General features: G+C 37.3%; 1 long non-coding RNA gene across 1 annotated transcript; it reads left to right on the top strand.

Annotated features, from left to right (window-relative positions):
* Nucleotides 1–23302: 23302 nt before the first annotated feature.
* On the top strand, nt 23303–56455 carry LOC118354445 (uncharacterized). Its single transcript, XR_007410088.1, has 3 exons — nt 23303–23438; nt 35305–35401; nt 54608–56455. It is a non-coding gene; the product is annotated as an uncharacterized LOC118354445 (long non-coding RNA).
* The last annotated feature ends 15634 nt before the right edge of the window (nt 56456–72089 follow it).

Raw genomic sequence — 72089 nt, 5'->3', positions numbered from 1 at the left:
GATAGTGGTGAGGATGTCCTCCACATATGCCTATGTCTGAACTCATCAAATGGTGTACCTTAAATATGTTTTTTTAAAAGATTTTATTTATTTATTCATGAGAGAGACACAGAGACAGAGAGAGGCAGAGACACAGGGAGAGGGAGAAGCAGGCTCCACGCAGAGAGCCTGATGTGGGACTCGATCCAGGGTCTCCAGGATCATGCCCTGGGCTGCAGGCGGCGCTAAACCGCTGCGCCACCAGGGCTGCCCTAAATATGGTTTTTATATATCAATTATACCTAGCAAAGCTGTAAAGTCTTATTTATTCTCATCTGCTCCCTTGTGCTGTATCCGTACTGCTTTGGCTTTCTGACTGTAGCTAGGTTGTGACAGTGTTGGAGGCCAGAGCTCTCTCATCATATAAATGCATGTCATACCCGTAATCATATCCCAGAATGGAAAACTCATGCATCCACAGCTTTTCTGCTTTAGGTATAGTTTACAGCCTCCACCATATGGTCGATCTGTTAGCAGTAGAACCAAGCCAGTGACAACGTTTGCCAGTGTGGTAGATTGTGTGGGAGTGTGTGCACTTGTGAGTGTGCAGGTTCCTGTGTGCCCAGCCCAAGGCAACCTTCTCATTACAGTTCAGGGCCATGGAGAAAAGTTTTAAGATTTTCTGTTGTTTATGTTGTTCCTTCCACAAGTGTAGAAAGTGGAGGACGCATGGTTAAGGGCTGATTCAATTGTGTGTGTGTGTGTGTGTGTGTGTGTGTGTGTGTGTGTTGTAGATACAGTCAAGCAGAGATTACGGCACATTCTATCAACTGAGTGGTTGAACCCATCCATGTGTGATAGGAAAATCGTCTCCAGCTGACCCAGCCTTGGAATGACATAATTTGGATGTTAGCATACTAAGATTCCGATGGGCAGGGAGTGGCAGGGTGGCAGGCTTATTACTCTATGTGGTCAGCCTCCATGTCTTTTCCCTATACCCTGGTCATGCTCAGGTGACAATCTGTGGAAATGCATCCAATCATCCAATTCAGTTTGCTTTTCCTGTTGGGGTTTCTGGATCTTGTTCTCTAAATTGAATTTCAAGATATGCTGGTGCCTTGCTTTCTAACACCAAGATTTAGAAACCTTGTAACTATAGAAGCAGATCCCACAATGGTGACTATTTGATACTTTTTATTGGTTCAAGTAATTTGTTAAAACTGGAATTTCAGAGATTATCAACTGTGGTGAAGTGGAGAAAGTGTAGGAGGTGGACCTGGCCATGCCGAGGGACCCTGTTCATTGTGTAAGCTTTGGTACAGAGCTTCAGTCTTGAACCCCTGCATTGAATGTCTGAGGCTACAAGAAGTGGCCAAATGAGTAAGAGTCTCCAGCTTCAGATTTATAGTAAGGTCTATAGCAAGGGAGTCCCTCTTCTTAACAAGTGGCTCATAGGACCTGTGAGGTTTTTTTTTTTTTTTTTTTTTTTTTTTTTTTTTTTTAACCAAACTCCGACTATAGGAACCTGGACAGCCTCTTGAGTACCCAGTCACTGAACCCCTATGAGAATCCATTTTCCCTTAAGTAATTTAATTCTTTTGGAGATGAAATTGTTGAATGAAGCCCATTTGCCTCTCCTCAGATTCAACAGTTTATATCTCTCCTAAAGGCCTTCCCCTTCAAAAGGAATTCCAGGATTTGAAGGGCGCACTCACGAGCTGCAGGGGAGCCAAAAGGTACGTCTTCTCTTTTCATTGCCGTGTTGCTGAATTTAATCCATGAAATTTAACTGTTGTTTCTGTTTCATTCGCTATGCTCCCAAATGTGCCAAAGGGTCAACCTCAGTCCTGAGACAACCAGAGATTAAATACAACTCTGTGAATCGTCGAAGCGGTTTAATTTTGAAGGAGACCCTAACTGCGTTTGAAGCTCAGCGTAGAATTTCCATCTCTGCAGACTGATGGCCAGTCAGCAGAGCAAACCCTGAGGGGACGCTGATGTTTCGTGTAATTCCTCTGGTCTTGAAATGTCTAAGCATTTTGCAAATAAGCAATGTGATGCTAGGCTTAAGATTTCTGTCTCCGAGTGAAGGGGACTGGGATTGGCCCTCAGCAAAACCACTGGGCAGAAAATGGTATCTTGAACTCTCTTTCCCCTTACTTTAAGCACTGAATTTTCATTGCTACCTTCCCTCCTCTCAAGGCTCTGGTCCTTTGCCCACTGGGAGGGAAGAGATCTGACACACATTTGACAGCACTGTATTTTTCCTGTGAAAGCAATAAAAATGTCTTCTAGAGTATAGCATTTTATAGAAGCAGAAAGCTTTCACTTGTGCTGTCTCATTTGTTTCTCTCAACAATCCCCTGGGCATACGTTGGGTGTTTCAAGTAACACATGCGTGTGAAACAGCAGAAGCTGCTCTGGCATAGGACTCCCAACCTAGGGGCATTTTCTTTCTCTTCTGTCACTTCTCAGCTTTTGGCTTGGGACAATCCAGTGGTCCTCTTTGGTCCTCAATTTTCAGGTTTGACCTGGGATGTCTGGCAGCAGAGTGGGTGTGGTGATGTATCAGATCATCTGTGAGTCCCAGCCTAGCTATCATGTCTGATTATAAATGGGCAAAGGGGGACCAGAATCCAGCTCTTCAGATTCCACTACGTGTGGCAGGCTGAATAATGGCCTCTCACAGATATCCACATCCCAATCCCCAGAACCTAGATTTGTCACGTACAAAGTAACACGTGCCTATAAAGGGGTTTTGCAGATGTGGTTAAATGATGGATCTTGAGAAGACGAGATTACCCTGGAATATAACCATTAGGATCCTTATAAGGGAGAGACAGGAGGGCAGAATCAGAGGGAGAAGATATAGGTATGGAAACAGGGATTAGAAATAAGAGAAAATGCTGGTGTTCAAGGTGGAGTGAGAGGCCACAGACTGGGAATGCTGGTGTCCTCTGGAAGCTAGAAACTACAATGAGACAGATGCTCCCCTAAAGCCTCCCTCAGGAACACAGCCTAGCAAAACCTTGATTGTAACTGAGTAAAATTGATTTTGGATTTCTGACTTTCATGAATGTGAATGAATAGATCTGTGTTGTTTTAAGCCACCAAATTCGTTCCAATTTGTTAGAGAAGCAATAGGAATCTGATACACTACCCCAGCCTTCAAAGCAACTCAGATGTTTCGGGATAGTGCCATTACTTACATTGCTTCATGCTTTTATATATCTGCACCTCTCTATGCTCTATATTAGCTGCCACAAGAATTAACATCTTTAAATAGCTTCGTTTATTCATTTTCTACTTTCCCTTCAGCGATTCCATGAGGAGGCTAAGAAGGACCCTAGTGGTCTGTTAATGAGACTTACTTAATTCATTCAATTCATAAAACACAGAGGATATAGATGGATAAAGATAATCATATGTGGAAGACAGAACAGGAAAGACCATACTGAAACTTTGGCTCTTTCAAGGCAGCACATCTGCCAAGAGATAACATCAGAACCAGGGGAAACTAATTGGACAGTGGGATTGTTTTTCCTTGTGAATCGTCTACACAGGTGGCAATTCAGGTCATACTGCCAAGTTTCACTTTGGTGAACTTTGCTCACCCCAGATTATTGAAATTGTCACATTACTGAAAGATGTTTAACAGAAGACATACAGTTGATCTCGTGGCACCTTTATTCTATGGTTAATTCCCAAGAAACAAAATCATTCTGGAGCAAATCATGTTACATTAAAATTGACATAACAGAGTTAATTGCTCCAAAGCAGTGAGAGGGTGACAGAATAAAGAGACTGATGTGTGTTTTGACTAAAAAGTAAGCCCACGTAGATTAAATATACTTCTTTATTTTAAAAAAGGAACTTTATAAGCAGTTTCTCTCCTTGAAATTTTAGAGGAACTTGCTAGGAGAATGAGATGGGAAGATAAGAATGGTATCAGCATTTTTTGTGTGTGTACTTTCTGGTGATTTTTTTCAAAGTTAAAGTTTCGTTTATTTTGTGGAAATGCCAGTAGAAGCACAATTTCTCCTGTATGCTCCCGCTTCCCACTTCCCCCAATCCCTTCTCTGTCCTCAGAGGAGTGGCGTGATGCAGAAATCAGTGCTGTGTGTTTTACCTAGACGCCCTCAGCAGAGAGGGAGTGGGTATTAGAGCTTTCAGAGACCCATGGTTCTTGAGTCACGTGTGTCGGGTTGAATCTTACACCCCAAACAACTTTCTACTAGTTCAGCTTTGGGCAAGTCCCTTCACCTTTTCTACTATTTGAAAGAGGACATTAAAATCAATGTCGTCTTCACAGGTTTATAATGAGTACTGCATTGATGATACAGGTAACTTGCTTAGGGCAACTGATGGGCACATGGTCAGCATCCAATAAGCTGGTGGTGTTATTCCCCAGGAAAGTTTCCATCAGGAAAGGGCTTTTGAGTACTTCTTCATAATAGAATTGCAAGTGCTGTGGAACTCAAAGAAGGTTCCTACATTGTTCCTGTCAACCAACTAGCTTGTTGGTCTATTAGGTTATCTTGGGAAACTAGATATATGGCAAGTTCAATAGCAATAAAGAACAGAGTGATACTGGGATGCTCAAAATGGGGAACAGACAAAATGCCTAGTTTCTTTTTTTTATTTTTAATTTTTTTATTCATAAGAGACACAGAGAGAGAGATGCAGAGATATAAGCAGAGGGAGAAGCAGGCTCCCCGCAGGGAGCCCAATGTGGAACTTGATCCCAGGACCCTGGGATCACGACCTGAGTCAAGGGCAGACGCTCAACCACTGAGCCACCCAGGTGCCCCAGGATGCCTAATTTCAAGAGAAAAAGTCTTCAATAGACATTTCAAACTTGCAGTGATATTTCCTCTCCTTTTGATGCCCTTGTAGCCACATAGTGTTATTTATAGTGACAAAGGCCACGGTCCCATGCTGCACCTTTTCTTGATCTGTTGTTTTGTCCACCTGACAGTATTGGCTTTAATCTTAAAATATTTTATAATATTCTTTTTTCATTGGTGTAATTAGGTGAAGCCTGGATTATTTACCTTAATTCTAAGAGAACTTGAGGTTATTTGTTCATTTGTTTTAGATGTTTCACAAATTAGGATGTCTCACATGCAACACTAGACAGTTTAAATTTGTGAACCCTAATCTCAAATAGGATTTTGCCATTACTCAGTGGATCTACTAAACTCCTCCAGCATGTTCACCTTCTCATTCACCAAAATGACAAATTTATGCTTGCTCTCCTCCTCAAACAGTACCAACTTCCCGCCTTTCCCTCCTTTGATTAACTCGCTTCATTTTTCAATGATGCAAATTTAGAAGCTATCCCTATCTGCCCTTTATGAAACCTGCCGATCCCTATGTGTCCCGAGACACACTCTCTGTCTTTCATCCTTCAAATATTTACTAAAGGAGGTTGAGATCTATATGAAAGAGCTTCAGCATCTTACTTACATCACATAAAATCCAGTCCAGTGGAGCTCTTGTGTGGCTTTCTGGGCAGCTTTCCTTCAAGCAATGCTTTAGAGATTCAGATCGCTTTTCTGTTGTGAGGTCAACTTCAACATACATCCTCTGTGGTCATCACAGAGAAAAAGAGTGATGGTAGACAAAGCTTAATGGTTCTAGCTCAGAAGTAACACTTCATTTATTTCTGTGTTCCTTTTGTTGCAACCAATCACATGGCCCTCTCTAGTTGCGAGACACACGAAAAGTATAATTGTGTGATCAGAAAGAGGAAACAGTTTAGTGCATGGTTGGCTATACTGCAGATGAAGTAGTCTCATTCTTATAAAATACAAATCCTTTCACTTGCGCTCTATGTCATATTCTTGCTCAACTTACCAGAAGCTTTACTTCTGAAACTATTACTTTTCCCTCCTGAGCAATTTGTCTTTTTCCATTAGTTCATTGCCATTAGAATATAAATATGCTCTAATATCTCCTATAATAAAAACCAAAAACATCAACATAGTACAATCCCTTGGTTCTTCCTTCCTCTCCAACTACCACCCAAGTTTCTAATAGCATGCAGATTTCTCCAAAGAGAATCCATCCAGTGTGCCTTCTGTTTCCACAGGATGCTAACATATGGAGCCCCTGATAGGACTTCTATGGAAAGGAGAACTTGGATGTGGAAGCTCACATTGGAAATGAAGGTCTTCTATTCATACTTGTCACAATGGTGATAGAGAATGAAAACAGTTGGAAAAATTTCAGAAATACAAATTCTGAAACCAGAAATTCAATATAGTTATGTTAGCTTGTGACAAAGAATAACTATTTCATGCTGTGCAAAGCCAAACCCAGGGTTCTCACCTCTTCTCTTACATCAGCAAGTTGTAGCTGCTCTACTGGATTATTACCATCAATGCTCTTTATCTTCAAAACAAAACAAAACAAAACAAAACAAAACAAAACACCAAAAGTAATGACACAGAACTTTTCCTTGACCATGCATTTCTATTTAACTACCATTCCATTCTTGAATGCCGATTAAAACTTGTTGAAGGAAGGAGTTTTTATGCTCTTTGCTTCCTCATTGCTACTTTCCCTTTTCTGTCCTATTCACCACAACTTCCATCCCTAATCCTCCACAGACATTGCCAAAGATCTTAAATGTCAAAAAATTCATTGATGACTTCTCTTTTATTTTATAAGCAATTATTCCCAAACTCCTGGCGTACCTGAGAGCTTTGTCATGATTGGGGCTTCCCTTCCTGGAGGGTCTTCTCCAAATACAAGGCTTTAAGTGCTTTTTATATACAGATATCTCCTCAACCTGTAGCTCCAGCCAAGACCACTTCTTAGAACTCAAACTCACATATCAATTGCTAATACTTGATGTATTTACTTACTATCTAATACACATCTCTAACTTACCATGGCCAAAGAAGAATTCTTGATGTATCCACTTCCTTGAGGGGTCTTCTTCATGCCAATAATTAGTACAACTGCCCACTAAAATGGCCAATCAAGATGAATTGACCTCAATTGACCTCATTTCCTAACACCTACATTCAATCTATCAGCAAGTCATACTAAATTCTGTTGCATGTAGCTTAAAAACATATTCTAAATCCACTGCTTCACTCTATATCCATGACTATCATCCAGAGAAGAGCAAGGTAGTTGATATGCTAGGTTATCACACAAGTACCCTAACTGGTCTTCCTCCTTCCACTTTTGCAGCAGTGGTCATTAATCAGTTATCATGTATAAATACAAGTCAGACCATATTACTCCCCAGTTTCTCTTATCATATATAGAATGGTACTTGATTTCCTTAATCTGCTAAGAGATGCCCACATGTGATGGAGCCTTTTTTTCTCTCTAGTCTCAATTCTGCCTCCTTTGTCTGACACCCACCACACTCCAGAAACATTGGCTTCATTTTTGTTCCTTACATATGACAACCTTGTTCCATCTGCATGCCCTTAGCAATAGCCACTCCCTCTACTGAGTTTTAAAAATATTTTATTTATTTATTCATGAGAGACACAGAGAGAAGGCTGAGGCATAGGCAGAGGGAGAACCAGACTCCTCGCAGGAAGCCTGATGTGGGACCTGATCCTGGAACTCCGGGATCACACCCTGGGCCAAAGGCAGATGCTCAACCGCTGAACCACCCACATGTCCCGATTTTTTTCTTAACCTGACTGGATCCCTTTTGTTATTTAGAGTCCAGGCCATATGTCAGCTAGGCAAAGAGTAATTCAGCAATTATTAATTACTGACTAATATTAATTACCAATATTAATTAATTTCTAATAATGATACTAATGGCACTACTTAGCAATAACTAATTACTAAATTTTAATGCAGTGTAACCACCCAACCGTTCACTAACATAGCATCTTAATTTGAGGCAAGCCCTTATTACAATTAGCTTACTTGCTTATTATATATTTCCACCCACTAAAAAGCAAGTTGTCTGTTAGTAAATGTCTGTTTTGTTATCTACTGATTTCTCCAAAGCTTAGGACACTTCCTGGAATGTTGCAGGTATTCAGTAGATTTTTGTTGAAAGACTAAAATGAAATTGTATTAAATACAGTATTGATATTTTATCCTCCAAGAAGTCATTACGTTGGAGGTGTTTTGGTGGAGTTTTGGGAAACAGTGTGATATAGATTGGCTGTTTTAGAAAGTAGTTGGCATTAGTAATTAATATTAGTATTGTATTGTGGGTTGAATTGTGCCCTATGCCCAAATTCATTTATTGAAGTCCTACCTAGTACTTCTGAATGTGACCTTATTTGGAAATAGGGACATCACAGCTATAGTTAGTTAAGATGAGGTCAAATGGATAGGGTGGATCCCTGACTCAATACAACTGGTGTCTTTATAAAGAGAAATTTAGATAACAGACATCACATACCAAGAAAGGCATGTGCAGATGAAGGAGAGGTCAGTTGATGCAGCCAAAACCAAAGAACACTGAAGATTGCCAGCAAACCAGCCAAAGAAGCACAGAACAGATTCTTCCCTAGAAAATTCAGAAACAAATATTCCAGCCAACACCTTGATCTCAGGCCTGTGAGACAATACATTTCTGTTGTTATGTCACCCATTGTGTGGTATTTTTTTAGGGCAGCCCTAACAAACTAATATAGATGGTCACTTAGGGTTGTTTCAACTGAGGCAACAAGGTCAGGAACTTATACCCCACATTGACCATCGGATCAATGACTATTGGATGCAGTTTTTCAGTTGAAAGGGGTAATAAAACCTTGAGTCAGGCACTTTTCTGTGGCAGAGGGTAAGTGGTAGAGAGATTGTGAGTACCTGGCAAGCAGTACTCCCAGCAGCTGAGAAAATACACCTCTCAGTCCTGATAGGGATTCTGGCTCACACACACAGATCTGCATGGTGCTGGGCCACGTGAATCTATTTGCTCTATATAATAAGTTGGTAGGTCTTGCAGATGGCTGGCTGGTTTCTTTGGGGGGAACTTACCAAAGGGAAAAATAGGCTGTAGCCTTCATGACTACAGCTGCTCTTGAGAACACTGCTCTTCACCTTCTACTACCCACTTGAGATTCTCCTGCCTGTCAACACTGCTGGCCCAGGGCCTATGGAGAAAGTTCCCAGGGCATCCCTCAGGTACCATACTAACTCTTTTCCATTCCTACAGCAGCCCTATCCCTGTCTCCTTCTGCTGTTCAGTGTCAGTACTCAGCCAGTTGGGTTCCACCTTCCATTGCCTGAGGAACCTGAAGTGATCACAGAAAAGCCACACCATAAAGTCCAATGGGATTCTTACTGTATTCCCTGGTAAAATCATTCCTTCTGTAGGAACCACTGGAACTTGGGTGATCATGGAAATGTGCTTTAAGTCTACACTGTCCATATGTTACCAAGCACTTAAATGTGGCTAGGGTACCCAAACAACTGAACTTTTAATTGATTTTATTTTAATCATTTACATAGATGGGTAGTGTGCTGTTCTGGCCATGCAATGGCCTGTCACTGTTCTCACTGTGTCCAGGGCTTGATCAGCTTTTCCTGCTCTCCAGCTACAGGAGATGAGATTCTCTACATATGGTGCCAAAAAGGTTTGCAGGTCTCACTTCACCACGTTTTGCAGATCAATTACCCTCAGGCTTTCATGGTCTTTTCCCAACAACTTGACCTTCAGTAGCGCTGATCTGGTTCTCCTGTCCTCACAATGACTTTCAAATGTCCGAGATAAGGTATCTGCTGATGTTGCCCCCTCCACCGGTCTTCCACCTCAGTTCCTACTGTGAGAGTGGCAACCCCGCACAGCTACAGCATGCACAGAGCTTCCGTGCCTCTGCTCATTGCAGACCTCAGGGCCAGCAGGCTTGCGGGAGGTGCTCAGCCAACCTGCCTTGGAACTGGGCTCCTGGGACCGCTTTTGCACTGACTTTCTGTTAGGTTGATTTCTCTAGAAAACAGATCCCAAAGGAAGTTTTGCATGCTGAAGGCTCACTGGGGAGCATTATCAGGAACAACACCTGTAAGGAAATGAGGCAAAAGGAGCCAGTGAACTGTGATCTAGCTCTATGTAAGGCCTCAGGGGATCCCATGGAGGTAGGATGACCATTCAGAGTTGTAAACTGAGGTACTGGAGTCCTTGGAGCCCCATATTGACCACATTAAATGAAAGACAGCTCCTTTTGTCTGAGCACACTTCTGAGACAGCCATTAGCTGTCTGTCTGCAGTCCATACTGCCAGCTGGGGAATCCTGACTCATCCTGGAAAGAATGATTTGGATGGCTCATCTCAATGCACCCTACATGTTTATTATAACCAAGCTACTTTAAAATGGAGGAGATATGGTATATAAAGAAAGATTCTGGAACTGTAGCAATCTACCCCAGCCCATGATGCCAGTGTTCATGAAGAGCTGATGGGGCCTCTCAGTTGTGAACTGTGTCACCTGTATCAGGAAGTAATGGTTCAGAAGACCCCCTCCAGACCAGCCTTCCTGCATTCGCATCTGGGTTTGGCACCTTGCATAGAGGTGACCTGGTGCAAGTTGTGCCTCTTAATAATTCTTGGGGTTGTTGTGGGCATTAAACAAGTTAATATGCAAAAAGGGCTGAAGAAAGTGCCCTTTGTATAGTCAATACAAATTAGTGTATAAACTAGTGCTTTCACTATTGATATTTTCCTCAATAGACTGATTTTTTTTTAGTCCCATGAATTCTGTGTAGGTTTGCGGTTGTTGTTGTTTTAGTTTTCTCACATATCCAGTGTAAGAAATAGCACACTATTTGCTTTATTTTTATTTAAATTCATTTATTGTACCGTGAAATATTGTAAACCTACAGACCTATCTAACTATCAGGTCATGTTTTTTTTCTTATCTTTGCTTTTAGAAGAAAATACCACAAACTCAAATGAGACCTTTGGGATACTCTTCTCTGTTTCCATTTCACTTCCCCTTCTCATGTCCAGAGAAAACTAATTTCACGAAATCAATGTCACTATTTCCTTGTAGAATATATACCATATTTAACAATTTATATAAAGGGTATCAAATGCTATGCACTCATTTGTGATTTACTTTTGGAAATTCAGCATTATGTTTTGAGATAGTTGTTTGAATAATGTAATATTTCAATGCATTTCTCTGTTCCATATTTGATGAACAATTTAGTTATTTACAATATTTCAATGAACAGTCTTATCAATATCTCCTTGACTATATACACACCTATATATTGAATATATAGATTCCTCTAGTCTAGAGTATGAGATGAGAAATGGAATCACTTCTTCAATGCAAGATAAGCTTACAAGATTTGGCAGATTTATTGAACCTGATGGGCAGGCTCACAATCAAGTCAGCAGGGTGAGAAATAATGTTTCCAATCTTTATCTACAATTAATATTATCAGACTTCAATATTTTTTCTATTCCAACAGGTTAAATGCATCAATTATTTTGATTTATTCTTCTCTGATTTTTAGTGATGTTGAATGCTTTCCATTTGAATATTAGGCACATGTTAAATTGCCTATTCATATGCTTTGTGCATTTCCCCATTTTTGTCTTTATTAATTTAAGCAGTTATTTTTTATGTATGGAATACCAAACTTCTGTCATTTACATGGATAGCGAATATATTTTCCTATTCTGCAGTTGTTTATTCACTTTACTAATTGTGCCCTTTTTTACACCATTGTAAAATAGTCACATTTATCACTGTATTATTATTATTATTATTATTATTATTATTATTATTATTATCATGGGGTTTGTACTTTTGGTGTCCTGCTGAACAAATTATTTCTTTCTTCAGAGTCATAAAAATACCCACATATCATCTCTCTTGAGCATTTAAAGTGAAGGTTGTAAATTTTGTTAGTTCGTGGCTTAATTGCTTCATTTACTTTTATGTACACTTAAATAAAAAGGATTAGATCTATAACCTACCTGAAATTGTTTTTGTTGTCTAGAGAATGTAGTAGGGCTCAGATTTCCCTGTGGATAGTTATCCAAACATCATCTATTTCATTGCTTTCTTTTTCCACACAACTGCAATCCTCTCCCTACCATAGATTTCATTTCTATGGAAGCATGGATCTGGACTCTGTGCTATTCCAATATGTATTTTTTTCTAAACTTGTAGCAAAATCACATATCAAGTACTGTAGTTTTCAGATGTCTTGAATTCTTAATAGGCATGTCCCACAACCTCATTGTCTCTTTCATGAAAATTATATTTACTTTTCTTGGGCATTTAGTTGGAGGGGGTATGGAGCAGAAAGGTTCTTCTCATTTCTTTAAACTAGGAAACATCAGGATGCACTCATATGTTGTCAATTTCATGTATAACTAGGGAACCCTGGGTGGCGCAGTGGTTTAGTGCCTGCCTTTGGCCCAGGGCGTGATCCTGGAGACCCAGGATCGAATCCCATGTCGGGCTCCCAGGGAATGGAGCCTGCGTCTCCCTCTGCCTATGTCTCTGCCTCTCTCTCTCTCTGTGTGACTATCATAAATAAAAAAAAAAAAAAAAAAAAAAAAAAAAAAAATTAAAAAAAAAAAAAAAAATTTCATGTATAACTATTAAACCTTCCATTTAGGGTACATGTTGTGGTGCAAAAATTTGACTAGAAATAGAATGTTTGCAGAGAGCATAACAGCCTCTGAAGATTTCTCCTGCACTTACCCACTGATTTACCACATTTCCCTCTTTAAAACGATCTTCTCTTATCCCATTGCCCCTCAAATACAGTGCATTTATAAAAGATTTCAAGAGAGTGGATGATTTTCTTTTAGTGCAGCATAGGATAGGAAGAAATCTTATTTGTATAGAAATGGAATTTTTAAATATTATGTCTAAATTAATCAAGAATATGTAAATAATAATGAAAATCTATAATACAGACATCTATGAAAACTAAATATGTGTTTATCAAATAAATTCATATAATATAATAAATAGCCTGACATTAATACAGTCTTCAAATCTTGCTTAAAAAAAGTTTTATTTGTTTTTTAAAGTATAGTTGACATACAATGTTAATGTTAGTTTCAGGTGTGCAACAGAGTGATTCATAATCTCTACATATCTGTCATAATACACTATTACAGCACCATCAGCTGTATTCCCTATGTTGTGTTTTTTTATTCCTGTGACTTATTCATTCCATAATTGGAAGACTGTATCTCCCAGTACGCTTCACCCATTTTGCCCATTCCCCTTACCTGCTTCTCTCTAGCAATCGTCAGTTTTTTCTCTGTATTTGTAGGTCTGATTCTGCTTTTTGTTTGCTTACTCATCTGTTTTGTTTTTTGGATTACATATAAGTTAAATCACATCTGTCTTTCTCTATCTGACTTATTTCACTTAGCATAACATTCTCTAGATCCAACTGTGTCGTTAACAAATGGCAAGATCGCATTCTTCTTTATGGCTGCATATACATACCACATTTTCTTTATCCGTTCATCCATCGATGAACACTTGGGTTGCTTTCGTATTGGCTATTGTAATATGCTGCAACAACCACTGGAATTAGTGTTTTCATATTCTTTGGGTAAATACCCAGTAGTGGAATTGCTGGATCTTATGGGAGTTCTATTTCTTAAAAAGTTTTTGAGAAACCTCCATACTGTTTTCCACAGTGTCTATACCAATTACATTCCCATGCACAGTACATGAGGATTCCTTTTTCTCGACTCCTTGCCAGCACTTGTTGTTTCTTTGTCTTTTTTATTATGGCTGTTCTGAACAGGTGTGCGATGGTATCTCATTGTGGTTTTGACTTGCATTTTCCTGATAATTAGTGATGTTGAGCAACTTTTCATGTGTTTATTGGCCATGTGTATGTCTTTGGAAAAATGTCTATTCAGGTCCTCTACCCACTTTAATCGGATTATTTGGGGTTTTTTTGGTGCTGAGTTGTTGAAGTTATTTATATATTTTGGATATTAATACTTTATAGATACATCACTTAAAAATATCTTCTTCATTTAGTAAATTGCTTTTTTATTATACTGATTAAAATGTACCTTATGAGTAATCAAACAAAGTAGGGTAATTGATGGATGCAGTATAGTTCACTTAAAGTTCAACTATATTAAGGATTCAAAGCACTGTTAATTATTGGTTGTTTTATAAAAAGGTGACATAGCATCAGGAAAAACCAGTGTCTGTCTCAGTCCAAAATGTCACTTCAGCATATCTAAATAAGTTTTCAAAATCATTCACATTTATTATTTTTATTTAATAGGCTCCCAACTATGTGATTTTAGGAAAAGATCCTAATATTATTTCCTATTTTACAAATGGAAAAATGGAGATGCCAAAATACTTATGATTTGGAAAAGACTACAAAGGTATGGCTTAGTAGAAGTCAGTATTTAATTTTTTCCTTTTTCTCTTTCTTCTTTTAGAACTTATGTTTTTGTCATTTTGCCTCTGGTATTAATCATATTTTCCTTACATATAAAAAAATGAATGAATATCTACTGCTTGACTGAACAATAAAATTATACCTTTTAATAGCTAAGAAAATAAGGTACTTTCACAGTAATTCTTCAATATTTCTACCAGAATAAATGTTCCATTTATCCATTTTCATTTAAAAAATCAAATAAACTAAAACAAATAAATGGCTAATTTCTCTCGAACTGACTTTGATGTGTTCATATACCCCTGAACTTTTTGCTTATTTCTTCTATTTCTCCATTTGGTCAACATGTTGCCCTTTTGCACTTATAATAAGTGAGGAAGGAAATGTAGTAACTATTTGATTCTTGTTGCCAAGGCTAATAAAAGTCACTCTAGTAGAATGTTGATGCATTTATCTAAAATGGGCTTTTTTTTTTTTGGATTATCAGTGAGTTTCATTTATCATAGTATCTCTATCCTCCATTACCACAAATAACAGAGTTGACATTCATTTAATTATCTCTTTCAAATATGCAGGTCATTCCAGAGCTAAACTCCTGTAAGAGAAATGGATATTGCTATTCAATTAATAGCTAAATTGGCAGAGAGCATAGTATACAAGATAAACTAGGAAGCAATTGACAGTAAGTACTATTTTTTTTTCCCTGACACCAGAAACACAGCATGAAGAAAGCCAATTAAGTCGAACATCTCATCAACCTATTAACAAGTATACAATTACACTTCAGGGTTTATTTCCAACAGCTGATTTAAAGCACAGTGTTAGGGAAGTGATATATATATCCATATTTTGACTTGATGCTGGTATCTAAGTAGCCTGTTACTACTTAGCCTGGGGATTTAAAACAAATTAAGTCAGTCTATAAAAATATATCTGATACATTAGGTAAGACGTACACCTACGGCCCTTTAGATATAACATGGTCTTCAGATCATTCCAGAGTTAAAACCAATTTGGAGGGGCACCTGAGTAGCTCTGTTAGTTAGGCCACTGAATCTTGATTTCCACTCAGGTCATGATTTCAGGGTTCTGGGATCAAGCCCTGCATTGGGTTCTGTGCTCAGCGAGGAGTCTGCTTAAGATTCTCTCTCTCTCTCTCTCTCTCTCTCTCTCTCTCTCTCTAATAAATAAATAAAATATTAAAGAAAAAATACTTTGGAATCAATGATTTTATGCTTGGATATGTGCTTTATGGAACTCCACAGCCCTAACTCTTCCATGGTGTGTTATACTCACACACTTCATTTATTGGCCTTCCTGTTCTGACTCTTGAAGTCCTAAGTATATTATTGCCTGTTCTAGGTAATTCAGATCTTCATTAAACACTTTAAAGCCCCAACTGCTATTTCTTTGGGGTCAGTTGCTGCAATCATAGCTCATCACAGGATCTACCTCAGGTGTCATTTTCGTAACCAGAAGACCAGAGCAAAGAATTATATATTAGAATGTGCCTTAAATATATAAAAGATCTGAGGAAGAGGGAAAAGTAAAAATAGAGAAAGTTGCTTTTCTCTCTTTCAATTCTTCCAAACTAGACAAAACAAATCTACCTTTTCCACTGAAGAAAAAATAAATAGTAAAATTAAACACTTATCCATCCCCCCTAAAAAGTCTGAGAGATGTTTCCTATTGCTTTAGCCATGTCTCAGTTGTAGGTATCACCCTTAACCCTGAGGCTATGAGACAAGCAAGACACTCATTCAGTCAGTCATTATTCCATCGTGCAACACATTCTATTTGACATGAATAGGTTTGTGGGTATTCCATCATGAGTAAAACCTGAAGGGACCCTGCCTTCATGAAATGTACAGTCTATTTAGAAGACCATATATAAGTGAAATAATAACACACATACATACACACACAATGACAGTTGTGCCAAATGCTCAAGAAGTGCATGGCAGTTCTGACGGCCTAGAGTAGGGATATTTGACTCAGTGAAGTTGGCAAAAAACTTCCTTAGAAGGTAGTACTTGAGCTGAGATGTTAAGGATGAATAGATATTAAGTAGCTAAAGTTAGATGTTTAGATGAATAGGCATTGCTGGGCTAAGCTAAGAATTTGGATCTTTATCTTAAAGTAATAGGGAATAATGATGGGATTTTAACAGGGGAACAGTAGAGTTTATAATTTTATTTTCCAAAAGAACACTATGACCAAAAGATAGAGAATAAGCTAGAATATCTGTAACTTGGCTAACTAGGATGCTATCGCTTTAGTTCAGGTCAGAGAGGGCTGCTGCATGGATGCTGGTGAATAAGATAGGAGTGAGGATTTAGAGGATACAATTTACAAGATTTTGTGCTGGGGTGAAAAATGAAAGGAAGGGTGATAGGAAAGAGTCAAGAGTGATATCTGGTCTCTGACTTTTTCAACTGAAGCTTTTGCTTTCATTCTTTGAGATGGAGAGTGCTGGAATAGGACCAGGGTTTTCCTGGAGGGAGGTTGAGCTCATAAATACATTCTCTGGAACATGTTTCAACATATTCTGAAAGATCTCAGTCTGATGAGAAACACAAATATACGTTTACAATAATGACATAGATGCTACAATGGATGTGTGCCACTGTTGTGGATAACAGATCAAGGATGACAATTTTATCCTTAAGGCTTGGAGATGTCCTCATAGTGAAGGTAACACCTGACCCAGAATTTGAAGGGTAAGTTGCAGTTTGCTGAATGGTTAAATAAAAAGGCAGTTAAGTGTGGGAAAGAAGTATTGGGACACTAGAAACAATGGAATAGAGTCATGGAAGTATCTAGTGTGTGGAGAAATTACTAAGTATTCCATGTGTCTGAAGGGCTTTTGAAGGAATAGCAGAATAAGAGGCTGTAAAGGTAGGTTGGGTAAAGTGTCAAAATCTTTAAATATGTGGAGACCTTGTGTTTTATTTTCTAAACTGCATACTTTTCTGAGCAAGGGGGAAACTATCAGTAATTATGACATGTCGGTATAAATGGGACTGGGGCTATAAATCGCTCTGTACTCTCTCAGGAAGCTAACTCATATACCACAGGCAGTTGTCAGAGGTCTTTTAAAGGGAGCAGGGAAACAAAGATGAAGATTTCTGGAAATGTTGGTATGGCATCTCTGTGGAGGTGGATTTAGAATCTGCCCAGCCTTTTTGAGATCTATAGTATTATTTTGTATATAAATCTTATTTATCATTTGGCTATTAAATGGTTTTCTAGGTTCCATTTATTTTAAACAAAATTTATTTTCATTTAAAGTGGCAGGATTATTTATTAAAGTTTTAACTATATAAGAAAATATGTGCATGGAAATTTGCATGAATCTTCAGATATCTGGAGAAGACATTATTTTAAACCTGCTTTGAGTTTTTATATTCTTTTTTATTAAGACTTGTTGATTTATTGTAGAGAGAAAAAGAGAGGGAGGGAGAGTCTGTGACTGGGGTGGGAGGCTAGAGGCAGAGGGAAAGAATCTCAAGAAGATTCCCCACTGACCTTGGAACCCAACTCAGGGCTCAATCCCATGACCCTGAGATCATGACCTGAGCCGAAATCAAGAGTTGGAACCTTAACCAGCTGAGCCACCCAAGTTCCCCAAGGTTTCTATATTCTTTTACTGTTCCCCATGTAGGTCTACACTAATCTATTTCTTCTCCTCCTCCTCCTCCTCCTCCTCCTTCTCCTCCTCCTCCTCCTCCTCCTCCTCCTCCTCCTCCTCCTCCTCCTCCTCCTCCTTCTTCTTCTTCTTCTTCTTCTTCTTCTTCTTCTTCTTCTTCTTCCTCTTTTTTAAATTAAGTAGGTTCCACACCCAATAAGGAGCTTGAACTCATGCCCTGAGATCAAGAGTTGCATGGTCTACTTACAGAGCCCAGCGTGCTGCATCTCCACTCACTCTTTATAACCACTATTTTGGCCATTTTAGACCAAGGCTCCATATATCCTTGAATATCCATGTTCTGTGTGCACTGTTTGCCTCTATAATCTATCCTCTGTCCTCACTCCAGGATATTGTAGTATCACACAGATGCTCTTTTGCTCTATGTGTGTCAGGCAGAGGCTGGAAGGGATAGAGAGCACCACTGAGCAGAGGGAGAAACCAGAATCAGGACCAGATAATCCAGGGTGAGTGAGTACATGCATTGCATTTTGAACATACAGAAGTGTGGATAAACAGCAAATGAAGTTAAGATGTATTAATGAATAAATTTTTGAAGAAAGTATATACCTTGAGTCCACAGAAGGAGCTGAGATCAGAAGCTGGGGACCTCATGTGGTTTTGAAGGCACATGAGTTGTATTGGCATGTGCACTTTAGCTAGAATATTTGTGGAAAATTGATAGTTCCTCAAATTCTTCAATTTCAGTAACTTTCATCTTTATTCCCTCAGTGTCCTTCACTCATGGGGAGTGAAGTCCCCACAAGGGACCTCATCCTTCCCCATGAAAGCTTCCTTCCTTTTACCTTTCTTTCCTTTTATTCCCCTACCAACTCTGCTCTGTGTGCCTGTCTCTCCCCTTATTCCTCCCTGTTCCTCCAGTCTATCAGCTACCATGTGTGTACCTAATCTCTGGTAGACACCTCTCCTTATAGTCATTTTGTAGATCATTGTGCAGCACGTCTATGCAATGCCTGAGTCATGGCTACGTGATTTGTTTTTCATTTTCCTCAAAGGTCAGATCCTGCTTTCCAAGATAGCCTCCCTTCCTACTCCCAGGAGAAGAGAAAGAAGCAATTTGATTTCAATTTTAAAATTTTTTTCCCCTTCCACCTCAAAATCCCCCAGTGTCATTACTCTACCTTCCTAGTTAAAACTGTCTGCTTTCTTACAATATGATTTCTCTCTTTACCTCTTATACTTTTCAGCACATCAAACAATATTTCCACCTTTTAGCATTTTACTGCTTTGAGCTGCACTTTCTTATTATTTCAGCAAATAAGGCTGTTCACATCTTTGCCATACTTCCAGAGAAGCTTTGGCTTCTCTCCTGACCGAAGTGAGAATTGTCATGATAAAATATATGGCAACAGGTTCTGTTCAAGTTCAAGAGAAGGGAAACATATGGGTGGTTGACAACATGCATATTTTATATACACCAGGACCACCCTGGAGGATCCAATTCTCCTAACTACGGACATTGGTTTTATAAAAGATAAATTCAATCTTTTCCAAGTCAGTTTAGGAAAGTGTATAATTTGAGCAAATATATTTCTTCTCTGTGCAAAGGTATTTTCAACAGATAATTTTGTTCCCCGAATAATTTTAAATTATTCTTTAGACAAAGCAGCATCTCTAAGAGGTGTGTTAAAATCTGATCTGCCCAGGGAACAAACATATAACTGGAGCACAGTTTGATAGTTTGCCAAATGAGACAAAGGTCCAGGCAACTGTCCATGGCAGAATCTGAACCTATGGGAGATCTGGACAGAGTAAAGAAAGCAGAGTAGAGCAGAAACAACACGAAAGTGGTTGGGATGAGTCCCAGGTCCCCTGACTTATTCCCTGAGATTCTTAGTCTTATACTCTTTACTCTAGCTGTCTGTCTCTTCTCTTTACTGCCTTTCCCACTAAGGAAGACCTCCTATTATTGGCGATAAAGGATTTTGAGGCTAACATAGAGAAAATTGATTGTTGCCTCAAAAGGTTTATGATATCAAGATAGTTAGACTTCTAGAGATATGTTGATTTCTAACTCTATTCACTAAAGGTAGTTACCCTAAGAGTTGGAAATATTTCCTTGGTGAAAAAAATATAGTTCATTTCTCTCATGCAGGTAATGGTCTTAGCATTCTATTAAAGTTTTAGAGTTCATTTAATACATTTCAAATGCTTTTGTTTTATTATGGAAGGATATAATAACACTCACCTTTGTGTTTAGTATGGGAAACCCCTTCAACGATCCCCACTGTGTCCTGGTTTTATGGAGAGTAGACTTCAGTAAACAATTTCCTGTGGACAGTCACGCTTTCTGCTCCTTCTTCTACCGTCTCACACTTGGAGAAGTCACTCACTCTTCTAGGTTCATATTCCATGACTGCACACAGAGAGATCCCAGCCTTCACATCGCAGGAAAAGTCCACTCTTATGCTGATGGTACACGTTGGACCTTTACCCTTTTATGTAATCCTTTCTTCATAAATCAGGATACATAAAATTAGTCTCTATGCTCTATTAGTGTATACTACAAAATGACATTCCATGATGAATTGTATTTCATGATGAAAATGCTGACACACAGGTATTTTTGTTGTTGTTGTTGTTGACACAGGTATTTATTTAAAAACATTTACTCAGGTAATAAATGATAGCATTTGTTTAATCTGGACAGTTGGAAGATCTGAGGCAAGTTACTGCTGACGTTTGGCTGTGTAGCTCCCCACAGCCTCCCAGAACCTGAAGCCAAATTTGTTCTACATCCTGCTGGGAGCAGTCTGTATGAAGTGAGTTTGTCAGGTGTGAGGGGTAGCCTTATGTTACCAAACCACCTTTTGTGATCAAATGCTCTTGATAGGGAGGCTACTTAGAAGCTCAGTGCTTCTTCCTTCCAAAGTTACTTCTCTATTAACTTAAAAAAAAAAAAGAGAGAGAAAAAAAGCCTCTTGCACATTTGCACCAGATTGAAAGTTAATGGAAAGTTCTTCCTCCAGATATCTCTGCCTTATATGCTCTGAATCAGATTCTCTCCTCAATTTCCTTGTCTTTTCTGAGAACATTACCATTTTTCCAATTACTTTCACTCAAAACCTTGGAGTTCTCTCTTGACAGATCTTTCCTCAGGATGTCAAAAAATCAGAGAATTCTTGCTGTTCCCCATGACACTTTCTGAATCCAGGCCTATGGTGATTCATTTTCATTCTGGTTAGCAAAACATTTGACTGGATTTCAAGAATATTGTCCTCACCCCAAAACTCATCTCTAATTATGACAACAAAAACTATTTTCTCAAGCAACATGTCACTCCTCTGCTGAAAAATCTAAATTGCGCCTCTGTAACATATAAAATCAAGACTCTCCTTGCAAGTTCTCTATACTTTATTTGCCCTATTTTTCCATCTTGTTTTCCAGCCTTATCCAGTGTGAAGCCTCCACTCATAGGGTCAGTATCTTTATTCTCCTTGAATCCAGTCTTTTTCTTTTCTTTAAATTCTTTTAATTTTGCAGTGTATTGGTTCTATCCTATCTCAAATTTGAAGCTGGACGAAAAGCCTGGTTTTCAACAGGCTCTCAACATATCTCATTTCCTACATTAACCCCAGCCTTACTCTGAATTAGACACTAATTACATCCTAAATATATTGTGTTATTGTTACATAGTGAAAAGTTGCCTGAGCACATCAAGTTTACCCTGGAGTCTGCTGGGTTCTGGAGGCCTCAGGCCCTGATACTGTACTGCCTGGTCACCTGCCTCTCCAGCCTTATTATCCTTGGTTTCTGAGCCACAGGTTCTTCTCTCCTTTTACAAAATCTGACCACATATAAAAATGAAATTCCTTATGGTTCTTCCTTTTGGTCTCTGTTTCTGATTCTCTTCTAGAAACATATTCCTACCCTAAAACTGCACCTAATGTGGATTCTCTTGGGCATAACAACTCAGTAGAAATGTATGAATGTTTTCTCGTGGGCTGAAATGGGCTGAAAATGTCCAAAAATGGGCTGAAATGTCTAGAACAGACACAGATTCATTGAAACAGCCAAACAAACCAACAAATCCTAATAAGTTAGTTAATATCTGAAGCAACGTACCAAAATGAGATGAAGCCAGATTAAGTCTGTTTCTTAATTCAATCTGGTCATTGAGAATCTCAGACTAAAATTATAAGCTTAAATTTTGGTAGAATTCCTTTAACATGAATATTGTACATTGGTAAATTTTTTTTTTAATCTACAATAGTCACACACAGAGAGAGAAAGAGAGGCAGAGACACAGGCAGAGGGAGAAGCAGGCTCCATGCAGGGAGCCCGATGTGGGATTCGATCCGGGGTCTCCAGGATCGCGCCCTGGGCCAAAGGCAGGCGCCAAACCACTGCGCCACCCAGGGATCCCTACACTGGTAAAATTTTTGAAGGCAAGTACCAGTCTTCTGCTTCTTCTTCTTCTTCTTCTTCTTCTTCTTCTTCTTCTTCTTCTTCTTCTTCTTTTCTTCTTCTTCTTCTTCCTTTTCTTTTTCTTTTTTTTCCAGTGTCTTCATAAGCCCTGGTACAAAGCACAATACCCTTTAATTATTTTATATTTTTATCTTAATTATATGAGACAGGGTTTGGTGATGATATGCAGCCAATACACAAAATCTGAATTGCTGCCTACTTTGTAAATATAGTTTTATTGGCGCATAGCCTGACCAATAACTTCTATACTATTGTTTGCATATTGTCTGTGACTGCCTTTTCCCAAGAATTGCAGAGTTGAGTAGCTGTGACAGAGACCACGTGACTGCAAAGTCTGAATTGTTGACTATCTGCCTTTTTAGAGAAAAGTTTGCCTCGCCCAGTTATAAGAAGACACTGACAAAAATGCCTGTATGCTGATAGCCTTCTAATATTGAAATGATATATATCACAAGACAAAATTTTGAGTTGGCAATTGCCAAATGAATAACAGTGCAAAAAATCACTCAGGAATCAAAGCAGATTTATCCTCTTCTGTAAGACCTTCCCTACTCTTTCAGCAAAGTTAATTGTTCCCATACTTTATGCTAGAAAATATCATTGTAGCAAGGAACATTCATGATTGTTTCAGTGTTCAGCTTTCTAATTATGCTCTTTACCAGGAGAATGAGTATATTTATTCATCTCTACTCATTCTGATACTTACAAATGGAACTAAGTAAATGCTAGGCGCTTAATGATTGTTGGTTTGGGGAAAGGATGAATGGATAAGTAAGAAACTGCATCTAGTGAAGGATTGTCTTCAACATTTCTCTTTCATTTTATACTTTCAGACTTTTGGGAAATATTCTCAGCAAATGGGCTAACCTGGCAAAGTTAGAAATGATGACACAATCGGATTTGTAAACATTACCTGAAGACATGACAAAGGTTGAAATTACAAATAGTTTCATTATAAAATAGATACCAAAAGGTAAATAGATAAACTCAATTAATCAAATATATCAGTGGGATAATTCCTATACTATTTAAAAAATATCAGTGTTGTCTTTGTCAAGCAAGTAGGCATGGATTAGGATAAAATATTATTTTGTCTTGTTATAAGAAGCCTAATGTTCCTATTAAGAGGGTCATTTGGCAAGTTTCATTGACTTTTATTCAGTTGTTGATCTCTATATTCATTAAACTATCAATATCTGACCACTGATCATATATCAGGGACTGGATTATGTGCCTTTACTTTTTGTTTTGTGCCTTTACTTTTAAAAAATTTATTGGGGTGCCTGGGTGGCTAAGTCAGTTAAGTGTCAGACTCTTAATTTTTGCTCTAGTTATGATCTCAGGGCCCTGCGATTGAACCTTGCATCCGGCTCCACACTCACCAGGGAATCTGTTTGAAGTTCTCTCCCTCCCTTTCCCGCTCCCCTTCCTCCCCAGCTCAAGCACGCACTTACTTGCTCTCTCTCTCTCTCTCACCCTCAGTAAATAAATCTTAAAGAAAACTTTATCCAATAACTTTAGTAAATATGTTTAGTTATCTTTTGTAGGTTAGGTAACCCTTACAACTATATAATTTGCCATTAAGTGGAGTAGCTAGGCGCTAAGAAGCCAGATCTTGTTATCAGCATTTGCTTTTTCTGGTAACTGACCACTAAGGTTAATTCAGTTAAATCATTTAATCTTCCTGGAAAGATATGTGCCCCTTTACTAGTCCATGCATATTACTATTCAAACTGTAAAATTGGTGTTTTCACTTTCTATTACTGTCATAACAAATTAATGCAAATTCAGTTATTAAAACACACACACAAATTTATTATTTCATAGATCTGTAGGTCAGAATGCTAGGTCCAATGTGGCTCAGCTAGGTTCTTTGCTTAGACTATAACAAGGTCAAAATCAGTTTTCTGTGATTCGTGCATTCTTTCTGGAGTCTCTGGGAATGAATTTGCTTCCAAACTCATTCATTCAGACTGTTGACCAAGTTCAGTTCCCTGTGGTTATGGAGCTGAAGACCCTATTTTCTTGCAAACGATCAGATGGGAGGCTCTCTCATTTTCTTACAGACGCCTATGCTCCTAGTAACATTGAACCTCCCCACCTCCACACCCATCCAACTTCACATCAGCAGCAGCTCCGTGGAATCCTTCTCATGCTTGAATCATCTCCCTGACTTCACCTTTGCTGCACTTCTCTTACCACCAGCCAGAGAATTCTTCCTCTATTCAAGGGCTCATGGGATTAGATTGGACCTACCTGGATAATCCAGAAAACCTTCCTATTTTAAGATCAGTAGCTTTAGTTACATACTTTGCCATGAAGCATAACGTATTCACAGGTTCCAGGGATTAGGGAATGTCTTGGGGAGAGACATCTTTGGGGGCCATTCTGCTTACCACACTTGGCAGGACACCTTTCTTAGAAAGAGAACTCTGAAGAAAGATACACATGTCAATGCTGGCTTAATTGTGCTTTAATAACAACCTCAAGATCTCAATGGTTTATGAAAATGTGATTATGATTTTATCAAAGTTTGGTTGCTGTTCCATCTGCCCCACATCATCTTCTTTTAGGACCCAAATTGACACTCTATCTGGAACATTGCCAATGATCCTGGCAGAGTAAAAGACATACAATGAGCCACCTAACTCCTGCTGCCCAGAAATGATACACATCACTTTTCACATGCTAGGGCTGAAGCAAGTCACATGGTTTATGTAACCCCCAACCTTCACCCCCAGCCCAGAGAAAGTCAATGCAAAGAGGAAAATGGGATATTTGGTACAAAATAATATAATCTATGGTAATATATACAACTTCTTGTCATTGCTTGATCTTCTGTTTGACTAGTTCTCAAAGGACCCATACGGATTACCACTGTAGGAGAGGATACATAGTATCATAAAGATGTTTTCATTTCCAGGACTACAACTACATGTAGACAACTGATGGTTAGTCAGTACCTAGAGGCAGTAAGACCATTAACAGAAGGAATGCATTTAGTAAGAACTCCAAAGAAGCCACCACAAAGTATGAACATGGTGAAAGGAAAGCAAAAAAAAAAAAAAAAAAAAAATGTTGTTGCTTATATTTTCCAAAGTTCTATATAGAAACAAAACTAGACAACTGCAAGAAATAATGGAGGAAATGCTGATCACTTTCCAAACTAAAAACATTTTAAATGTGAAGGATTAAAGTTGAATTGTGTTATATGTTACCTAGACAATCTTCCCATCTTAACTTTTGAAATCAGCACAACAGTGCTCTAATAAATAAATAAAAATAAATAAATACCAGTTTTTCTTTACAGAGAAAAAACAATTCAACAGAGAGTGTCTAACATTTATTTAGAATCTCCCTTAAACTTTATCCTATAAAATGAACACTACTGCTTTCTCTTTTTGCTTTGCAGCAAGCCCAGCTGGCATCATTCAAACATTGTAAAATAATTAAGACTGTGGATTATGGTCAATATGGGTAGGGTGTCGGGGGAAGCTGGGAGCTGGAAGCCTATGAGCAGGGTTGCAGGTTGCCATGAGGGAAAGACATTGATGGGAGATTGTGTATGTTTCTGTTATCATTCATTTATAGATCAATCCATTCTATACAATTAATGTCCCAGTAGTATGTGGAAGACTAACACAAGTTTTTTTTTTCTTTTTTTTTTTTTTACCGAGGATGCAGAGTTTTTTTTTTAATATAAATTTATTTTTTATTGGTGTTCAATTTGCCAACATATAGAATAACACCCAGTGCCATCAAGTGCCCCCCTCAGTGACCATCACCCAGTCACCCCCACCTCCTGCCCACCTCCCCTTCCACCACCCTGAGTTCGTTTCCCAGAGTTAGGAGTCTCTCATGTTCTGTCTCCCTTTCTGATATTTCCCACTCATTTTTTCTCCTTTCCCCTTTATTCCCTTTCACTATTTTTTATATTCCCCAAATGAATGAGACCATATAACGTTTGTCCTTATCCAATTGACTTATTTCACTCAGCATAATACCCTCCAGTTCCATCCACGTTGAAGCAAATGGTGGGTATTTGTCTTTTCTAATGGCTGAGGAATATTCCATTGTATATATAGGCCACATCTTCTTTATCCATTTGTCTTTCAATGGACACTGAGGCTCCTTCCACAGCTTGGCTACTGTGGACATTGCTGCTAGAAACATCGGGGTGCAGGTGTCCCGGCGTTTCACTGCATCTGTATCTTTGGGGTAAGTCCCCAGCAGTGCAATTGCTGGGTCGTAGGACAGATCTATTTTTTACTCTTTGAGGAACCTCCACACAGTTTTCCAGAGTGACTGCACCAGTTCACATTCCCACCAACAGTGCAAGAGGGTTCCCCTTTCTCCGCATCCTCTCCAACATTTGTGGTTTCCTGCCTTGTTAATTTTCCCCATTCTCACTGGTGTGAGGTGGTATCTCATTGTGGTTTTGATTTGTATTTCCCTGATGGCAAGTGATGCGGAGCATTTTATCATGTGCTTGTGGCCATGTCTATGTCTTCCTCTGTGAGATTTCTCTTCATGTCCTTTGCCCATTTCATGATTGGATTGTTTGTTTCTTTGCTGTTGAGTTTAATAAGTTCTTTATAGATCTTGGCTACTAGCCCTTTATCTGATAGGTCATTTGCAAATATCTTCTCCCATTCTGTAGGTTGTCTTTTAGTTTTGTTGACTGTTTCTTTTGCTGTGCAGAAGCTTTTTATCTTGATGAAGTCCCAATAGTTCATTTTTGCTTTTGTTTCTCTTGCCTTCAATACATGTATCTTGCAAGAAGTTGCTGTGGCCAAGTTCCAAAAGGGTGTTGCCTGTGTTCTCCTCTAGGAGAACTGTCCTCTTCCTCTAGGAGGAGACTGTCCTTATTCCAGTGGATAGTCTTTCCTGCTTTGTCGAATATTAGTTGACCATAGAGTTCATGGTCCACTTCTGGGTTCTCCATTCTGTTCCATTGATCTATGTGTCTGTTTTTGTGCCAGTAGCACACTGTCTTGATGATCAGAGCTTTGTAGGACAACTTGAAATCTGGCATTATGATGCTCCTGGCTCTCATTTTCTTTTTTAATATTCCCCTGGCTATTCGGGGTCTTTTCTGATTCCACACAAATTTTAAGATGATTTGTTCCAATTCTCTGAAGAAAGTCCATGGTATTTTGATCGGGATTGCATTGAATGTGTAAATTGCCCTGGGTAGCATTGGCATTTTCACAGTATTAATTTTTCCAATCCATGAGCATGGAGTAGTTTTCCATCTCTTTGTGTCTTCCTCAATGTCTTTCAGAAGTGTTCTGTAGTTTTTAGGGTATAGATCCTTTACCTCTTTGATTAGGTTTATTCCTAAGTACCTTATGTCTGGGTGCAATTGCAATTGGGACTGACTCCTTAATTTCTATTCCTTCAGTCTCATTGTTAGTGTATAGAAATGCCACCGATTTCTGTGCATTGACTATGTGTCCTGCCACACTGCCAAATTGATGTATGAGTTCTAGGAATCTTGGGGCAGGGAAGTCTTTTGGGTTTCCTATGTACGGTATCATGTCATCTGCAAAGAGGGAGAGTTTGACTTCTTCTTTGCCAATTTGAATGCCTTTTATTTCTTTTTGTTGTCTGATTTTTGAAGCTAGGACTTCCAGTACTATGTTGAATAGCAGTGGTGAGAGAGGACATCCCTGTCTTGTTCCTGATCTTAGGGGAAAGGCTCCCAGTGCTTCCCCATTGAGAATGATATTTGCTGTGGGCTTGTCGTAGATGGCTTTTAAGGTGTTGAGGAATGTTCCCTCTATCCCTGCACTCTGAAGAGTTTTGATCGGGAATGGATGCTGTATTTTGTCAAATGCTTTCTCTGCATCTATTGAGAGGATCATATGGTTCTTGTTTTTTCTCTTGTTGATATGATCTATCACTTTGATTGCTTTACAAGTGTTGAACTACCCTTGCATCCCGGGGATAAATCCCTCTTGGTCATGGTGAATAATCTTCTTAATGTACTGTTAGATCCTATTGGCTAGTATCTTGTTGAGAATTTTTGCATCTGTGTTCATCAGGGATATTGGTCTATAATTTTGGTGGGGTCTTTGCTGGTTTTGGAATTAAGGTGATGCTGGCCTCATAAAATTAGTTTGGAAGTATTCCATCCCTTTCTATCTTTTGGAACAGCTCTAGTAGAATAGGTATTGTTTCTTCTTTAAGCGTTTGATAGAATCCCCTGGGAATTCTGGCCCTGGACTTTTGTGTCCTGGGAGGTTTTGGATGACTACTTCAATTTCCTCCCTGGTTATTGTCCTGTTCAGGTTTTGTATTTCTTCCTGCCCCAGTTTTGGTAGTTTGTGGTTTTCCACCAATGCATCCATTTCTTCTAGATTGCCTAATTTATTGGCATATAGCTGCTCATAATATGTTTTTAAAATAGTTTATATTTCCTTGGTGTTGGTTGTGATCTCTCCCTTTTCATTCGTGATTTTATTAATTAGAGTCTTTCTCTTTTGTTTTTTTATATGGCTGGCTAGTGGTTTATCTATCTTATGAATTCCTCATAGAACCAACTCCTGGTTTTGTTGGTCTGTTCTACAATTCTTCTGGTCTGTATTTCATTGAGTTCTGCTCGAATCTTTATTAACTCTCTTCTGCTTGGTGCAGGTTTTATTTGCTGTGCTTTCTTCAGTTCCTTTAGGTGCCAGGTTAGCTTGTGTATTTAAGTTTTTTTCCAATATTTGAGGGATGCTTGTATTGCAATGTATTTCCCTCTTAGGACTGCATTTGCTGTATCCCAAAGATTTTGAAGGGTTGTATCTTCATTCTCATTAGTTTCCATTAATCTTTTTAATTCTTCTGTAATTTCCTCGTTGACCCTTTCATCTTTTAGCAGGATGCTCTTTAACCTCCATATGTTTGCATTTCTTCAAAATTTCTTCTTGTGATTGAGTTCAAGCTTCAAGGCATTATGGTCTGAAAATACACAGGGGACAATCCCAATCTTTTGGTTTCAGTTGAGACTTGATTTGTGACCCAGTATGTGGTCTATTCTGGAGAAAGTTCCATGTGCACTTGAGAAGAATGTGTATTCAGTTACGTTTGCATGTAAAGTTCTGTAAATATCTGTGAAATCCATCTGGTCCAGTATCATTTAAAGCTCTTGTTTCTTTGGAGATGTTGTGCTTAGAAGATCTGCCATTTGCAGAAAGTGCCGTGTTGAAGTCTCCCAGTATTAGTGTATTATTATCTAAGTATGTCTATACTTTGATTCTTAATTGATTGATATACTTGGCAGCTCCCACATTAGGGGCATAAATATTCATGATTGTTAGGTCTTCTTGTTGGATAGATCCTTTAACTATGATATAGTGTCTGTCTTCATCTCTTACTACAGTCTTTGGGATAAGCTTTAATCTATCTGATATGAGGATGGCTACCCCTGCTTTCTTTTGAGGACCATTTGAATGGTAAATGATTCTCCAGACTTTCATTTTCAGGCTATAGGTGTCCTTAGGTCTAAAATGAGTCTCTTGTAGACAGCAAATAGATGGGTCTTGCTTTTTTATCCAGTCAGATACCCTGTGTCTTTTGATGGGATCATTAAGGCTATTCACATCCAGTGTTACTATTGAAAGATATGAATTTAGTGTCATTGTAATACCTATTCAGTCCCGTTTTTGTGGGTTATTTCTTTGGGCTTCCCCTTTCTTTTACAGAGTCCCCCTTACTATTTCTTGCAGAGCTGGTTTCGTGTTCACATATTCTTTCAGTTTCTGCCTATCTTGGAAGCTCTTTATCTCTCCTTCTATTCTGAATGAGAGCCTTGCTGGATAAAGCATTCTTGGATGCATTTTCTTCTCATGTAGGACCCTGAATATATCCTGCCAGCCCTTTCTGGCCTGCCAGGTTTCTGTGGAGAGGTCATCTATTAATCTAATATTTCTCCCCCTATAAGTTAGAGATCTCTTGTCTCTTACTGTTTTAAGGGTTTTCTCTTTATCTTTGGGATTTGCAAGTTTCACAATTAAATGTCGAGGTGCTGAAAGGTTTTTATTGATTTTAGGGGGGGACCTCTCTATCTCCTGGATAAGAATGCCTGTATCCCTCCCCAAATTAGGGAAATTCTCAGCTATGATTTGTTCAAATATGCTTTCTGGTCCTCTGTCCATGTCAGCACTCTCTGGAACCCCAATTATATGTAGATTTTTCCTTCTGAGGCTGTCATTTATTTCCCATAGCCTTTCCTCATGGTCTTTTCATTGTTTTTCTCTTTTTTTCCTCAGCTTCCTTCCTTGCCATCAACTTGTCTTCTATGTCGTTCACTCTTTCTTATACTTCATTAACTCTCGTCGGCAGGACCTCCAGTTTGGATTGCATCTCATTGAATTGATTTTTAATTTCAGCCTGATTATATCCAAATTCTGCAGTCATGAAGTCTCTTGAACCCTTTATGCTTTTTTTCCAGAGCCACCAGTAGCTTTATATTGTGCTTCTGAATTGGCTTTCTGACATTGAATTGTACTCCAAATTTTGTAACTCTGTGGCAGAGAGTACTGTTTCTGATTCTTTCTTTTGTTTGAGTTCTTCTTTCTAGTCACTTTGCTCAGTGCAGAGTGGCTAAAAATGAGTTGTACTGGAAAAAGGAAGAAAGGAAAAAAAAAAAGGAGGTGTATCCTCTGGTTCTATATTTTGTAAATCCCTCAATCTCCCCTGCAGGTTTTCAGCGCTGCTCTGTCAAGAACTTGCGGTTCTCCTGTTCTTCCAGCTGGTCTTCTGGGTGAGGGACCTGCTGTGGTGATTCTCATGTGTGTGCACCTGGGGGAGCTTCCCCGCCCCTTTTTGGGTGCATGGCTCAGTGGGAGCTGTTTATCCTCTGAGGTCCCTGTTCCCTGGTGGTCCCGCTAAGACCCAGGCACAGGGTGACACTAGGAGGAACAACCACACTGGCAGTGGCCAGCTCTCCAGCTCTGGAATCAGCTCCCCCAGCAACTACTGCAGTTCCCAGTCTGCACTGGCCTGGATGCTGGGGTGGGGGTGGAGGGGTGTGCTGAAATGCACCGCTTGGGGGCGCCTGGCGGCAGGAGCCTCCTCGCTGTCTGTGTTCTCCCCACTTCCACCTGTCCCAGGAGGAATGCAGGATCTTGAGCTGTGTCCCCCAGCACCCTGGTTTCTGGGGCCTGTTCTGCTTAAATTGCACTCCCTGGGCCCCAGCTCCAGAAGCCCCCTCTGCCCGGAGCCCCTGCCTGAGCTTCCAAGGCCCTGCCGGGTGCTCTCCAGCCCTTTACTGTGCTTGGCCTGCAGTGTGTGGTTCACTCTCCCCCAGCACACATCCTCTGTTAGTGACCCTGGGAGAGTGGAAGCTCCATTGCCCCTCCTGCGGTTCTGCCTGGTTTCCCTGCTAAGCATGTTTCCATCTGGGAAGAATCTGGTGCGGATTTTTAAAGTTCCTCCTTCTCTGGGACTGGGCTTTTCTTGTGCTGGAGGCTTTCACTGTCTGGCTTTAGCCTGTCTCCTCACAGGGCCCCTCCCCCACTTGATTCTTTTTTATATATTTTGTTTCCCCCCTTCTACCTTGTTAGAAGTGCAAACTCTTCTCTCTGCAGCATTCCAGCTATTCTCTCTTTAAATCTCAGGTCAAATTCGTAGGTTTTCCAGATGATTTGAAAGTTACCCAGCTAATTTGGTCAGGACAGGTGAGTTGGGGACCCTACTCTTCAGCCATCTTGCCCTGCCTCCCCCCCACCCAAAAGAAACATTTTCTCACTGCTGCTTTGGACTCCTTGAGAGTTTGTGTCAATGTCAGCAATTCAGCTGACTTTTACATTATGCGGATCATCCTTAAATATTTATTAACTATGACTTTCTTGTGCACACTTCTAGTTTAATGGTGCCCCCTCTTTGAAATTGATTTCTCTAGTACACTGAGTGATGAAGCCCCACCTCTTCTCTGCACCTTTAGGCCCCCTTTTCAGGCACCTGTTACAACATGTCTGCATGACTTGTGGAGTTATATATACTATCCTCCTGCCCTGTAGTGAAATCTCAATGTTGCAATCCACATCTGGTGCTGGCGAAGTATCTTGTGCTTAGAAATAACAATAGCACCAACAGGGCAGCAGCAGGGATGTCAAATTGAACTGCATTTATATGGAATAAAATTCTATAGGTATGCAGGATTTTAGAGGTATAGGCTATGTCTAAAAGTACTATGAAATCAAAAGAAATATTAAGTATAGATCATAGTCAGATTCTTGGAATTAAGCTATATAGAATAGTGCTAAATGTCAATGAGAATGGGGTGCAAAATTACTATCTGCTTCTTTTGAATTAATGATATAGAGTAAATTTAGATGTTGGAATGCCAAGTTAGAGAAGAAATTACCTTTTTTTAAAGATTTATGCCAAGACTTAGAATTTTATCAACCCCAAGATTAACCCAAAGAATACACACATGCAAAGACATGACATTTCCTAGACAAGTTTTCTTAGCCTGGGGTTCCCACAATGTACATCCTGTGGTGGAAGGTTTATGTGCCATTACTTTTTTGGAAAGTCTAACCCAGAAAGCAGAAGTGGGGAGTAAGTGGGCTGAGACAGAGAAGGAGGGAGAACCAATACAAAGATGAATTACAGAACTGGCCACTTCTGCGACTGACTACTCATTATGATGGTGCCACACAGCTTAGGACCATCTCTCAGAGGGCAAAGGGGAATTTATCTACTAAGCCCTTTATCTATTTTATCTACCAATCCCCTTTACCAAATTGATTAGATGTTCATCCTGCAGGACACTAACCTCTGAACTTCCAGGTTGTCCCTGTGTGAGCCAGCATGAGCACCAAGCCGGATCCTGAAAGAACATTGAGAGGGAAGCTTTGATGGTGGGCTAGACATGTGCTAGGAAGTTAAGATGTGAGGTCCTGTTACACTGCATCTGTGTGGACAGAGAGCCTAGTGAGAGCCAGAACGAGAGAGAGGGAAGATCAGTAGCCTAAGAGGCATCTAAAATCTGCTTTAGGACTTCACTGGAAGTATGTACTTAGGATTCATTGTCCATCGTTTACAAGCTCACGGAGTCCATAAACATGAATCCCTTCCCTTAATCCTCCAGATTTTAAAAGGAGAAAATTCAACAAGACTTTCAGAGCATATTTCTAAAAGAAAAAGTTAGAAGTTTAGTATTTAAGGTAAATAAAGCTCAGTGCAATTTTAAGTAGATGTTTTATGAGCTCTTTAATTAATAGAAACAAGCTAACACTTTTCACTTGGGATAAATTTCAACAGTAACTTTCTTAAAGACCAAATGGTGAGAAAATAATCCAAGGAAAATAAAAACTCTTGCTATTTTAATTTGGGATCTATAAGATCTATAACAATCTTGATTGTTGCAAATAATTGCAACCACAAGTATGTGATAAAACTGCCACTGTAAATCATTTGATAATGCAACTTACAATGGTGACAAGCAGGTTTTCTCAGTGTGCTCTAGGTTTTTAAAAAATTCTTTCTTTCATTAATTGTTGAATGTGTACTGACAGGTACAGTTCTGGGCTCAACCTGTCTTAAAAGAAATAATAAATATGTCATTATCTTAGAAGATTTTTCAGTACAGAGGAGAGCAGATAACTAAAGCAGGCAGTTAAAAAACACTATGCAAAGTGATATGGTAAGAGTGAGTAAAGGATATGGGCACCAGTAGATGGGGTGCCAATTCCTGGCTCTTAGGTTTCAAGAGAGGACTCTAGAGGAGCTGATATGATAGCTAAGCAGGACTTTAAAGAAAACTGGAATCTGACAGTCATTGACATTGAGGAGGGAGCATTGGGAGGTCTTTTTGGAGAGAAGGAGCAGGCACAGAGCCATTTTAGGAAAGTGTGACCTTCAGAGAACCACAAATAATCATTAGAGCTGGAAATATAAATAAGGGTTATAACAGGAAAGGCAGTCCATAGGAGCTTTCTTACATAGATTCAAGACTTACAGGAAGGTCTCAAGGAAGAGAGTGGAAATTCGTATTTGTATCTTTGAAATATCACTTTGACAGTTGAGTGAAGTGAGATAGGAAGATAAGTTATAAAGTGGTTGCTGTAACTCAGTAAGGAAACAATCTTAAACTGAGGTGTTAGCAGCAAGGATAGAAATATGTGATTAATTTTATGAGAATCCACATAACTTGGGAACATAGTGAATGAACTGAATAAGGAGAGAAATGAGTCAAATTTCTAGCTTGAGTAACTCAGTGGTATTATTGGTCATCAAATAAGAAATGCATGAAGAGGCATAGGGTCAGGGAAAGGGAACTCAGAGGATGGAAGTAGAACATAGGATCACTTAAAATAATTTCACTTGTTTAATAATATTCAATAATTACTTTTTGTCAATGGAATGAACCAGACTTTCTCAGTGTATTTGAAATAAAGTATTAAATTTTTATATGACTCTACTAATAAAATCAAAGTTAACACAAAGTATTGGTGGATTTGGCCAATCACTTAATCCATGCAAATTTTAAGCATTAAGCCCAGTATTTATCATATATGCAAAATAATTCTGAATTGTCCACTTTTCTTCTATAGCTATTTCTAAATAGATGTTGAAATGTACTTTCATGGAATTATTTTAATTTATTGTTTTATGCAACAACACAATGATTTTATTGTCCTACAACACTGCATTAGAATTGATGTAGCTCAAAATCATATCTGATTTAATATTTGTTAGTGGATTTTACCTGGGGTCATTATTCTGGTGATTTTTGTTTCTTTCTGTGTCTCTGTCTCTATCTCTCTGTCTGTCTATCTACCTATCTGTATATCACCTTTAACCATCTCTTCTTTATTTTTTGGCCCTTCTTTACTTTCCAGCACCCACAGCACTCTAGGACCCTCTTGCGTTTTTCCTGCTGCAGTCCTGGAATCAGCCACTTCTCCAATGAACCCATGAGCCCTGGGTCCTTTACAGGTACATGGTATTTAGAAAAAAGATATGTTCATTGCTATAGCACCAGCTCTTCAAACACCTTACAATGAAGAGTACTATATACATGTATTTATAAAAACTTATGCATACACATACAACAACATTTCTGCATCTATCTATTGGCATAAGTGTCTTGAATTATGAGTCCATATTAATACCTCTAACACTAATCCAGTACCATAGAGTTCATTCTAGCCTTCCCATTTTTCTTATTTTTAACTTCCTTCTTCAACATTGAGAAACCTGGCTTTCATTATTTATCACGTATTTATTATTCTGTTTAACCCTGGTATACAACTAAAGTAATCTTAAGATTCATAATTCATACCCCTGTGAGAAACCGATTTACTAACTACAATACCATGTTTGTGTAGAGTTCCTTTTTTTCTTTAGCCTTACGATATCTAGTCAAAACAACATTTTTTTCAGTTACCTAAGTCGTTTCTTCCCCATGTCTTTAAGTATGATTATGTGATTCATTTGTAATGTAGTTGTTTCACAATCTGGAAGATCTTTAAAAATGAACACATAGTAAAATTCACTTTTTGTGATATACAGTTGAATCAGTTTAGACTAATGCATGGAATTGTATATCCATTACTGTTTCACCTATAATAATACCAATACCCCTAAACTCTCCTGTGCTACCCCTTCACAGACAGCTCCTTCCCTCTGCTCCTGACCTTAGCAATCACTGATTACCTTAGAATGCATTTTTTATTTTTTTTACAGTGTCAGACAAAAAATGAAATCATAGGGTATGTAACTTTTACGGTCTTGCCACTTTCACTTAGCAAAAAGCATTTAAGATTCATCCATGTTGTATGATTAATACTTTATCTTACTTCCTACTATATATGCATTGCCAAGTATGAACATACATTTTTATTTCTCTTGAGTATGCAGCTAGATTGAGGATTGCTTTTCTAAAGATCCTTTAGGGTTTTCTATATAAACAAGCATGTTGTCCATGAATAGATACAATTTTATGTTTTTATTTTTTATTTGTTTGACTCTTTTTCTTGTCTTATTGCATTGGCAAGAACTTCCATTATAATGTAAAATAGGTGTGGTAAAAGAAGACATCCTTCTCTTTTTCCCAAACTTAATGGGAAATTTACAGTCTCTAAATTAATTATGATATTAACTCTGAAGTATTTTCTAGCTGCCTTTTATCAGGTTAGGAAGTCCCCTTCTATTCCTAGGTTGCTACAAGTTTTTTTGTTTGTTTTATCAAAAAAGAAGGTCATTTTTTTCTTCATTAGTGTTTTATTGTGGTGAATTACATTGATTGATTTTTGAAAGTTGAAGCCAGATACCTTAAACTTTTTTTTTTTTTTTTTTTTTTTTTTTTTTAGTTTTTACTTAAGTTCCAGTTAGTTAACATACAGGGTAATATTAGTGTCAGATGTACAATTTAGTGATTCAACACTCAAATACAACACCTGGTGCTCATCGTAGGTGAACCCCTTAATCCCTATCGCCCATTTAACCCATCCCCCGCCTGCCTCTCCTCTGGTAACCATTGGTTTACTCTCTATATTTAAGAGTCTGTTTCTTGGTTTTCTTCTCTTCCTCCCCCTATGATCATTTGATTTGTTTCTTAAATTCCACATATGAATGAAATCATATGGTATTTGTGTTTCTCTGACTGACTTATTTCACTTACCGTACTACTCTCTAGCTCCATCCATGTTATTGCAAATGGTGATATTTCATTCTTTTTTATGGCTGAGTAATAGTCCATGGTGTGTGTGTGTGTGTGTGTGTGTGTGTGTGTGTGTGTTGTGTGTGTTACATCTTCTTTACCCATTCATCAATTGATGAACATTTAGGCTCTTTCCATAATTTGGCTATTGTAGATAATGCTGCTATAAACATCAGGATGTATGTATCCCTTTGAATCAGTATTTTTGTATTTTTTAGGTGAATACCCAGTAGTGCAATTACTAGATCATGAAGTAGTTCTATTTTTAACTTTTTGAGGAACTTGCATACTGTTTTCCAGAGTGACTGCACCAGTTTGCATTCCCACCAAGTGAGAGCATTCTCCCTTCTCTGTTATTTCTTGTGTTGTTGATTTTAACCATTCTGACAGGTGTAAGGTAATATCTCATTGCAGTTTTGATTTGTATTTCCTTGGTAATGCATACTGTTGAGTATCTTTTCATGTGTCTGTTGGCCAACTGGATGTCTTCTTTGGAAAAATGTCTACTTGTGTCTTCTCATTTTTTAACTGGATTATTTATTTTGGGGTATTGAGTTTTATAAATTCTTTATATATTTTGGATACTAACCCTTTATCAGATATGTCATTTGCAAATATCTTCTTCCATTCCGTAGGTTGCTTTTTAGTTTTGTTGATTGTGTCCTTCACTGTGCAGAAGCTTTTATTTCTGTTTATACTTTATTATCTTCCATTCACCTTTGAATAGATTGCTGTCTATTATTCACTCCTCTCACCTCATATAAATCTCTTATTAAAGTAATGGTCTTCATACTATATCATCTTTTTGCTCCTTATTTTACATGTTATCTGTTAATTATGACCACATTCTAGACACATTCTTTTCTGGTTTTCTATTTTTATTTTATGACCACAACTCACCAACTTCATTTGTCTGTTCTACAGGTGTATGTGTTCTTTAGAATTGCATTTCTTGCTCTGTGTACTTTTGTTTGTTTGTTTACTCTCTAAGTCTATGTTTTCAGAAATCATGAGTGTGGGTAACTTGCAAATCTGAATCTCCAACCTCTAACTCTCTCTGATGAATTTTATATCTAACGCATGTATTTGGATATCATTTAGTAATCAACATAAAGCACTGAACTGACCATGTTACCCTGCCTCCATTTTTCAAAGTTCCCTATTACTTTTAGCCTGAAAGTTATTAGCTGTCAACTCTAAGCTCTTCTAAATTTATTTTTGTCTTTCCCTTACTTATACTCTTAGCTTAATCATGCAGATTATTTTCCATTCCTAGATCAAATTACATCAGGCTATTTCACACCCCTGAACTTTTGTACATATTGTTCCCTTCCTCTGTAAAGCTCTTTTCTCTTTAAATTTCTTCTCATTTTTAAAGCTCAGGCTATTTCATTTCCTTTGACACCAATCTGCACTGTTCCATGCCAGGATAGTAATAATTTACTTATTTATATTCTCATTGTGAATATTCCCTGTTCATGGTAATATTAGCCTGCAATAATTGATTTACATATTTGCTGTACACACACACACACACACACACACACACATATCTTAACTATGCATTATGAGGCCAGTGATTAAAGTGGCCCCTTAGCACCTGAAAAAGCTCTGCTACATACTTGGCAATAAATATATATTTATTGAATGAATAATCTTAGCCATGGATCTAGAGTTTTGTGCTTATAAAAGAAATCTTGAATTCTGAAAATTCAACCGTTTAGTTTTAATTCAGACCCTCCTAAGGTAAATTTTTGTGGAAATATGGCCAGCAAGCTAAGATGAGAGGCTCTAGCTGTGCTTTGAAAAAGAGAGGAAACTGGAGCAGTAAACTGGGATGTTGAGGGCTGAGTTAGAACCCAAGAACATTACATAAATCTAGGTTAGCTAAGGGCTTCATCAGCATGGAAATGTTTTTCAGATATAGAGGGCACTGGAAATGTGATAGGGTGTAATGTAGAGGCTGCCGATAGCATATATGAATCATTTTAGAGTTACTGTCCCTCAGCTAATGGCTTCCTATATCATATGCCTCTATGAAAAATTTCTGAAAGCTATGGTTCTGAGATGACTCACATCCTAAAGATTAAGTACCATTTCTAATGAACTGATGACTGATAACATCATAAAATAAATGCTGCATCACAGCCCAATTTCCCTCTCACAGATGTTTTGAAGAGTCATTTCTTCAACTTTACCCATTATTTAAGGAAAACTAAACTTTTGATTTTATATTTTAAAATCCATATTAAAAAAATATAAATGCAAAGCAGCTTTGTGAGTAATTTACTTAATTATATTAGAGTATGGGCCAAAGGCAAAATAAGGGTTAAATATCTCATACTGGAAAAAGAGCAAATTATGAATCAGCAACTTTATTTATACTAATACTATTAAAATAAAGGTCCTTTTTTCCCCTGGTACCATGAATGAAGCTCTGATACTAACTACAGTAGAAAACTCTTAACTGTTCTTCACTGAATCTACTCTCTGGGTTAATTGATGCTGTGCTCCCTCTCTAAAGTGTAATGACTGATACCTATGAAACTAAAACTTGTAACTGAAAGACTATGCCCTAAAATAGGCATTGGCAAAAATGGCCCTAGAACAAAACTCAGCCTGTTTGTGCAAATAGTTTTATTGCAATACATCCACAACCATTTATTTGCTTATTATCTATGGCTACTCTCTCAGTAACACAGCAGAGTTGAATTTTTGGGACTGAGACCCTCTCAGCCACAAAGCCAAAAATATTTATTATTTGACCATTAACATAAAGTTTGTCATTCCCTATACTAGAAGATTTCCACTTTATGTAATGTATGAAGCAGTTATGTTGTTCCCGATCCTTATTTCCAGTTGTATTTGTTATTGTAAATATGTTAAAAATCCAGGATTCTGAGATTCCTTTACATTTTTCTTCAATATCTTCTTCATGCCTGGAAACTGAAACTTAAAAGTTATGAACATAGTAGAGGTACAATTTATACAGATATACCACACACACACACACACATGCACACACACATGCACACACACTCAAATGATGTGGAACAGTCATCAATAGAACCATAGTCAATGAACGAGATTGGCCTTCCAGTGAAGATTTTCAGACATTTTCCATTTCACTCCAAAGTAAGGGTGGTTTAGGCATTAAGAAAAAAAGCCATTTAGTGAGCACTAATGAGATAACAAAAGTATCCACTGATTTACCTATGCTCAAAAATAAGTTAAATATGATTAATCCCAATTGAAGAAGAACATCAAACTATAGATCAAATGTGTCTAACGTTTACTTCCATCCTAAGTGATAGCACAAAAATCAGATCAGAATCAAACTAACTTTTAAAATGATAAATCACAAGAGCCACCTGTGGTAAGGCAATCAAAACTTAGATTTTTTTCTTTTGTATTGTTGAAGTTATCAGCAAATCACTAAACTCAAGGCTTTTGAATTTTTTATGGTTTATCTTTCCTAATTTACTATTCTTACAAAACTCAGTAGAGATTGGTTCTAGATCATTTGAAGGTTTTTATGAATTTATATGCTGTGGTAAATACTTAAAGAAAAATAGCTTACATGAAAGAGCATTTTTAGATAGCATTTCTTTCCAGTTTTGAACAACTAGTCATTTCCTTACCACCTCATGTTGTTACGGACTCAACTGGATCAAGAAACCCTGGAAACATTGAAAGAGATGATTGATTATATAAACAAAATTTGAGCTATATTTTTGGAAAATTTAGAAGGAAATTCTTACAGAATTGTTAAAAGGTCATCAAGATACAACATGTTCGTTTTTGCTATGTAGATTAGTGAAGAATGAGATTCCCAATAAATCTGCTAAATCTTATAGAAAACTTGGCCTAAAATTGACAACTTTACCGAAAAATCCTGTACTACCAAGAGACAATAAAGAATGTATGTTATTTGTTAGTATCAGACCCTGTGAAAGTTCCAGTCATGTATAGGAAGATGACATACAATTGTGGACATGATTATTTTTAATTAAGAATAAAGTTGAAATGGTGTAGTATATAAAAGAGACAAGTCCAAGTATGAAGAAGGAGGGGAAAAAGGAGAGAGAAGAGGATGAGGAGAGATCAAATTGAGATAAAATAATTTCTCAGTTGGGAGCCAGAGCTATTCCAAATAACATTTTACATTTAATTAAACAAAAACAGAAATCAAAGTGATGATGTTTGTTGGTTAGAAAAGAATAATTTAATTTACAAACATCCTTATTTAAATTTTAATTTGTAAAAACAATAACCAAAATCATTATTTTAAGATATGTAAGTATAAACTTTGCAATTAATTAATTACATATATCATTTAAGAATTTGAAAACTGTTGATTAAAATGCAGGGAATAATAACAATAGAATAATGGAAACCTAGAGTAATTGGGGACTTTGTGAGTTACCTTAATCAATGTACCATGTAGTACTGGCAATATAACCCTCCCCCCTTTTTAAGATTTTATTTATTTTAGAGAGAGAGAGGGAGTGTGAGCAAGCAGGGGGAGGAGCAAAGGGGGAGGGAGATAGTCTCCAGCAGACTCCAAGTTGAGTACAGAGCCTGACTCAGGGTTCCATCCAAGGACCATGAGGTTATGACCCAAACAGAAACCAAGAGTCAGATGCTTAACCAACTGAGCCACCCAGGTGCCCCCATATAATCCCTTTTAATGTTAGCTCCTTGCCTACATCATATTTTAATAGGGAGTTTCCAAAGAGGAAAGACTAACTCCAATATAAAAAAAACTTGGGGAGAACAAGAAATCAGATTCTGAGAATCCAAGTATCAGTAACAAATACAAGAAACTAGGCATATTTGAAACAGAGAAGAGCAACCCCACCTCATTATCTTGAAGAAGTTCTGTGGCCATGGCTCATGTCAATCACTCAATGGGCACAGGGGTATCTCTGGAAATTTGGCTACTTTAAGGAAACCTGGATCAGAGTACCTATGTCTTCTCTACATTACAGTTTTGAAAAATTACAGAGTTTCTGTTCTGACATTTCCAAAATTATTGGAAACTAATTTTTACTACTTTGTTAGGATGCTAGTCTTTGTGTTGACCCCAATTCTCACTTTGGCAATTCTAAACATGTGTCTATGTGAAGGAACTATGCAAAATAAGCTTGGTCTTTTCCCTGTAGGAACACTTTTAAGTATTGAATATTAATATTAAGTGTTGTCCAGATTTTTCACTTATTGGATTAAGTACCTCAGTTATTTTGCAGCAATCCCTAAAATGAAATCTACTCATATTTACACGTATTTCTATTTCTCTGTGTTACCTAGAAATGAACATCATACAGTATGTATTTTTTTTTTTTTTTACCAGAAGAAGTGGGATTATTCCTTCCAAGTTGGAGACTGTGCTCTCTCCCCATAATGCTTATTAAGGTTTATGGCAGACATTTTCAGGATCCTCAGATTGAGCAAATGGTCAATAATTAATTACTAACAGTAGGCCTTATTCATACACTGCCACTGATCAGTAAGCTAAGTTCTTTCTTCTTAAACATAGGTAGCTGACCATTTGAGCTTATTTTCTTGAGTCAATATATAAAATCACTTAAGTACTTGTTTGCCAATGACCTAATAAAATTCAGAATTGTGATGCAGGTATCAAAAAAGTTAATGTGATGAAAGTAATTGAGGTCATTTTGTCTGAAGAAGTTGAGAGGATAATTTGTATTCCGGTATTTAGGGATTAGTCATATGAAAAGAGATGATGAAAGGTCAAATTGCCTTCAAGCTTCAGAGGATCAATTTGGTAGTAGAACATCTGGGTTTAAGTACTTGTTCTATTCTCATACCATCCTTGTGCATTGGGACAGCTTGTATCCTCTCTCAATTATTTTTCGCTAGTTTGCAAAACAGCAATTAAAAAGATTTCAAAGAGTTGACAAAGTCATGTATTTGAAATTGTTTAACCTAATATAAGTATATTCACTTGGGCAAGTAACTTAGCTTCTCAGCTAAATATGTGTTCATTTATGCATTCATTTCCCTGGTTACCTTCGCCTTCCTGAACAATGATCCTTGTCTTCACAATTCATAGAGACCTCCATTTTTCTCTGGGATTTCTTTCTCTGCCCTGTAGCATGCAAGCTTCCAGGCAGTGACCTGACACTATTGCAAGAGTCACATCTTTTGCTTCCATTCTAAATAGCTGTTTCATTTTTCTTTCTGGGTTATTAGTTTAAAAGAGTGGGAGAGAAATTCTGACAACTTTTAATCATTTAATGGATAAAAGTGGACATCTTGAGTATTCTTTAGTGATTTATTCAAGAAATGTGTACTTAATTCCTCATCAAACATGGCAGTGCGCTAGTATATATGATTTGTATATGAATAAAATATGATTTCTTTTTTCAAGAATCTTAAAATCCCTGGGCAACACAAAAACAAGAACAGGTTTAAATAGCATATGATGAACTATATGCTGACTGTAATATGTTATTTATAAAATTATTTGCAAAATGAGTATCCCAATTATATCAACTGATTCTCATGGAAGAAAGGGGAGAAGCCTTCCAGGGTGCTGATATACTTGATACTTGATATACTTGATAGAAGAATGAAAAACATTCACTATATGAAGAAGAGATGGCAAGTCTTAAGTCTCCCCCAGTCGTTTCAGTCAGAATTTGTTGCCTACTCTTCTATATTTTGTGTTCAGATTTATGGTATCAATTATCTCTGATTGTTTTATGGTATGCTGTATGGGTGACTAACTGTATCACTTCCCAAACAGCAGCCTCCTTGAAAGCAGGAACTACATCTGAGATGATTCATCTTTGCATTGCTCTCCTTCAGATTTATGTTTAAAGTCTTCCTAATCTAGTAATGAATCTTCCCTTCTGCTTTCTTGCCATATTCAGCAAAATATGAGATAATATTTGTGAGGTGAAACAATAACTTAGTGTTAAATTCAATAGAGGATAAAGGGTCAGGGAAGGATCAATAGTATCAAATATCATTGAATTACAAGTCAAATCTCATTATAATACGCATGGAGTAGTTTGCCAAATTATCTGTGTGGTACTGTATTTGTCATATTAGGAACTTCTTGAAATAAGCAGGTCAGCAATAGACTTTTGGTAATCTTTTCACTAATTGGAGCTGTTTAGTGTTGTACAGTATCTGTTTAATGAGGTTTGACCTTCATTAAACTTCATTTATGTGAATGTTTTATGCAAAAACAGACAGATGCCTATCATGGTGTGAGAAGATCTGAAAATAAGGCAGGAGTATTTAGCATCTGTGAAAGATTTTGGAGAAGGAGAGATCAAGAAAAATATAGGAACAATTACAACCTTCCCATTTATCTGATCTACACATTTAAAGGAAAATGTAACAAATACATTAAAAATGAGAAATTACACATCGGTGTCTCAGTAGATTGGAAAAATTATGTATTAGGCTAAAAAATTTGCTTACAAATCAACCAATAAAAATATAGAACTTAGCACATTTTATTTAATATAAATAACACATTTGTGATCAATGATGTAATTAATACAGAGGTATAATTACATACATTTTTTAAAGGGAAAGAAGGTGTAATAGATTAATAGTCACCCTAAAATATCAAGTCATGATCCCTGGGATATAGAAACATTGCTTTATTTGAGAAAAGAGTCTTTGCAGATGTGATTACATAGGATTATGAGATGGAGAGATTGTCCTGGATTACCTAGGTGGGCTAGAAATGCAATTCCAGTCATCCTCTAAGAGAGAGAAAAAGAGAGTGAACACAGGCAGAAGAGGAATCAATGTGACCACAAACACAGAGATTGGGGTGATGTGCCACAAGTCAAGGATGCAGACAGCCACCAGGACCTGGAGGAGATGTATTCTTTATTAGAGCCTTCAGGGGAAGTGTGGCCCTGCTGACACCTTGATTTTGAATTTAGAATGGCAAGAGAATGAACATCTGTAGTTTCTAGCCATCCACATTGTGGTAGAGTAGCTCCAGAGAAATAATATAGGAGCTTTCTGAGTTTTATAGATTAAAAACAATATAAACAATTACAATAAAATATCAACATGAATTTTTCAAAGTGCTATATAATATAAACATGTAAAATCATAAACATTAGGACCAAAATAAGATGCAATTTATTGTATAAGAATATGGTTGTCAATATAAAGATGGGAAAACTGAATAGAAGAAACTGTATAGGCCTGTGATCTGAAATGAAACTCTGGGCAGGGAGGCCTACTTCGATTCTTATTTTATTTTATTTTATTTTTTGCCTACTTCGATTCTAAAAGACATATTCTTGAAAAGTCATGGGTATGTTTAGCATTATCATTGAAATCATGTTGCAATTGTGGTTAATTCTGGGGTAAAATGTCAAATATATTGATTATTAAATTTTCCCCAGGTGTACTGTACTGTCATTTGAAATTTATTTCACCACTTTTAGACATAATTAGAAATAGATATTTGCATTGTTTTGATCTACATTTATATTAGTCTTTCAGAATGGTACATATTTAATTAGCAATTCAGTGAACAACCGTAAGTTATGAAATGAATGTCAATGAATTTGTTTTCTGTGATCTTTCTTGTGAACAAGAAATAACTTGTTCCCATAGTCTAAGATGATTCCAAAATGCCCAGTTGTGTGTAACCTACAGGGTTGAGAAATGACCTGAAATGCTAGAGTTGATATTGCACATGTTCATCTATAGACAGAAGCTGGACACCAAGAATAATGCTGCCTCTGTAGTGTCAACTTTGTGCTCTTTGTGTTTTAATCTTTTGCTGATACAGGTGTTTAATCTTTTTAGTGACTAATTAAAATTTAGTTGTGTATTAACTTTTATCTAGTCAAGTATCATTTTTATGTGGATAGTATACTAGTCTGCTGTGGCTACCTTAACAAATACTACAGATAGAACAGCTTAACAAAAAAATCATTTCTCATAATTCTGGAGGCTAGAAATCAACGAGTTTGCTTTTATCTGAGGTGTTCCTCTTGCATGTAGATGCTGGCCTTCTCTCTGTCTTCACATGGTCTTCCCTCCATGTATGTCTATGTCATCATCTCCTCTCATAAAGACACCAGCCATATTGGATTAGGATCTACCTTAATGACTTAATTTAACTTTAATTATGTGTTTAAATACTCTCTCTCCAGATATAGTCATGCATGAGAGAAGTTAGGACCACAGCATATGAATTTTGGAAAGACACAATTCAGCCATACAGAGAGTTATATTTATATAAAGAATGTTTGTGGGAGCCCATGGGTGGCTCAGTGGTTGACCGTGTGCCTTTGGCTCAGGTCGTGATCCCAGGCTCCTAGGATCGAGTTCCGCATCAGACTCCCCACAGGGAGCCTGCTTCTCCCTCTGTCTATGTCTCTGCCTCTCTTTCTGTGTTCTTATGAATAAATAAATAATATCTTAAAAAAAGAATGTGCTTGTGTATGGTAAAAATACACACATTCATTATATAAATATAATTAGTCATGCAAAAAAGATACTGGTTATCTATGGTTCTACCATGTGAAAAAAAAAACATTAAAATTCAGTATATATCTTTTCTTCTTCTTCATTATACAAATTTTGGAAATACCCCATTTCAAAAAGACAATGATATTCTTCAGTAATATATTATATAAGAAATATTGCAAACTTCATTCATTGGGAGGTATGAACCAATATTTCTTCCAAATGGGAGCAGAGAATTCAGATCAAATTATCCTCTGAATTTGCAGTCTACTTTATGAACAATGGGGTTCCAATTGTGCCTCTCCTCAGCGGATGATATAACCAATGATATTTAAAATCTGTTGACTTTTGCAGATGTAAATCAAAGTTTTTAAAAAGAACAGGTTTTGACATTTCCTAAGCTATATAGTGCAGTATATTAATAAATGCTACAGATCAATGATTTCTGTTACCAAATAATTTTGGAAATTCTGGTTGAATAAAGCTAGTATTTCTCCATTGGAGCATTTCTTAGAGTTTTCTGTTTTCTGAAGTTAATGTTGAAGTATACAATATGGAACATTTATGAAACTAATTTGATCATAGAAAATTTTGTGGGAGGAGTATCTTATAACATACAGTGTGAAGCAATAAGGATGGGGAGTCTTTCTATTACTACATATTATCCTTCTCTCTGTTAAACTTTAAGAGTATTCATTTTTTTCACTTATTATATGATGTCTTTTATTAGTATTAATATATATTGTCATGCATCCACTGACTTAAAGGTTCTGTGCTATATTTCAAGTTTTCAGCTATTTAGAAGTTGTGAAACCAGGGTGTAAATGTCATCTCTGGAACAAGGGAAGAGTAGAGAGCCTCAGATTGCACATGGCTGGTGGCTGGTGTGTGGAGAGGGCTTTAGCAGGATAGCCAGAAGCTATGATGTCAGCCACCTGTGCAGAGGAGTGATCCAAGGGGCTGGCAGAGAGTCAGAATAACAGAGCTTTATAAAACTCTCATCAGCTTGAAGAAATTTAAGATAACTATTACTTGGGTATTAGCAATATTTTTATGTGAGGAAACTGGATTTCAAAACAATTTTGTAATTGACCCAGAAGATAAACAGCTACTAAAACTCACAGGAGAATTTGAATACAAGATTTGTTTGGTTTTTCCTTCAACAACCTCACTGCTTCCAGTCTACTGCTAATCTAAGATTTTGAATATACTTATAGAATCACAGAGTCATAGAGGTTGATAATGGCTGAGTACCTTCCCATATCTTTAGAACATTTGAAAGAAATTTTGGCTTTTACCTTGCAGTGAATGGTGATGTTTGGCAAGGAGTTTGCCCAAGGTCATGTAGCTGGTTAGTGGCTAGGTTAACACATAAGCTTTTCCTATGAAAAGCACATTTCCAACAGTCTACAAAGTTCCACACTTTTACACAAAGAAATATTATCTAGTTATAAAGTGTTATATTTGCTGGAGAGCACTGCATTTCAAATTCACTATTTCTTTGAATTTTTGTAAGTTTAAAGTTACGGAAAAATCTTCAGATTGTGCTGGTCCCAATGAGTCATCATAGATAAATTACATGAAACATATAAAAATTTAAGGATACAATGTAGAAATATTTTTGATAGATGAAGGAGTTTTATGATATGAAGACTGTAAAATATGAATTTTGTCTTCAAAGAAAGCTACACAGCAACTTACCAGAGATCTGAATATATACTTCAGCTCTCATTTTCTAGCATAATTATGACATATTCCTATTTGTGATATATCTATATCACTATATCATAGATATATCACTTCTGTAAATGTCAGCTCCACTCATTATTGTTGCTTCAATGAGACAGATATTACTGCTAGAGAAAAGATCCAGTAGTATTCATTAATCAATCTTAAAATTTAATTATACTATTTCATAATTATTACTTTGCCTAGATTTCAGCCATTGTGATTAAGAAAGCAATAGTATATATTATTTATTATAACATTATGATTTCCAGTAATTTGTAAGATTAGAGTAGACCACATAAAGTCTGTTAATAGCAGTATTTGTAAAAACACACTAGAATGTCTCATTTGAGATCTAATTAAGGCAATCCATGAAATAATTAATATAAACTCACACTTTGGGGGGGAAAGAGAAAAGAAAACCTTTCTCCGTATGACATCTCAAAGCTGAAGCAATTTCAATCCTTTTCATTGAAACAGCTTCTTTTGCTTAATAAAGACAATATTTAAAAAGATGAGGATTCACATTTATTCCCCTCTGTCTTCTAAAGTCTTTATCATTATGCATTATGCTTGCATCTCTAGGAACCACAGGATCATTATAGCAAAAATTAAATAACTAGAGCATCATTTTAGACACACTGCAATTTGTAAGTTCAGTCAAAATAATTTTTGTGATCGGTGGTTACTTGAAATTCAGGCTTAAATCACTAGTCATCTACTCTTTGAAACAGAACAACTTAAATCCATAAAATTATAAACAATATCATTTCAATACTATCCATCATAAATCATTGGATATTTAAAAGGGTTCTAGTAACCAGTAATTTAGCAAATATTTCCACATCATATGCTGTACAGCTCTGAATACGTATTAGTGTACCAATCCACATACAACTATATTTAATAAATGAATCCTGGAGGCAAACCAAAAAAATTACCTTCTATATCAACCTGGTGGTAATATGGGTAGCAAATTGAAAATAAGGCCTCCCTTCTTCCTTCCAAAAGTATGGTACAGAACAAAGACACCTGGAAGAAAAATCAGGAGAGTTGAGGTTTAATTCTTGAAAAAGTTTCAATTCTTGCTATAAGGAAAGAAAAATCGCTTCAGTTCCTAAATGGAGTGCTCCCACTTGTCAGATAAGGAAGACAAACTACATTTCTCTGATGTGTAAATCCAAAGACTATGATTTTTAATGTTTTTAGTGCTATGAATATAGGATTATTTATTTAGCAAATATACATAGCATTTAACTTTGTTTCAGGCACTCTTTTAAGCACTTTACAAATATTTGCTGGGCACACTTGTTGACACTGCATTTTTTTTCAAACAGGTTTGTTTACTGAGATATAATTCACACGTGATCCAATTTAGCCATTTAAAGTATACAATTCCATGGCTTTTACTATATTCAGATATTGTGCATCCATTGCCACAATCAATTTTACAACATTTTCCACCTCTTTAAGAAGCCCTATGCATCTTGACCTGATATCACACCCACCTCCTATCACTCCCAGACTTATAAAACCACAAAATGACTTCTGTTTTTGTAGATTTGACTGTTTTGAACATTTCCTGTAAATGGAATCATATGTATGTGGTCTTGGTGATCAGCTTCTTTTGCACAGAATAATATTTTTAAGGTTCATCCATTCTGTAGAATGTTTCAGGACTTCTGACCTTTTTATGACTGCTTAATACTTCATTTTGGTGATATACCATTTCATACCTGTTCATCAGCTGGTTGACATCTAGGGTTTTTCCACTTTTTTGGTTGTAATGAATAATGTTACTATGAATATTCAGGTACAAACATTTTTAGTAATATTTGTTTTTGTTTCTTTTGAGTATTTAATAGTAGGGTTGTTGGGGCATATGGTCACTCTGTATTTAGCCTTTTGAGGAAAAGCCAGGGGGTTTTCCAAAGTGTATCATTGCATATTTTGACCATCAGTATACTAAGTTTTCAGTGTTTCTACCTCTTTGCCAACACTTGTTATATCTGTCTTACAGCTATCCTAACTCAGTGTGAAGTGGTATCTCACTGTGGTTTTGATTGTGTTTCTCTGAGGGCATATCATGTTGAATATCTTTTAATGTGCTTATTGGTCAGTTAAATATCTTCTTTAGAGATATGTCTATTCAGATCCTCTGTCTATTTAAAAACTGTGTTGTCTTTTTTTATTGAGTGTTAAGAGTTCATTATATATTAAAGCTCTAAGTCTCTTACCAAATACATGATTTGCAGATTTTCCCCATCCTGTGGTTGTGTTTTCACTTTACTGATGGTGCCTTTTGAAGCACAAAGTTTTTAATTTTGATGAAGTCCAGTTGGTGTATTTTTTGTTGGCTTTACTTTTGCTATCACATACAAGAAAACTTTCCCCAAAGCAAGGCTCACCTGAATTTGTGATTCTCACCTTAACATGAACTTGGAATAAAAACCCTTCATACTGAACATGTGCTCAGATCTTCAGATCATATTTAGAGTTTACACAATGATATAAAAGCTCATTCATATATACTTTTAGTGCTTATGTAGCAAATTTTGGTAGCAATTTATACAAACATAGATGTCTTATATGTATGTGATCTGGGGTAATTTAGCCATCAATAACTTTTTTATTTTAATTAACTTTTACTTTAGATTTACAGAAAAGTTCCTGAAATAGTACAGAAAGTCCCCATATATTTCATACCCAGTTTCCCCATCATAAACGTTTTACATTATTATAGTACATTTTGTCACAATGAACTAATATTGATAAATTATTAACTAAAGTCCACGTGTTATTCATGTTTCCTTAGTTTTTATCTAATGTACTTTTTTTTTAGTTATAGGATTCCACATTAGCCATTAGCTATTATCATGTCTCTTTAGGCAACTCTTCACTGTGAGTTTCTTGGGCTTCCCTTCTTTTTGATGATCTTGATATTTTTAGGGCATACTGGTCATATATTTTGTGGAATGACCCTCAATTAGCTTTTTCCTAATGGATTTTCTCATTAGACTGAAGTTCTGTATCTTTGGGAGAAAGACTGCAGGGATAAAATACCATTTTCATCCATCATAATAAGTAAACATAATACTAACATAATGACATAATGTTGTGTTGACTATTCTAGGTGTCTGGGCATTCCATTTTACAATCATTTTGTCTCTATATACTAATAGTATACTGGGATTTTGATTGAGAGTGCATTGATTCTACAGATCAAGTTGGGCAGAAATGACATTCTAAGAGTACTGTGTTTCTCAATCCGTTTATTTGTATCTAATTTCATGTTTTATTTTTTAAATATCATGTTTTAAATCAAAATTTTATAGTTTAATGGTTTCCAAACATATATATTGTTATTATTATTCCTTTGGTGATATTGTATATTTATGGTTTTTTAATTTAAAATTCCATTTATCCATTTATGGTATACAGGAAAATAATTGACTTTTGTATATTGATCTTGCTATTTTTCTTTATTAGAGTCAAGGGCTTTTATTTGTTCATTTGTCTTTGTTATTGTTTTATCAGGAGGTGGATATGTGGTAGATTCTTTGGTATTTCCTACATAGACAATCACATCACTAGAATGTTGAGTAGGAATAATAAGGGATCATAATAGCTTTATTCCCAGTCTTAAAGGGAAGGGTCTCTCACCATTAAGTATGATGCTTACTGAAAGATTTTTGTAGATGTTCTTTTTTTAATAATAAATTTATTTTTTATTGGTATTCAATTTGCCAACATACAGAATAACACCCAGTGCTCATCCCGTCAAGTGCCCCCGTCAGTGCCCGTCACCCATTCACCCCCACCCCCCGCCCTCCTCTCCTTCCACCACCCCTAGTTCATTTCCCAGAGTTAGGACTCTTCATGTTCTGTCTCCCTTTCTGATATTTCCCACCCATTTCTTTATCAAATTGGAGACTTCCTCCTATTCCTAGCATACTGAGAGTTTTATCATAAATAGGTGTTGGAGTTTTTCTAATGATTTCTCTATGTCAAGTTCTATCTGCATATGATTTTCCTTTTTTAGCTTGTGGAATACATTTGCGATTTTGAAATGTTGAGCCAGTGTTGACTACCTGTAATAAACACTATTAAGTCATAGTGTGTAATTACTCTCAGACATTATTGGATTTGGTTTGGTTTGATAATACCTTGTGGAAGATTTTCATGTCTATTCATGAGAGGTACTGGTTTGTAGTTATCTTTTCCTGTAATGTCTTTATCTGTTTTGGTATTAAGGTAATGCTGGTCTCACAAAATAAGAAAGCATTAGTCCTATTTTTATTTTGTGGAAAATTGGTGTTATTTCTTCATTCAAAATATTCCATTTTATTTTGTGGAAAATTGGTGTTATCTGGTAAAATTCACCAGTAAAATCATCTGGAGCTGGTGGGGTGTTTTTATGCTGATTAATTGTTATTCAATTTACTAGATATAGATCTGTTCATATTACCTATTTCTTCTAGTTTGTGTTTTGGTTGTTTATATCTTTTAGGACATCAGTCCATTTATCTAAATGACCAAATATGTGGACACAGAATTGTAATATTCCTTTATTATTCTTTTAATGTTCATGGGCTCAGTAGTGACAACCTCTCTTTCATTTTTGATTTTAAAATTTGTGTCTTCACTTTTCCCTGCTCAGCCTGGCTGGAGGTTTGTCCATTTTATCGATATGTTGAATAAGACTTTGGTTTCCCTGACTTTCTTTATTGTTTTCCTGTTTTTCAGTTCTTTCGTTTTTGCTCTTTTACCTTCTATTTTCTTCTGGTTCATTAAGCTTAATTTGATCTTCTTGTTTTAGTTTCCTAAGATGAAGGCTAAGTTATATATTGTAGATTTAAATTATTGTTGACATATATATATCATGGTATGAATTTCCATCTAAGCACTATTTCTGCTGCATCTCACAATTGTTAAGTTGTATGTTCATTTTTATTTAGTTGAATATATTCTATATTTTCCTTGAGAGTTATTCTCTGATCCATGTGTTAGAAGTATGCAATTTAATCCCCAATTATTTTGGAATTTTGCAGCTATCTTTCACTTATTGATTTCTAGTTTCATTCCATTGTCGAGTAGGAGGGTATTTTTCCCGATTTCCATTTTATTAATTGGTTAAGTTGTGTTTATGGCCCAGAATATCATCTTATCTATATTGGAGAAGGTTGCCTACAAGGTTTTTTTTGTATATATTTTTTTATTGGATTTCGATTTAACAACATGTAGTATAACACCCAGTACTCATCCTGTCAAGTGCGCCCTTCAGTGCCCATCACCCAGTCACCCCATCCCTCCACCCACCTCCCTTTCCACACCCCTTGTTCATTTCCCAGAGTTAGGAGTCTCTCATGTTCTGTCATCCTCTCTGATTTTTCTGACTCATTTTCTCTCCTTTCCCCTATAATTCCTTTCTCCTTTTTTTAATATTCCCCATATGAGTGAAACCATATAATGTTTGTCCTCCTCCTATTGACTTACTTCACTCAGCATAATACCCTCCAGTTCCATCCACGTTGAAGCAAATGGTGGGTATTTGTCGTTTCTAATGGCTGAGCAATATTCCATTGTATACATAAACCACATCTTCTTTATCCATCCATCTTTCGATGGACACTGAGGCTCCTTCCACAGTTTGGCTATTGTGGACATTGCTGCTATAAACATTGGGGTGCAGGTGTCCCGGCGTTTCACTGCATCTGTATCTTTGGGGTAAGTCCCCAGCAGGGCAATTGCTGGGTGTAGGGCAGTTCTATTTTTAACTCTTTGAGGAACCTCCACACAGTTTTCCAGAGTGGCTGCACCAGTTCACATTCCCACCAACAGTGTAAGAGGGTTCCCTTTTCTCCGCGTCCTCTCCAACATTTGTGGTTTCCTGCCTTGTTCATTTTCCCCATTCTCACTGCTGTGAGGTGGTATCTCATTGTGGTTTGGATTTGTATTTCCCTGATGGCAAGTGATGCGGAGCATTTCTCATGTGCTTGTTGGCCATGTCTATGTCTTCCTCTGTGAGGTTTCTCTTCATGTCTTCTGCCCATTTCATGATTGGATTATTTCTTTGCTGTTGAGTTTAACAAGTTCTTTATAGATCTTGGCTACTAGCCCTTTATCTGATATGTCATTTGCAAATATCTTCTCCCATTCTGTAGGTTGTCTTTTAGTTTTGTTGACTGTTTCTTTTGCTGTGCAGAAGCTTTTTCTCTTGATGAAGTCCTGATAGTTCATTTTTGCCTTTGTTTCCCTTGCCTTCTTAGATGTATCTTGCAAGAAGTAAAAGGAATTCAAATTGGCAAAGAAGATGTCAAACTCTCCCTCTTTGCAGATGACATGATACTGTACATAGAAAACACAAAAGACTCCACCCCAAGATTGCTAGAACTCATACAGCAATTCGGCAGGGTGGCAGGATACAAAATCAATGCCCAGACATCAGTGGCATTTCTATACACTAACAATGAGACTGTAGAAAGAGAAATTAAGGAGTCAATCCCATTTGCACCCCAAAGCAATAAGATACCTAGGAATAAACCTAACAAAAGAGGTAAAGAATCTGTACCCTAAAAACTATAGAACATTTCTGAAAGACATTGAGGGAGACACAAAGAGATGGAAAAATATTCCATGCTCATGGATTGGAAGAATGAACATTGTGAAAATGTCAATGCTACCCAAGGCAATTTACACCTTCAATGCAATCCCTATCAAAATACTGTGGACTTTCTTCAGAGAGTTGGAACAAATCATCTTTAGATTTGTGTGGAATCAGAAAAGACCCTGAATAGCCAGGGGAATATTGAAAAAGAAAACCATATCTGGGGGCATCACAATGCCAGATTTGAAGTTGTATTACAAAGCTGTGGTCATCAAGACAGTGTGGTACTGGCACAAAAACAGACACATAGATCAATGGAACAGAATAGAGAACCCAGAAATGAGCCCTCAACTCTATGGTCAAGTAATATTTGACAAAGCAGGAAAGACTATCCATTGGAAAAAGGACAGTCTCTTCAATAAATGGTGCTGGGGAAATTGGACAGCCATGTGCAGAAGAATGAAACTAGACAATTCTCTTACATCATACACAAAGATAAACTCAAAATGGATGAAAGATCTAAATGTGAGACAAGAATGCATCAAAATCCTAGAGAACACAGGCAACACCCTTTTTGAACTTGGCCTGCAAGCTTGAAGATAATGTACTTATAGGATGGAATATTCTACAAATGTCAATTAGATTAAGTTCATTCATAGTACTTTCAAGATTTCTATATCCTCTTTGATTTTCTATCTGCTTGATCTATGAATTATCGATGGGGAGTATTGAAGTCTCCAACTACAGCAGTGGGATTATCTACTTTTCCTTTCAGTTTGTAGGTTTTGCTCTCATGTATTTTGACATTCATTTATTCTGTACATGCACACTTGGGATTGTTGTATCTTTTCATATCACTTACTGCTTTATTGTTATGGAATGGCCCTCCCTAATGCTAATAATGCTTATTAACCTTTATTGTTCTGAAGTATGATTTGTCTAAGATTAATATAGCCACCCCAGCTTTCTTTTGTTTAGTGGTAGCATGGTATATCTTCCTTTATCCCTTTATTTTAATCTGAATCTTCATATTTAAAGTGTGTTTGGGTTTTGGGTTTTTTGTTTTGTTTTGTTTTGTTGTTTTGTTTTTTTGGTAGAAAACATATATTTGGGTCTCATTTTCCTATCCACACTGATGACCTATTTTTTAATTGCTGTATTTATATCATTCATATTTAAAAATAACTTTGATATTGTTGGATTGATATCTACCATGATTGTAACTGTTCTCCATTCATGGAATACTTTTGTTTTGCTTTCTTCTCCCTTGTCTGGGCTTAATTGAGTATTTGCATAACTCAATTTTATCTCTTCTCTTAGTATATCAATTATACTTTAAAATAACCTACTGGTTGGCAAGATCATAGGTGGACTAGCATACATATTCCTTCTAATAGCATTATACTGCTTTCTGTGTAGTGCTGATATATTATACAGACTATTCTCAGTTTCTCCTTCACATCCTTTATGACATGGATCTCATACATTTCACTTATCCCCATATGGTGTAATCACCCAATACATTGTTACTTTTACATTTTTAAACAAAAATATATCTTTTAGATATATTAAGGATAATAAAAATAAAATATTTTATATTACCTTCATTTATTTCTTATTTCTTACTTTCTTCAGGTAGATCCAACTGTCTTACTTATATCATTTTCTTTCTACTTGAAGAACTTTTAACATTTATTGAAAGAAGTTTCCTGGTGATGAATTCCCTTGGTTTCATATGGCTGAGAAAATCTTTATTTTTTCATCAGAGTTTTTTAAAAACGATTTCCCTGGATATAGAATTCTAAATTAGTGTGAGTTCTTCTTTCTTTCTTCTTTCTTTCTTTCTTTCTTTCTTTCTTTCTTTCTTTCTTTCTTTCTTTCTTTCTTTCTTTCTACCTGTTATGTATCTCATCTCACTCTCTTCTTGTTTGCATGATTTGTGGCAAGAAGTCTGATAACTTCTTATTCTTTTCTCTCTACAATTAAGATTCCTATCTTCCTTGACTTCTTTCCAAACTTTCTCTCCTCTGGTATTTCAGTACACCTATATTATACCTTTTGAAATCACCCTGCAGTCCTCAAATGTTCTGTTCTCTTTTTCCTCTCCCTGCATCTTTTTTTCTGTTTGCATTTCTGCTTGAAAAGTTTCAATGGACCTATCGTGCAGTTCTCTGATTCTTTCCTTGTCCCTGTCAGGATTACTGACTGATAAAACTATGGAAGCCATCCTTCATTTCTGCCACTATGTTTGTTATTTCTACCATTTTCTTTTGATACTTTCTTAGAGTTTCCATCTCTCTGCCTCATTTTGCTGTGTATCATCTATTCTTCCAATTTGTAACCTTCATAAATGTTTCTCCAGTGTTTTTCCACCCCTCCTGATCTCTGTTCTATTTGCCTGAGTCCTTGTTGTCCCATGGATTATGTTTTTGTTTTTGTTTTCCCTTCCTTAGTTGCAGCAGAGCAGCTAAAATGGGAGGAATTATAGAATAGTACTCTGTGAGTCTTTTACTCTGAGGAGTAGGCCTTTGTTAAGAGGTTCCCGTGTGTTTCACAATGATTACTTTTTCCCTCTCCTTGCCAGAACCATGATGAACTTATTTTGGATCTTCACCATGAGAATCTGGGGTGGTTTCTGAAGGTAAAACCCACAATACCTTGGCTCAAGTCTGTGCCCACCAAGAGTCTCTTACTCTCATACTAGTTCACAGCCAACTCCAGCAATTTATCAAAATCGCCTGTGCTCCTATCAGTTTATGGCTCCAATGGCTTCTGCTCCAGGTAATCTGATCTCAACTGAACCTCTCTAGCTACTCTGTCTCCCCAGATTTTGAGATGATTATTCATATTGCAACATCATTTATTTGATGAGTCCATGAAAAGTCATTTTCCAGGTCTTTCTTTTGCAAAGAGTGATCACTTCTGAGAACTTTACATGTTGGAGCTAAAACCAGAAATATCATTAATGATTTTATTTTAAAAACACAAGAACATAAAAACTTTAAAGTAATATGTCTAATATATCTCTGTCTGAAAGGGAGAGAAAGTATAGAAAATGAGAGAACTTCCTTTAAAGACTAATACACTTTAAAGACTAAGACATTTTAGGTTTAATTATGATTATTTATAGCTATTATTAAGAGATGAGTATCTCATAGAGTTAATTTATAAAATAAATAGAAGTATAGCAACAGAAATCTACATAGTGTAAGTCAAAGACAACTTGGGTAGCTGAGATATAATCATACAAAGAACCAGTTTCCATATTTTAGCTCTTGCTGGTTTGATGGACACAACATAAGGTGGTCCCTATAATCCCCACCTCCTGGTGTCCATGTATATTTGTAATCCCCCCTTAGTGAAGGGAGAATCTATAACTTGATTCTAACCAATATTATATGGCACAGGTGATGGAATATAGTTTCTTTGATTTTATTACATTATATAAGAAACTGTCTGAGCAGCCTGTGAGACTCTCTTAATGAAATTGAAGAAGCAATGTCATGTTCTGAACCACCTATGTCTAGGGACATATTGCAGGAAACTGTGGGTAGTCTGTAGAACCCAAGGCAACAGTCTATACAAATAGTGAGGGCCCTGAGTCATAGAGTACCAAGAAAATGAATTCTGCCGAATATCTCATTTGGTTTGAAAGAGGATTCTTCCCCAGTCAAGCCTCCAAATGAGAACACACCCTGGCCATCACATTGACTGCAGTCTTGTGGAGCACTATATAGAGGACCCAGCTAAACTATGTTCAGACTCTTAACCCACAGAATCTGTGAGGTAATATGTATTTTGTAGACCACTGAATCCTGGCAGTTTCTTACGTGGCAGTAAAAACCCAATGCAGATGTCTATGAGAAAATTTTTTAAAAAATAAAATTTAAGGGACATGAAAATAAGAGAGAAAAAATTGGTGATTTAATTAGATCATTATATTGAGAGATTATTGTTTAATTCAAAGGAGACTGGAAACTTGTTGAAATATATATTGAAATCTATAGACTTCAAAAGGAAATTTTATTTTTATGCTGTAGAAGACCCAGATGCTTTATGGAATGATTGTTTTATTTGACACTGTATAGTGGAAAGAGCATTGCTACAGGTTCTGAATAGATATGATTTATGATAGTTTTTACTGTTGCTCCCACATGTTTCCAGCTTTCTAACTGCACTTCTTGGTCTCCTTGTAAGTCAGAAATGGAATCAAGTGATAAGCTCTGGGTTGACATGGTTCATTTTGTGCTGAAGCACTTACTTACTATTTCAAGATATTCTTTCCCTCTATTATAAGAAATGCAGAACTCCAGCTGCTCCATCAGCCTGGATTCTTAAAAAGCGGTGATGAGCAGACCCCCACTATCAGATCATCATGGACATAGAGCATGAAAAAGAAATACACTTTCATCGTGTAAAGTCACTGAAATTTTGGGGTTATTTTTTGCTGCAGCTTAACTTACCAATCCTTCCTTATAAATTGTTTACATGTCCGACTCACAATTTCCTAGCTATGTGAAATTTAGCTAACCACTCAATGTCTTTATTATATTTCCTTAGCTATGCAATAGGGGAAATAATAATATCTAGCTTTTAGGGTCATTAAGACTAAATGAGATAAAAAAAAATTAAGTGGAATGGTGCAGTTCTTGGCATATGTAGTAACTGTTCATTGCTGTTGTCACCATTGTAATCCACTGATACCACTCTTTATATGTCTTGGCCTTGCCTCTGAGATCTTGCTGACCAAGACAAGAAGGAAAAAGATTCACAGAATACAGAATTCATCCGGTAGATCCAAAGTTGCCTACAAAGTAGTTCCTAAAGGTACTTTTAGCATACAGTCCCTTTGTATTCCAAGTGTCTGATTTTTGTCTGAATTCATGATTTGACTATTGAATTCCAAAGAAAGGAATGTATATTTGTGTGTATGTGTGTGTGTGTATTTTTATATCTTTTACTTAGTGTGGAAAATATTATATATCTATATTTACATATCTATATGTACAAATATATATATACTTAAATCTATCTGTCTCTATTTTTACTTTTTTGGAAAATAAGGACCCTATTGTGACAAGGAAGGCAAACTAAATAGTTGAGAAGGGGAAGGGAGCTTGAATATTGTGGCTACTATAAGGCAAAATCTTATTCTTTGAATGGTTCTGCCTGCTTGTATCTTCTAAATTGCATTATTTTCCCGATATTACAAATAGTATTGGCCAAGTGAAATTTGACATTTTACATACTCTCATGTAAGAATTTTCACCTGTGTTTACTTGCTAGAGAAGCAAAAACATTTTCAGGCAATTTCTTAGGTCCTTAGTATGAAAACAAAAGACAGAAGCACTCATGCAAAATAAGAATAGTTCTTAAATCACATAACTGATTGAGAAATATGCACATTAAATTTTTTGAAAGCCCATTTTAAGTTTGAAAAACAATGGGACCAGATATATCACATAGTATTTTCTATGTTACCAGAAATTATGTGAAGCAAGGATCTGCTTACAGCTTTTCAGTATTTTTATATCCATTATTTTATTTTATATGGAAAACAGTCATGGGAGATAAGCAAGACAGTCATTCTTGCCATTTTATAGATGAAATTATTATTTGGAGTAATTAGGTGAGTAGCCCAAGGCCCCAATGAGAGCTAGCCCCTAAGGCCCTTGTTCCTCTTTTAAAGCTTATATGTAGGTGGGGGCTGTCCTGGGGCAATGGTTGAGTGCCTCCCTTTGGCCCAGGGTGTGATCCTGGAGTCCCAGGATGGAGTCCCACATCAGGCTCCCTGCATGGAGCCTGCTTCTTCCTCTGCCTGTGTCTCTGCCTCTCCCTCACTGTGTCTCTCATGAATAAATAAAGAAAATCTTAAAAAAAAAAAGGCTGGGGAGCTAGGGTGATGAAATAACTCAGGGCATGAAATAACCTTGGATTCCTTATTCAGTCTATTACCACCAACTGTTTTATGTCAGTTTTTATTCTGATGTTTAATATAGCCAATATTTTACCACTTAATCATGTTTTTCAAAAGATGTTATTTATTTATTTGAGAGAGAGTAAGCAAGAGAAAGAGCCTGAGGAGGCAATCATGACCTAAGCCAATGGCAGATGCTTAACCAACCGAGCCACCCGGGTGCCCTACCACTTAATCATTTATCTCACATCTGATTTCTACAGAGAGGCAGTGAAGTGCTTGAGTTAGTGTGAGCTCTGACTAGGCTGACTGATTTTGAAGCAACTTGCAGAATGTTTAGGGCATATGCCTTGTCAGAAAGACCTAGTTGTGGTTACTAACTAGATGTAAAAATCAAGAGACGGACTAGTTATTTATCTTCCTCAGTCTCCGTTTCTTCAATTTTAAAGATTTTATTTACTTATTCATTTGAGAGAGAGAGAGAGAGAGAGAGCATGTGTGTACACACATGTGGAATGGCAGAGGGAGAGAGAGAGAATCTCAAGCAAACTCTGCACTGAGCCTGGAACCCGATGCAGGGCTCAGTTTCACAACCCTGAGATCATGACCTGAGCTGAAATCAAGAGTCCCATCAGTTGCTTCTATTCTAAAATGTGAGTATCACATAGTATCTGACCTCCTGCTCCTCTTCCTTCCAGGCTTGCCATTCTTTAGTGCTTCTAATCTATTCTTGACCTTTGCAAAAATAAAGACCAACCAATAAGAAAAGCAAAGGCTATTTATTCAGAGCTCGTTATAGCAAGGCAGGTAGTCACCATCACAGATATTTTCACAAAGACTGAAGACAAGCAGAGAGTGGGAAAGCTTTAAAATTGAAAATTGGGGAAGCTTTTGGTATGCCCTGGTTGTAGGCTTTTGGCATGGGGAAGTTGCAGGCAGGCTAACTATAAATAAGGCATCCTATGGTTAGGGGAGCATATTGGGTTTTGTCTGGTTCGTTGTTAGTTGGAAGTAGGGACATAAATTAGAAAAGCTACCAGTTATTAATCAAGTCCTGGCCACTTTGGGCCAATTTTACAAAAGCTATTGTTTGCGTTTTTGGATTGTTACTAGAGATAGCAGTCTGATCCCTGGTCATTGTCCATTTGTACAGTCTCGCCTTCCTCTCATAGTGACACATCTAAGATACAGGTTGTAGAGGGTGACTTTTCTACTTAAAGCCCTTCAATAGCTTCCTGTGTCTTGAGGACAGATTCAAAGTCTCTGGGCAGGGCACACAAGGACCTCCATGGTCCTCCTCCTCCTTGTGTTTGTAGCTCCATCTAAGACCGCTTGTGCAAGGAAGTGGTGCTGTATCCTACAGCAAGAACAAAACCATTTGCACATCCATGGCACACACAGTGTTGCTTGTAATCTCTGCTCATGACGGTCTCTGCAGGGAACACCCTTCATCACAGTGCTTTTGTCTTCTCTCAGTTTTTCACTCTGTTCAGCCATCTTTTCCTACAGCCTTCACCCAAAGTCATCAGGCTCATCTGTGCTCCTAGAACACTGTGTGCAAACTTCTGCCAGATTGCTTACCACATCATATTACAATTCCAGGTTCATGTTTAGCTCTCTGCCCTTCTAGACAGAGAGCTTCTTGAAGATAAAAACCACCTTATGTCTCCTCTTTCCCAGACTGCTTGGTTCCCATGTGGTTCAGTTAGGATTCACATTAGGATCAACATTTTCATTTTCTGACTTCTGCCTGAGAGGGGTTTTTTTTTTTCCAATATATCACATCTTATGAAAATGTGACATTAAGAATGAATGCTGGAAAATAAATTCAAGTGGTGGAGTGGAACCAAATATGATTAAGACATTTTCAATCTGTCCTTTGTGACATTTTAGAAAATGTCTCTATTTTGAGGTTAAGTATCACTTGAGCAGTCCACAAACTGCAATTGGAGGCAAAAACTGCTCTTTGCCTGATGATCAAAAGCAGATAAAGGGGTTCTTTCTGAAACATTTGTTTGTGTCCTGGGATGTAAATACTCACCATTTTTCTGATTAAGACTTCAGTAATGAGAGCCTTGACATAGTGATGAAAGAGCCAACTTCCAGACAAAGAGACAAAGCAAACCTTCTCAAAGGGAGAAGCAGCGAGAAGGACCCTACATTAGATGGTACATTCTGGAAGGGGCTTCTCTCTGTGGAGGCCAGCTCTGCAGAGATGCAAGACCTCCTCTGGATGACCAGGAGCAGATTCACCAGGACCTTTGTCTCTTGTAACTGGCTCCTGCTTTTCTTCTTCCCTTCTCCTGGCCACTAATCTCTCTCAGGTTACAGTTGTGCTAAAAAACCACATTGTTGGGATCCCTGGGTGGCGCAGCGGTTTGGTGTCTGCCTTTGGCCCAGGGCGCGATCCTGGAGACCCGGGATCGAATCCCACGTCGGGCTCCCGGTGCATGGAGCCTGCTTCTCCCTCTGCCTGTGTCTCTGCCTCTCTCTCTCTCTCTGTGTGACTATCATAAAAAAAATTAAAAAAAAAAAAACCACGTTGTTTACATCTGTTTTCTTGCCACTCCCATCCAAACACCTACAGTTCCTAATGCATCCTTCTGGTCATGGCATTTACCTGCTCAAAATGTCAGAGCTCCTCATGGCACCCACTATAAAACTTGCACCAGTGTCATCTGCCTTGGTCTATTATTTCCCTTTTCACTTCTAGCTCACTATATATGTTATGACTTACACTCCAGATAGATTCCTCTCTGTCCTTTTTCAGAGTACATTTTGCATGGTCTTCCTTGCACAAAATTTCTCAACTTAAAATTTTCTCCAAGTTTATAATGATTTGCTGATCTCTTTATCTTAAGGTTCTCCAGATTCACCTGATGGGGCAGGAAGGAGCTTCTTAAAAATACAAATTTCTTGTCCTAGAGGCTTCAGTATTTCTATAAAAAGTACTTATGGAAGACATCCTCTTAGAAGATTTTTAGGAATTACGGTGCTGTCTTAATGTAGCAAAACATATTATAAACACTCCAACTTGGATTGGATGCTACAGATTAACAAAAATAGCAATGTTTCCCAATGGCATTTTTTCAGACATTATGTAAGAAAGAACAGTGTTCAAAATCAAATAATAATTATTGTATTTATTTAGATTTATTGGGTTTTAAGGTATTGATGATAACATTGAAATATATAGTATTAGAATTCTGGGTGCATCTAGAAGCTGCATTTTCAAGAGACACTCAAGGTAATTACTCTTTAGGTGAAATTTTAGGAGGCATTGTTGGAAATAATCCAACATTCTTCATAACTTTCTTTTGGTTGGCAGAACTTCATACCTGGTTAATTATATCCTTCAATGGATTTTCAATGACACAAGAGGCCATATTTTATATACCTTTAATCTCCACAAAACCTTGCAAGGATGCCCTTTTAAACCAGAAGGAAACTGCCAAATGGTAAATCCTTAAGCTCTGAAAATGTGACAAAACATATTGAATAACAGGGTATTTTAATACAGTGTTATTTCATCTAGAAGAAATATTCTTGGTAAAAGTCAAGTCCGCTCATTATTTGTGGCCATAACAGAAAAGGAGAAAGCCTATTTGTTTTTTATCAAAGATTTTAATTTATTTATTTATTAGATAGCACGTGCACAAGTAGGTGGAGCGGCAGGCAGAGGGAGAGGGAGAAGCAGGCTCCCGGCTGAGCAGAGAGTTCCACCCTGGTGGATTCCAGGACCCTGAGACGAAGGCAGATGCTTAAATGATCAAGCCATCCAGGTGCACTAACAGGAGAAGTTTAATATTTGTTGACTCATTCAACATGCAGTCAGGCAGAATGTATATTGAAGATTTTGACTTGGAAGACTCTGTACTTTATGTCTGAAATTCAGTATGTGAGAACCAACAAAATGCAGGAGTGAAGAACAAAAGGAGAAATAAAGAGGTCAATGATAGGGTCAAGTAGCAAATGTTCCTGTATCAGGAATTTACTAACTTGGAGTTTAAGCCAGGATGAATTGTATTTAGAGTTGTATGTTAATTGTAATTCAGAGCTCCTGCTCTCTTAATGGTCTGATTTTTTTTAATGTAAATACTATCATTTAGATAACATACACTGATCATCTAGGGAAATCCCCGTTGTTGAGTTTGTAGAACACAAAAATATCTCCAAGAATGAATGCAATGTTCCACAATAATAAACACCCAAGAAACTGGATGGATTCCCTTGTTCTTAGGTGTTTTTTATTAGAAGCCTCATTACTTCTTCTTTATCATTAGGTAGCAAATGTACTTCATCCAAATTGAATTAATCAGTTATCTAGTTAAAAGTTAGATAAGATTTTTTGTTTTTTGTTTTTTGTTTTTTAAGTTAGATAAGGTTTTTAGCAATTGAGGGAAATGGGAGGAGGATGACTGGAATTGGTATGCGTAATTGGTAATACACCAACTAATTCAATCAGATTTGACACATTGGATAAAAAGCTAACAGATCCAGGACAGTGTTTTATGCGCACCCCCCCCCCCCATGATATAATGTAAGGAAAGAGAAATTCTTTCTGAAAATAAGCCCTACAATTAGTCATGACCATTTCATGCTGTACGGTATCATTGAGCAAACTCATTAGGATGTTACACTTCGTGAATTTGGAGCAAAAGAACATCATTTGTTTTACCAAGGCAAGGTCTCTCATGTTTTTTTTTTTTTAAAGATTTTATTTATTTATTCATGAGAGACGCAGAGAGAGAGGCAGAGACATAGGGAAGCAGGCTCCATGCAAGGAGCCTGATGTGGGACTCAATCCTGAGACTCTAGGATCAGGCCCTGGGCCAAAGGCAGGCATTAAACCACTGAGCCATCCAGGGATCCCAGTATCTCATGTTTTTGATTGTGGCTTCAACATGATACTTCACTGCCTGCATATATTATCATGTACCAACAACATGGCCTATTAGGAATGTTTAGGATTCCCAAATATGGTCAATCTTTATATAAATGGTGACCTAAATTGGGAAAAAAAAAGACAATAAAAGAGAAACTAAGTTTTAAGTAGACAGATGGGGACAACAGGAATCTTAACTTTATTTTCACAAGTGTAGAGAATAAGTATTGCTGATTGTGACTCCAATCTTTCCACTATCCCCTCCCTCACACATGGCAGGTGTGGCCACCTAGCAGCAGCACCCTCTTCCCCAACTAACATCATTTTGCAAATTTTATTCACACAGTTTTCTAGTAGCCACTATCCATAAAGTGGGCCAAACTTATTTTCCATTTTGAATTTACTGTAATATTTATATCATATTAGACAAACCTATGAAAAACTATCCAACCCCTATGTTTCTGTATTTCCTATCAATTTTTATCTTCAATAATGCATTAGGTTTTGAAGACTGTTACCAAATAATTGTAGATATGATGAATAAGTGAGAAAGAACTTCATAGGATTTAGGAAGGGAGTGGGGAACAAACCATTAAGGGCTAATGTCACTCATTTCTTAAAGACAATCCTAGCTTCAAAATTTTCTCTGAATTACATGCACCACACTTTGAGGGCTGGGTGGACAAGAGTGCACAATAAGATTACATCCACTCAGAACTGTAGCAATTGAGTGACATTTGCTAAATTAGATCAAGAAGATGGTTCTTTTCTTCCCTATCCTCTCATCGGTGCCACTAGCCAGCATGAGACTAAATCATAAAACATTTGTGTGATTTCCCTGATTCACATTCTGGTGTCTTCGTGTTTCCTGCTACTGCCCATTTTCACCTTGAGCATTTAAGTCAGCCAATATGAACCCTGGCCACCCAGCTGACAGAATCCAAACAGCAGTGAGATCTCAAGAGTTCTGCTTTATCCATGGCTTATAATTCTCAACCATTTCCTGTTGTCAAATTTTGTTATATTTCTTTAGCTGCTCTGGTTGCCCTGTTTTCTGACCTCTTGTCTCCTGCACCAGAGATGCCAGAACTCTGGCTCTGACCACAGCTCCTCTGCTGGGTCAGAATTTCACGTTGCCTTTCCATCTATGCTTGCTTTCGAGTTGGTGCATTGAATAAAACAACTACACTCTACTATGATCCCTTAGCTAGCTGGCACTTCCTCTAAATTGACATTTGTCACACAATATTCTGAACCCAAAGAGTTTTTCTTTTCTTTCCTTTGTAAAACAAAACCAACCAACCAATCAACAAATGAAATCTCTTCTCAGGTCCCCATATTTCCTTTGGAGCACTCTCATTTGTCAAAGTAATGCTGGTTTTGGAAGATGGCATCCCTGTTGTCCAAGAATAATGTGGATGGGTTAACTTGAGAGATGCAGTCCCACTGTTCTGCTTAGAGCTCATGAGAGGCACCTGCTTTTAGAAACTCACTTCCTGAGGAAAATCCTCGAGACTTCTTAAAATCGAAGTTTACATTTTATGTAGATTTCTCCTTAGTTTTAATTTTTCAATTCTAAGATCCCATTGAGGATATTACATTCCATTTCATTGTCATTGCTCCTCAGGCTCCTCTTGAATGTGTCTATTTCCCAGCTTCCTTATTTTTGGTGACCTGGCCAATTTTTTGAAAAATAGTGGTCAAGTGTTTTGTAGAGTGTCCCTCAATAGGGATCTTCCTGATGTTTTTCTCATGATTGGACTGAGGTGCTGAGCTTTGAATAGGAAGATCACAGATATAAAGTGTCATTTTCTTCATGTCACACCAAGGGTACATCCTATCAACATGACTTCCTGCTGTTGGTGTTAATTTTGATTACCTGGCCAAGTACAGTTTGTCAGATTTTTCCACTGTAAAGATACTCTTTGTTCCTCCTTATCCTCACTGTACCCTTTGGAAGGAAGGTCACCGCACAGCACATACCTAAGGAGTGAGGGATTATGGTCTACCTCCTTAAGAACAGGACATCTACATACATATCTGGAATTCTGCAAGGGATATTTGTCTTTTCTTCTCCATTTGATGGAGATACCAGTTTTAAAAATACCCAGTTTGGACTCATGGATATTTATTTTATACTTTGGATTATAATCAAATACCATTTTATTTCTTTTGTCATTCTAATTGTTTTGGCTTTGGTAGACTTTGTTTTATAACACAGAGGGTAACTCCTCTGCTGAGATCTGACTTCACATTTTCTCTAAAGATTGGAGGATAAACTAGACCAGCAATAGAAGTGTTTGACTTTGGAGTTTGCATAGGTTATAGGTGTTGGCCTACTTTGTGTAGCCACCTATGCTTTTAGTATGGGTCACTATGAACTGTGGAATCAGAACATCAACTTCAGGTCTTTCCATTATCTAAGATTTTAGGATATTCTTGCTTCATTGGGGAGAAAAAGTCATTGGGCATTTCATATGCTTTTATATTCCATGAAGTCTCTATTATCTGCCTATTTAAACAGACATCCTGTGCATCAGGAAGATATAGAGTCAGCATAGAATAAGTCAAACCCTTCACTCTTCCCAAACCAGAGGGTTGACACAATCAGTATACATATTATGAATTAGATGCTCCAGCCAGAAGAACAGATAGCTCCAGACATTGTTCTCAATCCTCATAATAATAAACACATTCCATTATGAATCACAAAAGACTTGATTAGATATTAAGTACACCTCAGTACAACACCTGGTGAAATACTTACTAAATATTTGCTGAAATAATGAACTAATGACATTGAGAATGTATTATTCAGGGGCGGCTTGGTGGCTCAATTGGTTAAGTGTCTGCCATCAGCTCAGGTCATGATCTCAGGCTCCCTGCTTAGTACAGAGCCTGCTTCTCCCAGTTCTTATGTTACACTTTTTAGTTTCTTTTGTCACGTACCAACTACTCCAGTTCCTCCAGGTGGGCACCTAATAATTGTCAATTTTTACAAGATTGCAGCTATATATTTCTTCAGAAACTTCAACAAAAAATTTCTGAAAAAATGTACCAGAATCGTTGACTGTCACTTTTCTAGATGCTGAGGCTATGGATGATTATCAACTTTATTCTTTTAAAAATATATGTATTCTCACATTTGCTACAACAAACTCCCATTGCTTTGGTAATGGATAAACATGTTTCATTAAAAGAAAATAGAGGATCCCTGGGTGGCTCCGCGGTTTGGTGCCTGCCTTCAGCCCGGCGGGTGATCCTGGAGTCGCAGGATCGAGTCCCACATCAGGCTCCCTTCATGGAGCCTGCTTCTGTCTCTGCCTCTCTCCTTCTCTCTCTCTCTCTCTCTCTGTGTGTGTGTGTGTATGTCTCTCATGAATAAATGAATAAAATCTTAAAAAAATAAATAAAAGAAAATTAAAAAATGCTTTTACTGTTGGTACATTTAGACAGTTAGTGATAAAATTTTTGTCCCATATTTTGGTATCATTATCATGGAAGCTAGAAAACATCTAACCAGGGAACTTTAGGTAAGTAACAAAAAATGTATTTTAAGCATTAACAAGACTTTATCCCCAATATATCTTTGTCTATTAAAAAAAAGAGGGGTACCTGGGAGGCCCAGTCCATTGAGCATCTGCCTTTGACTCAGGTCATGATCTCAGGGTCCTGGGAATTAGCCCCCCATCAGGCTCCCTGCTCAGCAGAGAGTCTACTCCTCCCTCTCCCTCTGCCCCTCCCCCTGCTCATGCTCTCACTCTTTCTCTCTCTCTCTCTCAAATAAATAAAATCTTAAAAAAAAAAAGAATATAAGTTATTATGACTTAGTCTCTGGTAATCTACAGAAATCTGTGGCAAATCTATGCTAAAACCATGGAAATGGTTTTTTAAAAAATCGCAATGCAACTAGAGATTCTTCTCTAACAAACTATAGTTATCAAGATTAGAACAAAGCAATATATTCTCTATAGAGTCACTCTTATTAATTAAGAGTGTGAGAGTGAGTAGTGTTTTCTTCCTGGAGGGCTATTTATATAAATGAGCATTATAGTCCCCCCACTGTCATTCAGGGATGTGGCCAGACACACTTGCACTCTTAGAAGTATGCCTTTGATTTTTCTATTTCTGACTGAATTACTACAAGTCTGAACACTGTGTGGAAGTGGATTTTGGGACTAACCCACATGAAGCAAGATCACTTAGTATGCTGCGAGTGCACTGAGTCTTTTCTTTGAAGTCTGTTCAAGGGAAAGTTTTGCCTTCCAACAACATAAGAATTGTTCTCCTGGAATGTGCTTTGAGTTTGCCAATTTTTGGAGGTTATATCCAGAGCAAAGCTACAAAGAATCATTCAGCATGAATCTAAGAACTTTGTCATGTGGCAACACTGTGCTGATGGTATATAGGGGGAGGTGATGGGCATACAAAGAAGAAGAATCAAGGACACAATACATTTGAGTGCCCTAAATGTACACTCTACTTTTATTCTGTATTATAAAAGTTAAATTATAAAAATGTTTCTAGCCCTCTCACATGCAAGTTTTTCTGATGCTGGTTATGATGATGATACTGGTGGTGATACTGATGATTGTGTTTTCTTTAAGTACTATCAATCTCTATGGTTCTTTGAACCACTTTTTAAAACTGAAATATCAGTGTCATACAATATCCTATTAGTTTCAGGTGTATATCATAGTGATGTAATATTTTTATACATTAAAAAACAATTCCCACAATAAGTCTAGTTACCATCTATGACCATACAAAAGTTTGTTTTTTTGTTTTGTTTTGTTTAATTTTTAATATTTATTTATTTTGAGAAAGACACAGAAAGCATGAGTGTCAGAGGGTGCAGAGGGAGAGGGAGAGAAACAAGCAGACTCCTCGCTGAGCACAGAGCTTAATGTGGGGCTTGATCCCATGACTCTGAGATGAGGACCTGAGCCAAAATCAAGAGTTGGATGCTCAACTGACCGAGCCACCTAAGCACCCCTGTCACCACACAAAATTTTTACAATATCATTAACTATATTCACCATGCTGTCCATTATATCCCCATGACTTATTTTATAGCTGACAGTATGTACATCTTCATCCCCTTCACCTACTTTGCTCATCCTCCTACTCCTTAACCTCCTCAGGCAATCGTTTTTTCCCCCTATATCTTTGAGTTTGTTTCTGTTTTATTTTGTTTTGTCTTTTAGATTCCACATGTGAGTGAGATCTTTCTCTGTCTGGCTTATACTTCATGCCTCAGACCACAGAATCTCAGGGGTTAAAATGGGGCCAAGTCAGCAATAATCTCTTATTACTTTGACATTTGCCCCTGCCAGCAGTTGCAGTATCTCCAACGTTTGTGCAATATCTGCATTTATTTTTTTGAGCCTCTAGAGCATGTTTCAATGATGTTCATGAGAAGGTCTTATTAAGTTCCAAGTGTAATCATCAATTCGCTCTCCCATTTTGGATCTATTCCTCTTTTCTCTGCTACCACTGCAGACACATCACAGTGGAGAGTATTGGGGTAGCACATTCTTGGTCTCTGAGTCATCAGCAGGATGCTGGAGCCTTGTGGTGTGGGGAGACCCCTGCCTCCTTGACATCTTGTTACTAATGCCTATGCCCCAAAATCTTGCAAGAGAAACATGTCTCTTGGTTTGGATTTGCAGCCCCTTCTTCACTAAGGATTAGTAAAAAGTCTGTGAAGTTTCATGCAAGGGGACACCTGATTTTGAGACAGATATGGGAGGCATTGTCTGCTTCCATGCAACCCAGAGGTTCAAGCTCCTTCCATGAAAATCCCATTCCCTTCTTTAAGGTTGACACATCATCCCCTAGAGTTCCATCGTCAACTGGCTTGACACCAGCAGTGGGTCACATTCTAACTTCTCCTACATTGCAAGATGAGATTTATATCAGAGAGCACTATTTTATTCCTACCTTTATTAATTATTCACATCCATGAGCATACCGATCCTTACTTCTCTGAATTTCTATTTTCTCATTTGTAAAACAGGGCAGAGTCCCTGCCTAGGAAAGTTATAAAAATGACATGATATATCACACACAACATTTCAAAGCACTATTCTACCATTTTAAGACAATAATATGGCAATGTGTTAGGGTGACTCGGGCAACTGAGAATCCTCTGGAGGAACTCAGGGAAAATAAGTTCTTTGGCCAAAACAAGAAAGTCATTACATTTTCCAGCTCTTTCCATGCTCTAGAAATTTCCCTGTCTAGTGAAAAATGGACACATGAAATAGGTACAAACATGGCAGTCCTTTTGAGAAAGGGGGAAGTGGTCACCCATAAGCAACCATGCCCACAATATCAACC

Source organism: Canis lupus, chromosome 4 (assembly GCF_003254725.2).
Source record: "Canis lupus dingo isolate Sandy chromosome 4, ASM325472v2, whole genome shotgun sequence".
Taxonomy (NCBI): domain Eukaryota; kingdom Metazoa; phylum Chordata; class Mammalia; order Carnivora; family Canidae; genus Canis; species Canis lupus.
The sequence above is the reverse complement of the archived record's forward strand: the minus strand, read 5'-3'. Positions and strand labels throughout refer to the sequence as shown.